A 72,089-nucleotide genomic window follows, 5' to 3' on the forward strand; every position below is an offset into this window, starting at 1 on the left:
TCTGGACACAATCACACACCATTTTCCACACAAAGTCAGATCTAAATAAATGGAAAAATATGAATTGCTCATGTGTAGGATGAGTTGTAAAAATGACAATTCTGATAGGGCTAGGAAAAAATAACAAAAATCATCTGGAAGTATAAAAGATCAAGCAAGAATATCAAGGGAATTCATGAAAAACATTACAAAGGAAGGTGGATTAGCAAGATCAGTTCTCAAACTACATATATAAAGCAAGTTATATTGTAAAATTTTATTATGGAAGAGTATGGACTCTCTGGTACTAGCTAAGAAGTAGAATGGTGACTCAGTGAAATAAACTTGGTACACAAGATACAGTAATCAACAAAAATAACTTGGTATGTGATAAGTCCAATGACCCAGCATTTGGGATAAGAATTCACTATATAATAAATCTGTGGGATAGATGGGAAAACAATAGGCAGTTCCAGTGCTCTATATATTCTACCACCCAGCTGCCCATGGTTGTGCTACTATGTGCACATTTTGTCCTTCTGATGCTTATGTGAGTTTTTTAGATTGGGGAGTTTACTGAGAGGATATTTGCCAGAGCTTTTCAGGGTCTTGGGTGCTGAAGTGATAAAGAAAGAGTCCAGTGTAGACAGGAATTCTGACAAAGACATCAATTAAGACCAATAAGTGACTGTTAACATTAATGAGGTGAAGTTGGATAGGTTTTTTTTGGAAATAACTTTTCTCTTGGCACTTAAAAAAGAAACTTACCTCACATCCTTCTAGTCTTAGAACAATTAGAGAGATGAGGGTACAATAGTGAGATGGCAGTAAAAGAAGCAGCCCAATCCAATGACAAAACTGTTCCATTTGAAGTGGGGAAAATCTCAGTTCAGATTGTATCTTACTAGCCGTGGACATTTTTTGGCTATGTGACCTCAGACAACTCCCATTACTCTTCTGGGGTTCAGACTTTTTCTTCTGTAGCATAAAGGGATTGGACAAAGCAGAGTCTGAGCATTCTTTGAGCTGGAGATTTAAGCCTCTGGACTCATTTAGTGGTTTGAAATAAAGACTGGGTGAAGAGGGAACTGAGGCAATAAATAGATCACACACACATAAGATACTTGAAAGAGATGCTTTGGCATAGAGACTATGGCTCAGTGGCAAGATTAGTGAGATATGGAGTCAGAGGAGCTAGACTGGAATCCCAGCTCTACTATTGATACAAAGATATATCTCCCCGAGTCTTCCTCAGAGTCTCATTTTTGTACACTGCAAGGTTAATTTTTCTTTTGCACCATGTTTGGGCTTTCCTGATTTGACACTAGTAAAGTCTTGCCCCAAAATGGCTAGTTATTTAACAAATATCCTTATTAATTCACATTAACCCTTTTCTTATATATTTTTCCTCCGATTTTTCTTTGCTTGTAAGCTGAGTACATTAACGCTTTGATTGGAGCAAAACCTCTGGGCTTGATTGCTTGCTCATTGCCTTCTCACCTGCTGGTGAATCTCTGAGGTAATTGCCTCTCTCTCAACCAAGTATCAGAGCATGGTCACTGGTCTCTTGGGGTAAGGATAACCTGGGCGACAGTCTTTGAGCTCACCCTGGATCCTTCATCACCTATTGTCCGTCTTTATTGAGAGGGCTGAGTCGCCTAAGATCTCCATGATCTAGACAAGTTTCTGAGAGTACAAATTGCAGGCAGGGAAGGTATCAGTGGAGGGATTTCCTTTCTCTGGGAGTTCCTTACCTCCCTCAGGTGTCTAGGCTCTATCCCTGCAGTTGTCTGATTAAGCTACGTTCTTAGCTCCAGATGTTCCTGGCTAGATGTCTGGGCCCCCTCAGGTGCTCTGGATCCCCTGGATGATGCTCTGGAACCTGGAAGAATCCCCAGTCTTGTGCCTCAACTGTCCTTTACTAGAGAGGGAAGGTGGCCAGCAGCAATTGCCTCCAATTTCCTTCAACCCAGGCTAGGCCAGGGGCAGACATGTGTGCCTGCCAGGGTGCCCCCGTGTCCCTCCCGGCCCCTTCTCATCTTTGCGTCCTCTTGCCTGGGGAAAGGAGATTGTTAGCCGCCCCTCCCCCAGATCTCCGCCTCTGCTCTGGGGGTTGTACGGGATCCAAGTCCCATTCAGGGGTTGTGGCTGCTGCAGCAGCTACTGGGCGGTTCCCTCATGGTGAATCCAGGAGAGCCTTCTTTCGGACCCTCCACCTCCCAACCCTAGCCCCAGCAGCCTACTCTTGGGAACCTGGGATCCTGCTCAGCCCCGGACCCTCCTCCAAGTGGAAGATACACTGCGGCCCCCTCCCTTCGCCAGGCTGCCAGACTGCAACCGAGATAAAAGATTGAGGCGAGGGGGGTCCTAACTTCTCTGGGCCTGACGTCACCGAGCCCCCTCCCCTCTCTTCTCCCTCCTTCTTCTGCTCTGGCAGATTCAAGCCCTGCCCCTACTCTGACGTCATTGCGTCTGTCCCTCCACCCTAGACTTTGGTCCATCCTGGTTATTGGAGGGGAAAGGGCAGGGGGAGGGAGCGGAGGGGCAGGGGCTGGGGGTGCAAGAAGAGGAGGAGGAAGAAGAAGAGAAGGAGGAGGAGGAGGAGAAGGAGGAGTCTGGAGGGGAGGTTGCGTGCAGCTGGAGATCTGCCTGCCCCCAACCCCCTGCTTTTCCCCTCCCCCACTACGCCCCTCCCTCCGTCTCCAGGGATCCAGGAAGTAAGTCCCCCCTTCCTCCTTCTGCTGCTCCGAACCGCCCCCACACCCCTATTCTGTCCCCTCTTCATTCTTCTCCTGAATCTCCCCCAACCCAACCCGGCTTGTCTTAGTGCGCAAGGGGATATGTGCGGGCGTGGATGGGGGTAGGGAGGCGTATCACTACCTTTGTTTATGCCTGTGTTGTGTGTGCAGGTGGGATCGTGTGTGTCTGTGAATGTGCAGGTGTGTATACGTATGTGTGTGTGCGCGCACACGTGTGTACCTGTGTTTTTCTACTCCTGCCTGCCCAGGTTTTTGTCCGGGGGCCGGGGCTTGGGTGGTCGTTGCTTGGGGAGGGGTGCAATGGAGGCCAGCCGGGAGAAGCCTTTGGGGACACTCCCTCCCTCCCTTCCCCTCCCCAGGTGGATGTTTCTATCTCCGCCCTTCCTTCTCCCCTCCCCCCCTTGCTCTGGTCCTTTACTTGGTTTGGGGCTAAGGATGGAGGAGACCATCCGGGAACTCTTCCCTGTCCCCGCCCCCATTTTGTTTGGTGTCATTTAATGGAATGGTGCATTTAATTTTTATTCTGGTTTAAACCAGTACCTGCTCAGTGGGGCGTTTCCATGTATCTTATTCTGGAACCCATGGAGGGAACTGCCCCTGAACCTGCGATCTCTGGGATTTATAACTGAGAGGAGAGAATTGTGTTAATGTGCACTTCTCTCATTAGGAGGGATCAGTTGCATTTTGTCGTGGGGTTCTTAATTGCTTGGATTTCTTACTCTGAAAATTTCCTCTTCATATGCTTTCACCTACTGAGGAATGGCTCTTAATCTTGTAAACTGGAATCCCTGCCTTCTATATCTTGCATAAGTAACATCCTTAGAACACTTGGCTGCAAACATGGTTTTTTTTCCCCCCATTTAATTGTTATCATTCTCTTTTTAACTGTATTTTATCTTTGTGCAAAAGCATTTTTTCATAGAAGCCAAATTGTCCATTTTATTTACTGTGATCCCCATGATTTCATCCCCTGTCCATACATTTGAAAAGTAATTTCCTTCTTACTTTTCTGATTTGCTATTGATTCTTCTTTTCCATTTAATACATGTATCTCTTGGTAGTTTTCTTTGATAGGTGATATGAAGTGTTGATGTGCTATCAGATTTCTGTCAAATAGCTTTTCACTTATCCTCAAATAGTGTACCCGCCACCCACTGCTATGTTTAGATGAATTAAACACTGTTCTTTTATTTATTTCCTTCTGTACATAGCTTACATTATCTTTTCCATTGATCACCTTTCGATTTTTTAACAATTTCCAGTTCTCTTCTGGGCATCCAGGTGTCCCACTGGACCGGAAATCAGGAAGACTCATTTTCCTCAAATTAAATCTATGTGCCCCTGGACAAGTCACATAACCCTGTTTGCCTCAGTTCCTCATCTGTCAAATGAACTAAAGAAGGAAATGGCAAACCACTCCAGTATTTTTGCAAAGAAAATCCAAGATGGAGTCAGGAAAAGTCAGACAGGACTAAATAACAAATAAACAGTTTTCATAATCACTGATTTGTTGTATAATTTCAGATCTGCTACTGATAATCACTAACTCAAACCCTTTTGTTTCTTCCTTCCCCTCTCCATTATAACCATTGAGATTCTTGACATTTTTTTTAAAATGTTATTGATGTTTTCTCTTTCTTACATCAATAGGGTATATCATGTATCCCTTCTTCTTCCCATCCTTTAGAGCCATGCCATGTGACAAATAGTATTTCTTGTTTTAGAGAGGAAAAGAAAAGGAAGCACAACTGACAGATGCATTCAGGAAAAAGGTGTGCAGTGTGTAACTCCTGTGGACCCCTCACCTCCTAGACGCGGTAGGGTGATGGTGTCTTCTCATGCTTCCTTCTAAGTCCCACTTGATCTTTAACGTTTTGTTACAGGTATTTTTATTTTTTTTGCTCTGTCATTTTCATTTAAATTGTCATAATTACCCTGTATGTCTATATGTGTGTGTGTATATATATATAATTTTCTTGCCTCTGCTTCATTCACTTTGCTTCATTTCACATCTCTGTACTCTGTACTTCTCTGTACTCAACCCATTTGTCATTACTTACGACTCCTTAGTGGTATTCCATGATTCATATTCCATTACTTGTTTAATCATTCTCCAGGTGATGAGCATCTACTTTGTTTCTAATTAATAGCTGTCAGAAAAAATGTTGTTATAAATATTTTGATATGTAGGATTTTGTTTTTTAAATTTGATTGCTTTCTTTGAGTGTAGTGAAAACTTTGTATTAAAAGCTTTGGATATGCTTGTATAATTCCAAATTACTTTCCAAAATGGATGTGTCATTTCACAGTTCTACCAACCATTTATCAATGTGTCCATATTCCCATACCCTTATGGAGGTATCAAAACCAGATTTGTGCTATAAAAGGAATTTGATAGGACTCCTTTAACTGTTTTTTTAAAGAATGCTTTATAGAGCTTTGAGATGAAATGTTTTGTCAATGTTTAATAGAATTAACTTTCAAATCCATTTGATCTGGGACTTTTTTCTTAGGAAGCTCATTTATACCTTGTTCAATTTCTATTTTTTAGATAGGGTTCTTTAAGTTTTCTGTTTTGTCTTCTATCATTGTGGGGATACATAAGTATTCATTCATTTCATGTAGATTGTCACTTTTGCTGGCATATGATTGGGCAAAGTAACTCCTCAGCATTGCTTTAATTTCATATTCATTGGTTATGCGTTTACCTTTTCATTTTTCAGACTGGTAATTTGGTTTTCTTCTTTGTTTCTGTTAATTAAATTAACTAGTAGTTAATCTAACTTGTTAGTATTTTCATCAAACCAACACCTATTTTTAATTTGATTTAAAAAAAATGTTCTTAATCTCATGTTTTATTTTCAGGATTTCCATCTTAACATTGTAGTCACTAAATCTATAGGTAACCTAGACATAAGTGCATATTTTTATTACTTTGGTTTAGCTGTGAGGATTAAATTTTCCTAAAGAAGAAAGCTTAATCCTACAATCAAAAATAAACCATCAACACTACCTGATTAAAAGGAAATTCCTTTTTACTCCACCACCTATTCCTACCATTGGTATTTCATCTACATGGTTATTTTCTCAAGTCCTGTGATTTCTGTAGTGTGGGGCACTCCAGTTTGGAGAGGCCTGATGCTCATAGCAACCAGCCAGCAATTGGGGAGTTTACTGGGATACAGTAGGGTGAAATGATTTGCTGATGGTCACATGGTCAAACAAGTAGGAAGCACATGAACCCAGATCTTCCTGGCTCCAAGACTGGTCCTCTGCTGTCTACCTCAGACGCCATCCCATTCTTGTATGAATGCAACCTTAATTCCCCTGGGTAAGGCAGTTATGGCATGGAGCATTGGACAGACACAAGTACACACACACACACACACACACACACACACACAATTTCTGAGTGATCACATCCCTATGCCTTCTAGGAGACCTCACTCTCCTGATCTGCCATGAAGCTGAGGACTTGGTCCCTGTGTCCTCTGAAAACCAGTTTCTGATGAGTTTGCCCTGTCTCAAAAGAAGGACATGGACAATGACATTTGGTCAGCAGCTCCCCCTTATAGTGAAGGATACAGATACCTTTAAAGACCTTTCATGTCTCTGAGCTCAGCTCTGGGTAATATGGGAACTTCAGCATCTGGCAATCCACTCTCAACAGCACTATCAGTAATCCTGACAAGCATACAGGCTCACAAGGCTCACAACTCTAGAAGTTTAATTGAAAAATAATGAATAAATGAATGAAAAGCATTGGTTAAGTGTTTACTATGTACTAAGAGCCATGATTCCAAGTGCCATAAAAATAGATAAACAGAGTCTGTTCTCAAGGAGCTCCTACTTTAACTGTGGAGGACAATGCTGATGGAAAGGGTCACGTTGAAGGTAGATGGAAAAGCCAGAGCAATCAAATGACAAAGACTAGGATTCCCTAGAGTATGTTAGGGGACCTAGCTTGCAGAGTTAGGAGTCTGGAGGGGACTTTCCCCTATCGCCACCATAGAGAAGGACTTTTCCCTTCAAGTAGTGATAAAGGTCATAAAGGAACATCGATTCAGGACTTCCTCCAGCTGAGCTGGGGCATGGGAGCCCTGACAAAACAGCTGAAGGGTGGCACTCTGCTGGATCCAAGCTTACATACAGTTTATACAAATACACAAGTACCAGCATTGAACAATTTCTTCCTCCTCATTGGCCACCCCAATACCCATTGCTTTTACCCTGGATAGTGTCCATGCTTTACAGTAAGGGTGTAGGTAGGGTCTGGAAGGTGAGGGTTATGTGTTGCTTCCCAACTCTGGCTCTTCCATCCAAAGGCTGTTTCAGTGGAGTGAAGCTTCCCTTCAGCAATAACACAAAATCAAAGAATAAAAAAATATCTATAGCTATAAGAAAGAATGTTCTAAATCAGTAAATTTTAGAGAGTTGCAAATGAAAATCACTGAGGTATCACCTCACATCTTTCAAAAATAATGATAATGGCTACCTTGTTCCCCAGGACTCTTGATGGGAAAATGTTGTCCATAACAATGAGCACTAATGAATTCTGAATGGACATTGAAGTATACTATTTTTCATTTTATTTTTCTTGATTCTTTGATATGGCTTATATGGAAATAGGTTCGTTATGATTTCACATTTCTGACTGATATGATATTGCTTGCTTCTCAGTAGGTGAAGAAGGGGCTAGAAAGCAAGAGATAATTTTGAATTCAAAATTTTAAATGAAAGAATGTTAATAATAAATAGTAGTTTTATTTTTAATTAGTTCATTTTAAAAAAAAAAGGAGAGGGTGGGAAATGACCAGACTAGAAACTCTCCAGGGATTTTGACTTTGCCAGGGATTGCCATCTAGTTTTACCTTCAAGAGAAATTGTGTGGCTTCCATTGTGGCTTCCATTGGATTTGTCCTGTTAGAGCCTGTGTGTGCTACGAGAAGAGAAGGCCAGAGTAGGGGAGCTCACCAGCTTTTGTCTGGCTGTAGGAAAAGAGAAGGAATCTGGCCTGGGCTGAGTGCAGCCAAAAGTGTTTGGAATCAGGACTGGGTCCATGCCCTTCCTCCCCTCTGCAGTGGTTCAGATGGTTGTTTCAGAGCAGGTCTTCCATATCTTTTCAGGCCCCTTCCCCTTAGCTTTTCTTTTTTATTGTAGCAAGATTATTTATTTTTAACACACATTGGTTCATGAATCATGTTGGGATAGAAAAATCAGAGCAAAAGGGAAAACCATGGGAGAGATTAAAACAAACAAACAAACAAAAAAGAAGTGAACATAGCATGTGTTGATTTACATTCAGTCTCCTTAGTTCATTTTCTGGATGCAGATGGCATTTTTGCTCCAAAGTCTATTGAGATTCTTTTGGATCACTGAACCACTGAGAAGAACTAAGTCCTTCATAGTTGATCATCACCAAGTCTTGTTACTGTGTACAGTGTATTCCTAGTTCTGCTTGTTTCACTAAGCATCAGTTCATGTAAATCTTTCCAGACCTTTCTATAATCAACTTGTTCATCATTTTTTTATTAAAGCTTTTTATCATCAAAACATATGTATGGAAAATTTTTTAACATTAACCCTTGTGTTTCAATTTTATCTTTCCTCGCCCCACCCCTTTACTTAGATGGCAAGTAATCCAATTATATGTTAAACATGGTAAAAATATATGTTAAATCCAATATATGAATACATTTTTATACAATTATCTTGCTGCACAAGAAAAACAAATCAAAGAGAGAAAAAAATGAGAAAAAACAAAATGCAAGCAAACAACAACAAAAAGAATGAAAATGCTATGTTTTGATCCACACTCACTGGGTATAGATAGCACTCTTCATCACAAGATCACTGGAACTGGCCTAAATCATCTCATTGTTGAAAAGAGCCACATCCATCAGGATTGGTCATCATATAATCTTGTTACTGTGCACAATGCTCTCCTGGATCTACTGACTTCACTCAGCATCAGTTCATGTAAGTCTCTCCAGGACTCTCAGAAATGATCCTGTTGGTCATTTCTTTCTTTTTTTTTTATGTTGGTCATTTCTTATGGAACAATAATATTCTATAACATTTATATACCACAATTTATTCAGCCATTCTCCAATTGATGGACATCCATTCAGTTTCCAGTTTCTTGCTACTACAAAGAGGGCTTCCACAAATATTTTTGCACATGTGGGTCCCTTTCCCTCCTTTAAGATCTCTTTGAGATATAAAACCAGTAGTAACACTGCTGGATCAAAGGGTATGCTGTTTGACAGCCCTTTGGGCATAGTTCCAAATTACTCTCCAGAATGGTTGTATCACTTCACAATTCTATCAACAATGTATTAGTGTACCAATTCTCCCATATTCCTTCCAACATTCATCATTATCTTTTCCCGTCATCTTAGCCAATCTGAGAGGTGTGTTGTGGTACCTCAGAGTTGTCTTAATTTGCATTTTTTCTTATCAATTGTGATGTAGAACACCTTTTCATAGGACTAGAAATGAATTTAATTTCTTCATCTGAAAATTGCCTATTCATATCCTTTGACCATTTATCAATTAGAGAATGGCTTGAATTCTTATAAATTTCAGTCAATTCTCTCTATATTTTAGAAATGAGGCCTTTGTCAGAATCTTTGAATGTAAAATTTTTATCCAGTTTATTACTTCCCTTCTAATCTTGTGTACATTAGTTTTGTTTGTATGAAAAAAAATTTAACTTAATATAATCTAAAGTAATTACTTTGTGTACAATAATGGACTCCAGTTCTTTGGCTACAAATTCCTTCCTTCTGCAGATCTGAGAGGTAAACTATCCTATGTTCTTCTAATTTGCTTATAATATCACGCTTTATGTCAAATCATGAACCCACTTTGACCTTATCTTGGAATATGGTGTTAAGTATGGGTCAATGCCTAATTTCTGCCATATTAGTTTCCAATATTCCCAGCAGTTTTTGTCAAATGGTGAGGATAAAAACTCACTGGGGTCTTTGGGTTTGTCAAACACCAAATTACTATAGTCATTGACTATTTTGTCCTGTGAACCTAACTTATTCCACTGATCAACTACTCTATTTTTTAGCTAGTACCAAATAGTTTTAATGACTACTGCTTTGTAATATAGTTTTAGATCCAGCATACCTAGGCACACCTTGTGAAGAAAAACACTTCATTGGCACTGTTTTTATTAATTCTCTTGAAATCCTTGACCTTTGTTCTTCCAGATGAACTTTGTTATCATTTTTTTAGCTCTAAAATAATTTCTTGGAAGTTTGATTGATATGGCACTGAATAATTAGATTAATTTAGGTAGTACTATCATTTTTATAATATTTACTCTGTCTTCCTATGAGTACTTGATATTTTTCCAATTGATTAGATTTTACTTTGTGTGGAAAGTGTTTTGTAGTTGTGTTCATATAGTTCCTAATTTTGTCTTGATAGGTAGACTCCCAAATATTTTTTATTCTCAACAGTTAATTTTAAATTAAATTTCTTTTTGTGTCTCTTGCTGTAAGATTTTGTTGGTAATACATAAAAATGCTGATAGTTTATGAGTATTTATTTTGTATCCTGCAACTTAGCTAAAGTTATGAATTGTTCCTAGTAGTTTTTTAGTTTATTTTCTAGGATTCTCTAAGTGTACCATAATATCATCTGCGAAGAGTGATAAGTTGGTTTCCTCATTACCTACTCTAATTCCTTTAATTTCTTTTTCATCCCTTATTGCTGAAGCTAGCATTTCTAATACAATATTGAATGGTGATAATGGGCAGCCTTGTTTCACCCCTGATTGATTGTATTGGGAATGATTTTAATTTGTCCCTACTACATATGATGTTTGCTGATGGTTTTAAATAGATGCTATTGAATATTTTAATGGAAATTCCATTTATTCCTATACTCTCTAGAGTTTTTAATAGGAATGGGTCTTGGATTTTATCAAATGCTTTTTCTATATCTATTGAGATAATCATGTGATTTTTATTAGTTTGCTTATTGATATAGTCAATTATGCTGATAGTTTTCCTAATATTGAACCAGTCCTCTATTCCTGGTATAAATCCTACTTGGTCATGTTGTATTATCCTGCGGATGATTATCTGTAATCTCTTTGCTAATATTTTATTTAAGATTTTTGCTTCAATATTCATTAAGGAAATTGGTGTATAATTTTCTTTCTCTGTTTTCAACCTACTTGGTTTAGGTATCAGTACCATGTCTGTGTCATAAAAGGAATTTTGTAGGACTCCTTCATTCTTTATTTTTTCAAATAGTTTATATAGTATTGGGGTTAATTGTTCTTTAAATGTTTGGTAGAATTCACACATTAATCCATCTGGTCCTGGAGATTTTTTCTTAGGGAGTTGATTAATAGTTTATTCTAATTCTTTTTCTAAAATGCAACTATTTAAGTAATTCATTTCCCCTTCTTTTAATCTGGGCAATCTATATTTTTGTAGGTATTCCTCCATTTCACTTAGGTTGTCAAATTTACTGGCATAAATTTGGGCAAAGTCACTCCTAATAATTGCTCTAGTTTCCTTGTCATTGGTGGATAGTTTTCCCTTTTCATTTTTGAGACTAATAATTTGATTTTCCTCTTTCCTTCTTCTAATCATAATAAAGGTTTGTCTATTTTGTTGGTTTTTTTTTTTCATAAAACCAGCTCTTGGTTTTACTTATTAATTCAAAAAAAATTTTTTTAGTTTCAATTTTATTGATATCTCCTTTTATTTTTAGAATTTCAAGTTTGATACTTTATTGGGGTTTTTAAATTTGTTCTTTTTCTACCTTTTTAGTTGCAAGCCCAATTTATTGACCTTCTCTTTGTCTATTTTATGCAAGTAAGCATCTAGAGATATAAAATTTCCCCTTATTACTGCTTTGGTTGCATCCCACAAATTTTGGGTTGTTGTCTCATTATTGTCATTCTCTTGGATGAAATTATTGATTGTGTCTATGATTTGCTGTTTCATTCTTTAGGATGAGATTACTTAGTTTCCAATTTCTTTTTGGTCTATTTCCCTCTGACTCTTTATTGAATGTAATTTTTATTGCATTGTGATTTGAAAAAATTGCATTTACTATTTCTGTCTTTCTGTATTTTATTTTGAGGTCTTTATGTCCTAATATATGGTCAGTTTTTGTATAGGTTCCATGAACTGCCGAGAAGAAAGTATGCTCCTGTCTGTCTCCATTCAGTTTTCTCCAAAGAACTATCATATTTAGTTGTTCTAGTATTCTATTTACCTCTTTGATGCTTTTCTTATTTATTTTGTGGTTTGATTTATCTAGTTCTGAGAGAGCAATTTTGAGATCTCCCACTATTATAGTTTTGCTGTCTATTCCTTCTTGCAACTCTTAACTTCTCCTTTAGGAAGTTAGATGCTATCCCATTTGGTGCGTACATGTTTAATATTGATACTGCTTCATTATCTTTGGTACCCTTTAGCAAGATATAATTTCCTTATCTCTTTTAATTAGATCAATTTTTGCTTTTGCTTGATCTGAGATTAGGATGGCTACCCCTGCTTTTTTCAGTTTACCTGAAGCATAATAGATTCTGCTCTAGCTTTTTACCTATATTCTGTATATATTGCTTTGCTTTAAATGTTTTTCTTGTAAACAACATGTTGTAGGATTCTGGCTTTTCATCCAGTCTGCTATCTGCTTATGTTTCATGGAAGAGTTTACCCCATTCACATTTACTGTTAAAACTACTAAGTCTGTATCTGCTGCCATCTTATTATCCCCAAATTGTACTTTTCTCTTCCCTTTTCCCCTTTCCTCTTCCACTTTTCTATAAGATGAGAGATGTTTCTTAGTGAAACCAAATATATCTAATATCCATTTTTAGGGCCAAAACTCATCAGAGTTAAGATTCACACAATATTCATCACCCTCTCTTCTTTCCCTCAACTATAATATGTCTTCTTTGTCTCTTCCTGAGATGTAATTTCCCTCATTTTACCTCCATTCCCCCCCCCCCTTTTTTTGTTAAATCCCCTCCACCTCTAGTTTTTTTTATATATCATAACAGTAAAATCAAGTTATACATGTACTCTCTATGTATACCCCATAATAGAAATATAGTTCTCAAGAGTTCTTTTTACATTTTTATGCTTCTCTTGAGTCATTTGGAGTTCAAAATTTTTGTTTAGCTCTGTTCTTTTCATCAGAAATGAGTGGAATTCACCTGTTTCGTTGAATGTCCATCTTCCCTGAAAGAAAATGCTCAGTGTAGTGGGGGAGTTTATTCTTGGCTGCATTCCAAGATCCTTCCCTTTTTGGAATATTAGATTCCAGGCCCTTCGATCCTTTAAAGTGGAAGCTGGTATGTCCTGATAATCCTTATTGGGGCTCCTTGGTATTTGAATTGTTTCTTTCTGGCTGCTTGCAGTATTTTTTCCTTGGTCTGATTTAGCCACGATATTCCTTGGGGTTTTAATTTTGGGGTCTCTTTCAGGAGGCATTTGGTGAATTCTTTTAATGGTCATGTTATCTTCTCTTTCTATGAAAGATAGTGTTTTTAATTATCATGTATTTCAGGGAGTCAATAATCCTTAGATTATCACTTCTAGCTCTATTTTCCAGGTTGGTTGTTTTCCCAGTTAGCTATTTTACATTTTTTTCTATTTTTCCATTTTTGGGGGGGGGTTTGCTTGAATGATTCTTCTCTTATTGAGTCATTCATTTCCATTTGTTCAATTCTGAATTTTAGTGAGTTATTTTTATTTACTTTTTTACTTCTTTTTTATTTGCCCAGTTGAATTTTTATTTTTTTTTAATTTTTATTTAATAATTACTTTATATTGACAGAATCCATGCCAGGGTAATTTTTTTTTTACAACATTATCCCTTGCACTCATTTCTGTTCCGATTTTTTTCCCCTCCCTCCCTCTACCCCCTCCCCTAGATGGCAAGCAGTCCTTTATATGTTGGATATGTTGCAGTATATCCTAGATACAATATATGTTTGCAGAACCGAACAGTTCTCTTGTTGCATAGGGAGAATTGGATTCAGAAGGTAGAAATAACCCGGGAAGAAAAACAAAAATGCAGATAGTTCACATTCGTTTCCCAGTGTTCTTTCTTTGGGTGTAGCTGCTTTTGTCCGTCATTTATCAATTGAAAATCAGTTAGGTCTCTTTGTCAAAGAAATCCACTCCCATCAAAATATGTCCTCATACAATATCGTTGTCAAAGTGTATAATGATCTCCTGGTTCTGCTCATTTCACTTAGCATCAGTTCATGTAAGTCTGGCCAGTGCTCTCTGTATTCATCCTGCTGGTCATTTCTTATAGAACAATAATATTCCATAACATTCATATACCACAATTTACCCAGCCATTCTCCAATTGATGGGCATCCATTCATTTTCCAGTTTCTAGCCACTACAAACAGGGCTGCCACAAACATTTTGGCACATACAGGTCCCTTTCCCTTCTTTAGTATTTCTTTGGGATATAAGCCCAATAGAAACACTGCTGGATCAAAGGGTATGCACAATTTGATAATTTTTTGGACATAATTCCAGATTGCTCTCCAGAATGGTTGGATTCGTTCACAACTCCACCAACAATGCATTAGTGTCCCAGTTTTCCCGCATCCTCTCCAACATTCATCATTATTTTTTCCTGTCATCTTAGCCAATCTGACAGGTTTGTAGTGGTATCTCAGAGTTGTCTTAATTTGCATTTCTCTGATCAATAATGATTTGGAACACTCTTTCATATGAGTGATAATAGTTTCAATTTCATCCTCTGAAAATTGTCTGTTCATATCCTTTGACCATTTATCAATTGGAGAATGGCTTGATTTCTTATAAATTTGAGTCAGTTCTCTATATATTTTGGAAATGAGGCCTTTATCAGACCTTTAACTGTGAAGATGTTTTCCCAGTTTGTTGCTTCCCTTCTAATCTTGTTTGCATTAGTTTTGTTTGTACAAAGGCTTTTTAATTTGATGTAATCAAAATTTTCTATTTTGTGATCAGTAATGGTCTCTAGTTCATCTTTGGTCACAAATTTCTTTCTCCTCCACAAGTCTGAGAGATAAACTATCCTATGTTCCTCTAATTTATTTATAATCTCGTTCTTTATGCCTAGGTCATGGACCCATTTCGATCTTATCTTGGTATATGGTGTTAAGTGTGGGTCCGTGCCTAATTTGAATTTTTAAATGAGTTGTTTTGTTCTATGGAATTTTTGTTCCATTTCACAAATTCTGTTTTTGTGTGAGTTTGCTTTTTTCCATTTTATCAAATTTATCTTTTAATGTGTTATATGCTTTTTCCATTTCATTAAGTCTGTTTTGTAGTGAATTTTCTTTAGATAGTTTCTGTGTTGCCTTTTCCAAACCCTCTTGTAAATTTTTCATTTCCTTTCCCCATTTTTCTTTTAGCTCTCTTTTAAGATACTTTTAAATTTCTTCTAGGAGAGCCTTGTGTGATGGCAACCAGATTATATCACTGTTTGGGGCTTCATCTGAAGGTGATCTGCTTTTAGTCTCTTTAGGGTTTGAAATCTGTTCTTCTCTGTCACCATAAAAGCTGGCTATCATCAGAGTCCTCTTTACTTTTTTACTCATTTTTAAAAGGAGTTAAAATCTGCTTTTAGGGTGATGGAGGCCTTCCAAGCAGCAGCAGCTGTACTAGGTCAGTGCTGATTCTCTCCCAGTGCTGCATGGGCATGGCCAGGTCCCCTAAGATTCTGGTGTTTTGGGTTTTATTATAGATCTTTTATGTTTGTGTTGGATGTTTTATAACTTCTCTGCTGATCTACTGGCTTGCAACTAGGGCAGAGTGGCCAACACTGCTATAGATTTCTGTAGATTCCTCCCCATAGATTCTCTGCCATGCGGAGTCTGCACTGACCCAGGACTCTGAGCTGTCTACGCTGGCGTTTGTACTCAGCTGATTGTGCTGGTTGCCTCCCTTCCATTTTCAATTGAAACAGACCTTTTTTGATAATCTTTGAAATTATCTTCTGCTGATAATTTGTTGTACTTGCAATATTTGTGGGTTCTGCCAGTCCAGAGCTAATTCAGAGGCTGGAGGGTTATGAAGAAGGTCAGAGAGAAACGTGTTGTCTCTGCCATCTTGGCTCAATCCCCAGAAGTCTCTTTTCCTGTTTCTTTTTTTTTTCCAAATAATTTGTGTAGAATTGGAATTAATGGCTCATTAAATGTTTGGTAGAATTTACATGTAAATCCATCTGGCCCTGAAAATTTTTTCTTAGAGAGTTGATTAATAGCTTGTTGTGTTTCTTTTCATAAAATGGGACTATTTAAAATTTCTTTTCTGTTAGTCTGGGCAATCTATATTTTTGTAGGTATTCCTTCATTTCACTTAGGTTATCAAATTTATTGGCATAATGTTGGGCAAAGTAACTCCTAATAATTGCTCTAATTTCTTCTTCATTGGTGGAAAGTTCTCCCTTTTCATTTTTGAGACTATCAATTTGATTTTCTTCTTTCCTTTTTCTAATCAAATTAATTAAAGATTTATCTATTTTGTTGGTTTTTTTCTTAAAACCAACTCTTAGTTTGTTTTCTTACTTTGACTTTTACTAATCCTACTTTTTTCAAAATTTAAAATTTGATATTTAATTATGGGTTTTTAATTTATTCTTTTTTTCTAACTTTTTTAGTTGCAAGCCCGATTCATTTATCTTTTCTTTCTCTATTTTATGCAAGTAAGCATCTACAGATATAAAATTTTCCATAATAACTGCTTTTCCTGCATCCTGCAAATTTTGGTATTTTTTCTCATTGTCATTCTCTTAGATGAAATTATTGATTGTGTCTATGATTTGTTATTTGATCCACTCCTTCTTTAGGTTTAGATTATTTAGTTTCCAATTAATATTTGGTCTGTTTCCCACTGGCCTTTTATTACATGTAATTTTTATTGCATCATGATCTCAAAAAAATATATTTACTATTTCTGCCTTTCTGCATTTGATTTTGAGTTTTTTATGCCCTAACACATTGTAAGTTTTTGTATAGGGTCTATGTACTGCCTAGAAAAAAGTATATTCCTGTCTCCCATTCAATTTTCTCCAAAGGTCTATCATCCCTAATTTTTCTTTTTTTTTTTTTAATTTTTTTTATTATAGCTTTTTTATATACAAAACATATGCATGGGTAATTTTTCAGCATTGACCCTTACAAAACCTTCTAGTTCCAACTTTTCCCCTCCTTTCCCCTTCCCCCTCCCCTAGATGGCAGGTAGTCCCATACATGTTAACTATGTTAAAGTATATGTTAAATATAGTATATGTGTTCATATTTATACAATTGTCTTGTTGCACAGGAAAGATCAGATTTAGAAAGAAGGTAAAAATTACCTGAGAAGAAAAAAACAGAAATGCAAGCAAACATTAACAGAAAGAGTGGAAATGTAATGTTGTGGTCCATACTCATTTCCCAGTGTTCTTTCTCTGGGTGTAGCTGGTTCTGTTCATTACAGATCAATTGAAACTAATTTGGATCCTCTCATTGTTGAAGAGAGCCATGTCCACCAGAATTGATCATCATGTAGTATTGTTGTTGAAGTGTATTGAAGTGTATAATGATCTCTTGGTTCTGCTCATTTCACTTAGCATCAGTTCATGTAAGTCTCTCCAAGCCTCTCTGTATTCATCCTGCTGGTCATTTCTTACAGAACAATAATATTCCATAACATTTATATACCACAATTTACTCAACCATTCTCCAATTGATGGGCATCTCTTCAATTTCCAGTTTCTAGCCACTACAAACAGGGCTGTTACACACATTTTTGCACATACCATCCCTAATTTTTTAGAATTCTATTTACCTTCTTAACTTCTTTCTTATTTATTTTGTGGTTTGATTTATCTAGTTCTGAGAGAAGATTGAGTCATTAACTTACATTTGCTAAATTCTAATTTTTAGTGAATTATTCTCTTCAGTTAGCTTTTTTAAAATCTCTTTTTGCTGATCAATTGAAGTGTCTTGTTCATTGCATTTTTTTTCCATTTCACAAAGTCTCTTTTTCAGTGAATTGATTTTTTATCTTGTTAGGCATTATTTGCCTTTTCCATTTCATCAAATCTATTTTTTAAAGGAATTCTCTCCAGATAATTTCTGTTTTTCCTTCTTTATACCCTCTTGCAAAGATATTTTCTTTCCCCATTTTTCTTCTAACTCTCTTATAAGATCCTTTTTGAATTCTTCCAAGAGAGCCTTGTGAAATGGGGACCAACTCATATCACCCTTGGGGCTTCATCTGGAATTGATTTGCCTTTAGCATATTCAGGATGTGAGTTCTATTCTTCTCTTTCTCTATAAATTTGTATACAATCAGAGTTCTTTTTGCTTTTTGCTCATTTTTTTAAGGTTGAGGTCTGCTTGTTCTTAAGTCAAAGGGGTGAGCAACTTTATTTTGTTTTGGGGCAGTTCTGCTGACTGACTTCTGGTACTGGGTAAGTGCATCCACATCTCACATTCTTCCTGGACTCAGTGACTCACAATTTGCTTTTTATTTTTGCTTTTGGGTGTCTCATAGCAAATCTGCTGAATCATCGGCTTGCAACTTAGCCTAAGAGCCTCACAATAGATTCTCCAGTGCTGGGTGCCATTGCTCCCTCTCTCCCTACCCCGAATTTCTTCCCTTGGGCTCCCCATGCTGAATCTGGGCTTGGCAGCCTTTCCTTTTGTCTTATTGAAACAGACCTTTTCTGAAGTTCTTCCAAAGTATCTTTGTAGGGAAATTTGTTGTACTCCAAATATTTGTGGATTCTTTCACTCCAAAACCAGTTCAGAACTTAATGTGCTGTTAATTTGAGAGTAAATTCAGAGGAGGTCAGATAGATACTTGGCTGCTCTCTGCCATCATGACTCCATTCTCTGTTCATCATTTTTATAGAAGAACAATTTTCCATTGTACCACAGCTTGTTCAGCCATTCCCCAGATGAAAGGCACCTACTCATTTTTCAATTCTTTGCTACCACAAAAAAGAGCTGCTACAAACATTTTTGCATATATGGGTCCTTTCCCCTCTTTTATGATTTCCTTCAGATACAGACCCAATAATGGCACTGCTGGGTCAAAAAGTATGCACAATTTTATAGCCATTGGGGCATAGTTCCAGAATGTTCTCTAAAATGGTTGGACCATTTCACAATTCCACCAACAATGCATGGGTGCTAGTTTTCCCACATCCCCTCCAACATCTATCATCATCTTTTCCTATCATCTTAGCCAATCTGAGAAATTTGAAGGACTATCTCAGAGTTGTTTTAATTTGCATTTCTCTAATCAATAGTGATTTAGAGCATTTTTTCATATATCTATTAAATGACTTTAATTCATATTGTTCATATCCTTTGACTATCAATTGGGGAATGAGTTGTATTCTTATAAATTTAATACAACTCTTTATATATTTTAGAAATAAGACCTTTATCAGAAATACTGGCTTTAAAGATGTTTTCCCAACTTTTTTCTCCCCTTTTATCTTGTTTCTATTTGTTTTGTTTGTGAAAAAAACTTTTTAATGTAATCAAGTTTGTCTATTTTGCCTTTCATGATACTCTCTAGTTCTTTTTGGTCATAAACTCCACTCTTCTCCAAAGATCTGATAGGTAAATTATCCTTTGTTCTCCTAATTTGTTTATGGTATTACACTTTATGGCCAAGTCATGTATCCATTTTGATTTTATTTATTTTGGTACAGGGTGTGAGAGGTATATTTGTGCCATGCTTCTGACATATTATTTTTCAATTTTCCCAGAATTTTTTTTTTTGCCAAATAGTGAGTAGTTATTCCAGAAGCTGGAGTTTGGGTTTTTTTCAAATACTAGATTGCTATAGGCCTTAATTATTGTGTCATCTGTGTAATCTGATCCACTGATCCACCACTCTGTTTCTTAGCCACTACCAAATGGTTTTGATTACTGCTGCTTTATAATATAATTTTAGGTTTGGTACTGCTAAGCCACCATTCTTCGTATTTTTTTCATTAATTCCCTTGATATTCTTCACCTTTTGTTCTTCCAGATGAGTTTTGTTATTAATTTTTCTAGTTTTACAAAATAATGTTTTGGCAGTTTGATTGGTATGGCACTGAACAAGTAGACCAATTTAGGCAGAATTGTCATTTTTATTAAATTAGTTCAGCCTACCCATGAACAATTGATATTTTTCCAATTGTTAGATCTGATTTTATTTGTGTGAAAAGTGTTTTGTAACTGTGTTCACAGAGTTCTTGGATTTATCTAGATAGGTAGACTCCCAGGTATTTTATTTTGTCTACAGTGATTTTAAATGAATGTTTTCTTTCTAATTCTTGCTGATGGGCTTTGTCAGTAATATATAAAAATGCTGACAATTTGTGTGGATTTGTTTTATGTCCTGCAACTTTGCTAAAGTTGTGAAGTTTTTCCAGTAGGCATTTGGATGATTTTCTAGGATTTTCTAAGTGAATAAGATATACATCATATCATCTTCAAAGAGTGATAGTTTTATTTCCTCATTGCCTATTCTAATTCCTTTTAATTTTTTTTCTTTTCTTATTGCTAAAGCCAACATGTCTAGTACAATGTTGGATAATAGTGGTGATAATTGGCATCCTTGTTTCACCCCTGATCTTATTGGGAATGCATCCAGCTTCTCTCCATTACAAATATTGGTTGCTGTATATCTTAAATACTGCTTATTATGTTAAGGAATGCTCCATTTATTCCTACGCTCTCTAGTGTGTTGTTTTGAAAGCTTTTTATTTTCAAAACATATACACAGATAATTTTTCAGCAGTGATCCTTGCATAGTCTTGTGTTCCAAATTTTCCCCTCCTTCCCCCTACTCCCTCCCCTAGATGGCAAGCAATCCAATATATATTATATATGTTAAATGTATGTTAAATCAAACATATGCAAACATATTTATACAGTTCTCTTGCTGCATAAGAAAAATCAGGTCAAAAAGGGGAAAAAAATGGTAAGAATACAAAATGCAAGCAAACAACAAAAAAAAAGTGAGAATGTTATGTTGTGATCCACACTCAGTGCCCAAAGTCCTCTCTCTGGGTATAGATGGCTCTCTTCATCACAAAGTCATTGGAACTGGTCTCAGTCATCTCATTGTTAGAGTCATATCCATCACAATTAATCATCGTATAATATTGCTGTTGCTGTGTACAATGATCTCCTGGTTTCACTTAGCGTCAGTTCATGTAAGTCTCCCCAGGCCTCTCTGAAATCATCCTGCTGATCTTTTCTTATAAAACAATCATATCCCATAACATTCATATACCATAATTTATTCAGCCATTCTCCAATTGATGGACATCCATTCAAATTTCCAGTTTCTCACCACTACAAAAAGGGCTGCCACAAACATTTTTGCAAATGTGGGTCCCTTTCCTTCCTTTAAGATCTCTTTATGATATAAGCCCACTAGTAACACTTGTAGGTCAAAGGGTATGGATAGTTTGATAACTTTTTGAGCATAGTTCCAAATTGCTCTCCAGAATGGCTGGATCTGTTCACAACTACATCAACAATGTGTTAGTGTCCCAGTTTTCCCACATCTCCTCCAACATTTGTCATTTTATTTTCCTGTCATCGTAGCCAGTCTGAAAGGTGTATAGTGGTATCTCAGAGTTGTCTTAATTTGCATTTCTCTGATCAATAGTGATTAAGTGCACTTTTTCATATGAGTAGAAATGGTTTTAATTTTTTCATCTGAAAATCTTTTGTTCATATTCTTTGCCCATTTATCAGTTGGAGAATGGCTTGAATTATAAATTTGAGTCAATTCTCTATATATTTTAGAAATGAGGCCTTTATCAGAACTCTTAAATGTAAAAATATTTTCCCAGTTTATTGCTTTGCCTCTAATTTTATCTGTATTCCTTTTGTTTGTATAAAACCTTTTTAACTTAATATAATCAAAATTATCTAATGGTGTTTAATTATGAGTTCCAGTTCTTTTTTTTCACAAATTCCTTCCTTCTGCACAGATCTAACAAGTAAACTATCCCATGTTCTTCTAATTTGTTTATAATATTATTCTTTATGTCTAAATCATGAACCCATTTTGACCTTATCTTGGTATATGGTGTTAGGTATGGATCAATGCCTAGTTTCTGCCATACTAATTTGCAATTTTCCCAGCGGTTTTTATCAAACAGTGAGTTCTTATCCCAAAAGCTGGGGTTTGGGGGTTTGTCGAATGCTAGATTGCTATAGTCATTGACTATTTTGTCCTGTGAACCTAACCTATTCCACTGATCGACTACTCTGTTTCTTAGTACCAAATGGATTTAATGATCGCTGCTTTATAATACAATTTTAAGTCTGATACAGTTAGGCCACCTTCACTGACATTTTTTTTTCTCTAATTCCCTTGAAAGTCTTGACCTTTTGTTCTTCCAGATAAACTTTGTTATTTTTTCTAGTTCTATAAAACAATTTCTTGGGAGTTTAATTGGTATGGCATTGAATAAGTAGATTAATTTAGGAAGTATTGTCAGTTTTATTATATTCCTCAGCCTGCTCATGAACACTTGATCTTTTTCCAACTTCTTAGATCTGACTTTGTTTTTGTGGATCTCTAGTGTGTTTAATAGGCATGGGTGCTGTATTTTGTCGAAAGCTTTTTTTGTATCTATTGAGGTCATCATATGATTTCTATTTCTTTTATTATTGACATCATTTAGTATTATTACTGAATCAGCCCTGCATTCCTGGTGTAAATCCCACTTGATCATAGTGTGTTATCCTGCTGATCAGTTGTTGTGATCTCTTTGCTAATATTTTATTTAAAATTTCTGCATTAATATTCATTAGAGAGATTGGTCTGTAATTTTCTTTCTGTGTTTTTGCCTTTCCTAGTTTTGGTTTCACTGCCTCATTTGTTTCATGCAAGGAATTTGGTAGGAGTCCTTTCCCTATTTTTCCAAATAGTTTACCTAGTATTGGAATTAATTATTCTTTAAATGTTTGGTACAATTCACTTGTGAATCTAATCTGGCCTTGGAGATTTTTTCTTAGGGAGTTCTTAATGAAGTTGTTTGATTTCTTTTTCCTAAAATGGGATTATTTAAGTATTTTGTTTCCTCTTCTGTTAGCGTAGGCAATTTATATATATTTTATACATATTTATATAGGCAAATATTTATCCATTTTGGTTGGATTGTTAAGACTTGTTGCCATGGAGTTGGGCAAAATATCTCCTAATTATTGCTTTAATTTCTTTTTCATTAGTGGGAAGGTTACTTCTTTCATTTTTGATGCTGGTGATTTTGTTTTTTCTTTCCTTTTTCTGATCAAAATAAGCAAAGTTTTATCTGTTTTGTTTGTTTTTTTCCTAAAACCAAATCTTAGTTTTCTTTATTAGCTCAATAGTTTTCTTAGCTTCTATTTTATTACCCCCTCCTTTAAGTTTCAAATTTTCTAATTTGGTATTTAATTGAGGGGTTTTAATTTGTTTTTTTTCCTAGCTTTTTGAGTTGCATGTCCAATTCATTGATCTCCTCTTTCTCTGTTTTATTCACGTAGCTATTTAGAGATATTAAATTCCCCTAAGAACTGCTTTGGATGTGTTGCATGGGTTTTGGTATGCTGTTTCATTATTATCACTTTCTTGGATGAAATTATGGATTGTTTCTGTGATTTGTAGTTTGACTTATTCATTCTTTAGAATTAGATTATTTAATTTCCAGTTGCTTTTTCGTCTATCTTTCCCTGGTCCTTTATTGGATATAATTTTTATTGTAGTGTGGTCTGACAAGGAAGCATTTACTTTTCCTACCTCTTTGCATTTGATTGTAAGGTTCTTTGGGATTTTCCTCTTTCCAGAGGTGATTGATGGATTCTTTCAATGACTATTTTCCCCTCTGTTTCTAGAATACTGGGGCAGTTTTCCTTAGGGACCTCTTGTAGAACACTCTCCAGGCTTTTTTTTTGGTCATGGCCTTCAGGTAGGCCAATAATTTTTAAGTTGTCTCTTCTGGATTTATTTTTTCAAGTCAGCTGTTTTGCCAATAAGGTATTTTACATTTTTTACATGTTTTCATTCTTTTTAGTTTGTTTGACTGCTTCTTGCTGTCTCACTAACTCATTAGCTTCCATTTGCCCTGTTCTAGTTTTTAATGTGTGATTTTCTTTAGTAATCATTTGTATCTCTTTTTCCATTTGATTAATTCTGCTGTTTAAGTAAGGAGTTTTCTTCAGACAATTTTTTCCTTCCTTTTTCAATCTGTACTCTCTCATGCATGCCTCATTTATTTTCTCCTTTTTTCTTCTACATATCTTATTTGCATTTTGAAGTCTTTTATGATTTCCAAGAAGTCTCTTGGGACTTGAGACCATTTCATATCACTCTTTGAGATTTCTTCTGTAGACATGTCTGCCTCAGGAGGAAAAGATTTAGTTTCCCAGCTTCGGCTGAATGCCCACAAATCCTGAGCTCCAGCACTGGCTAGATGCCATGCCTCCCGAATGCTGTGCAGGGAATTGTGGCTCAGTCCTGGGTGGGAACAAGGCACCTGCAGTCCCTTGCAATCCCTCTGTGATTGAAAAACTCCATGAGTGTAGGACTGCAGCCCTTCCAGCTGAAGCTCCTCCTTGCCCTCCCAGCCCTTCTCCCCTCGCCAGCTGTACCACCAGACTGGGCTGCCACTCACAGGGATTAACTTGCCCAGCCCTTCCTCCTCTACAGATTCTAAGCCTTTCCCCAAGGCTGCTCCTGCTACTCCTCTCCATCACCGCAGGCAAGCTCCTCTTCAAGGAGACTCTCCATTGGACTTCATGCTCCCTGCCCACCCCTGCTTCATACAGGAGTTCTGTGGGCAGGTTAGGCTCCTTCAGACAATCTTCCCTCAATGAAAATTTTAGCATATCTAAATCATGTCCATGCCCCAGAAAGACTGGAGGTCTCTGCATTCAAGCTATATTTGCCCTGGGATATTTTGGTTACACTGAGGACTCAAGAAGCACTGGAACCCTTCTTCCCTTGCCTAAGAACTTAATGTAGTCTCCATCCATCTGTGTGTGTTTGAAGGCTTATAGGGAAGGGACCTTAGAGACCCAGGAATCAGTTTCCTTCTAATTTTGTAGATAAGCAATCTGAGGCCCAGAGAGGTATGTTATTTCCTAAGGGTCACTCACCTATCACCTGTGTATAGCAGGTCCTCTCGAATTGAAATCCAGAACCCCAATCACTAAACCAGGCCCCTCTCCAAACATTTCTCCATTGAGGAAAAGCCTAGCCCTCTATTCAAAGGGCAATGCCTTTAGCTGACAATATAGGGGGCTTTGGATAAAAGACATAGGCAGAACAGAGAATGCCTGAGTTGAAAAGGGCCTTTAGCAGAGCAGTCCAACTGAGAGGAGCCTCCAGTCACACAGTATTAGAAATAGAAGAGCCTTTTGAGCAAAGTCACAGCCAAAAGTTACAATCTTAGGTCCTAAGGACTAGTGTTTGTCTCTTTTAAAAAGCTTTAAGGGTTAGACATCACATCCGGCTTCTCCCTCAAGAGTGGGTGAACCCCTTGGGTCAGTGACTAAGGGGATTTGTCTTATCTACTTTCCAGGAGCTCTTTCAGGGGCGATCTGTTCTGACGGGATTGTCCTTTGCAGCTACTTTTGTTCCTCTCTTCCCCTTTCTTCATATTTCTCTGATCTTTTTGCCACTGTTGCTGATTCCTATGGGGTCTTGGCTTTCAAATGGAGATCTCAGTGCAATCTTGGCATCTGATTGGTGATCTTCATGGGAGTCTAGCTTTTGAATATTGGTCTTGGAGGAATTGGCAGCAGCCTCCATAGCAGTGACAGTAATTTGGGATTGGAAGAACAAACCCTATAGAGCCTTTCTACCTCTTTCATGATCCCAGGAACTACCAGATTTCCAAGGCAAGGGAAGTGTCTGCCATGGATATCACACATGAAAAGGCCTACAATTAATTTATAGCTGAATCATATTCCATCACATTTATCCCAACTTCTTATTTTGACTTGTACTTGTCCACCTGGCTCTCATAAAAGTGACACATCATATCCCAGACCCCAAATGAGACCACATTTGTGTTCCAAAGGGCTCCATGAAACCCAGGCATATGACAGAGCCTCAGCCAAGCCATTCACTGTAGCCTATAACTTGATCATCTCTTAAATTGATAGGTCCCCATCAAGATCCCCACTTGTTACCAGACCTCTACTTAGACCATCTACAGAGGCCTAGACCCTATCCTTCAAAAAACCACCCATTAAACTCTAGTAAAAAGCAACTGGCACACAGGATCTCAGCAAGGTCACCTATTTGATGGCCTTACTTTTTTCCTCAAAATATATCCCTTCCCTTCACTTGCTCATTTCTTTTGATGGAATCAATAATCTTTTTAAAATGCAACTTTTCATTTTATTTTTTCCAGTGAATAAGTATTAATTCTCTCTCCCCTCTAGCTTCCTTCTTTCCCTTGTGCAATGATAAAAAAGAAGGAAAAAACACCAATCTATTATAAAAATATGATTATGTAGTCAAGCCATGCAAATTCCCCTTTTGGCCTCATCCAAAAACAAGTCTCATTCTATACTGTGAATGAGTCTATCACCTGTAAGTGCACAATATGCATTCTAAGGTCTTCTGGAATCATACTTGGTCATTATACTGATCAGAATTCTTAAAATTGTCTTTATAAGGTTGCTGTTATTGCCTAAACTGTTCTCTACTTCTGCTCACTTCTCTCAGCACGTGTATACTCATATTTTTCTGAAACCACCCCCTTTGTTATTCCTTATGATCCAATAGTATTTTAAATAATACTTTATTTTTCCAATTACATGTACAGGCAAATTTTAACATATTCTTTCAAAAATATTCAGTTACAAATTTCCCCCTTTCTCCATCTGTAAGAGGATAAATAGTTGAGTATCAACTACTTCTGTGTAATCATGTAAAACATATTCTATTATTAGTTATGTTGTGGGAGAAGAAACATACCAAAGAAAATAAAGTGAAAATCATATTCTTTAGTCTGCATTCAAGCTCCATCAGTTCTTTCTTTGCATATGAATAAAATATTTCCTCATGATTCCTTTCTAAGAGTCTTAGAACTCTTGTGTTGCTTAAAAGAAATAAGTCATTCCTAGTTCATCAACTTGCAGTGTTGCTGTCACTGGGTAACAAATTCTTTTGGATCTACTTACTTCTCTTTGCATTAGTTCATATAAATCTTTTCAGATTTTTCTGAAATTTTCTGAAATCTACTTGTCATTATTTATTGCAGAATCATATTCCATCACATTCATATATCTCAATTTGTTTAGTTATTCCCCAATTGGTGGGTCTCCTTCAGTTTCCTAGTCTTTGTCACCACAAAAAGAAATTCTTTAAATATTTATTACAAGTAAGTCCTTTTACTTTTTAAATCTCTCTGGGATATTGACCTAATAGTAGTATTGCTGATCCTCTTCAATGTATATCATTTTTCTTTTCTGTCATATTGGCCAATTTAATGACTATGAAGTGGTACTTCAGAGTTCTTTTAACTTTGCATTTTTCTCATCAATAATTCTTTAGAGCATTTTTTCATAACACTATCTGTAGCTATGATTTCTTCAATGTAAACTTCCTGTTAATATTTCTGCCCTGGGGAAGACTTACATTCTTCTCATTTCATATAATCAGAATGATCAAGTTTATATCTCATTATGTTCTTTATCACTTGATTGCTAGTAAATTCTTCCCTATTCCATACATCTCACAGGTAAATACTTCAGTGTTCTCCTAATTTGCATGTGGTGTCACCCTTTATATCTAAATCATATACCCATTCTTTTGGTATACTGCACAAGATATTGGTCTATACTTTGTTTCTCTTCTCCAGTTTTCACAGAAAGTTTTGTCCAATATGGAGTTCTTGCCCAGAAATTGGGATCATAGGATTTTTCAATCAATTAATTAGTATGGTCATATTCTATCGTGTTTTGTGTACCCACTCCATTCCACTGATCCACTACTCTATTTCTTAAACAATATCAAATAGTTTATCAGTACCATTTCATAATAAAGTTCACAATCTTGTATAGGTAGTCTGCGTTCCTTCTCATTTTCCCCATTAATTCCTTTGATAATCTTCCAGATGAATAGTTCTATAAATTAATTTTTGGTGGTCTAATTTGTATGGCACTGAATAAGCAAATTAATTTAGGTAGAATTGTCATTTCTATTATATTGGCTCAGTTTATGCATGAGCAACTGATATTTTTTTTCCAATTGTTTAGAACAATTTTATTTGTGTGAATAGTATTTTGTGTTCATGTAGTTTCTGAGTTTGTCTTAGCAGGTAAACTCCCAACTATTTTATATCATTGGGAGTTATTTTAAATGAAATTTTTCTATTCCTTGCTGCTGGCCTTTGTTGGTTATATATAGAAATATTGATGATCGATATGAGTTTATTTTATATCGTCTCCCTCTGCTAAACTTATTAATTATTTCATCTAGGTTTTGGTTTATTCTCTAGAATTCTCTATGTATACCATCTGAGAAGAATGGAAGTTTTGTTTCCTCATCGCCTTTTCTACTGGCTTCAAATTTCTTTTCATTCTCTTATTGTTAGAGCTAATGTTTTTAATACTATATTGAATAATAGTGATAACATTGGGCATCCTAGCTTAATTCCTGATCTTACTGGGAAGGTACCCAGTTTATCCCCATTACAGATAATGTTTGTTGAAATCACTTGTCTTTTATGGAAAGTTCCATTTCTTCCTACGTTCTCTAGTGCTGATTCAAGGAGGAGAGAGTTGGGATAAGGGTTCCTAGATCACAAACTGTTAGGGCTGGGAGTATCTTCATGTAAAACTGTGGAACTTTATTGATCACAAAATAGAAAATTTTGATTATATCAAATTGAAAAGTTTTTGTACAAACAAAACTAACGCAGACAAGATGAGAAGGGAAGCAATAACCTGGGAAAACATTTTTACAAAGGTTCTGATAAAGGCCTCATGACCAAAATAGAGAATTGACTCTAATTTATAAGAAATCAAGCTATTCTCCAATTGATAAATGGTCAAAAGATATGAACAGAGAGTTCTCAGATGAAGAAATTGAAACTATCTCTAGCCATATGAAAAGATGCTCCAAGTCATTATTAATCAGAGAAATGCAAATTAAGAGAACTCTGAGATACCACTACACACCTCTCAGAAAGATAATGACAAATATTGGAGGGAATGTGGGAAAACAGGGACACTGATACATTGTTGGTGGGATTGTGAATACATCCAGCCATTCTGGAGAGCAATTTGGAACTATGCTCAAAAAGCTATCAAACTGTGCATACCCTTTGACCCAGCAGTGTTTCTACTGGGCTTATACCCCAAAGAGATACTAAAGAAGGGAAAGGGACCCACATGTGGAAAAATGTTTGTGGCAGCCCTGTTTGTAGTGGCTAGAAACTGGAAAATGAATGGATGCCCATCAATTGGAGAATGGCTTAATAAATTTGGTATATGAATATTATGGAATATTATTGTTCTGTAAGGAATGTCCAGCAGGATGATTTCAGAGAGGCCTGAAGAGACTTACATGAACTGATGGTGAGTGAAATGAGCAGGACCAGGAGATCATAATGTACTTCAACAACAAGACTATATGATGATCAATTCTGATGGCCGTGACCCTCTTCAGCAATGAGATGAACCAAATCAGTTCCAATAGAGCAGGAATGAACTGAGCCAGCTACACGCAGGGAAAGAACTCTGGGAAGTGACTATGAACCACTACATAGAATTCCCAGTCCCTCTATTTTTGTCCGCCTGCATTTTTGATTTCCTTCACAGGCTAATTGTACACTATTTCAAAGTCTGATTCTTTCTGTACAGCAAAATAACTGTTTGGCCATGTATACTACTATTGTATTTAATTTATACTTTGATATATTTAACATGTATTGGTCAACCTGCCATCTGGGGGAAGGGGTGGAGGAGAAGGAGGGGAAAAGTTGGAACAAAAGGTTTTGCAATTGTCAATGCTGAAAAATTACCCATGCACATAACTTGTAAATAAAAAGCTATAATTAAAAAAGAAAAAAAAAACTGTGGAACTTTCCAATTGTTCCAGGCCCTCCAAATATAAGTAAATTCCTTCCTTAGGCAAGAACAGTAATTGAGTCAGTCAGAACCAAGTGAGAACAGTATCTGTATAGATCTGGAGTCAATCAACAGCACTGCTTTAAGAGAGGATCCATCCCAGAAAAAGATAGAGATTCCTAGTGTTTGGAAGTAGAGAAGAAGGAGCAAAAACATAGCAACCTGAGCCTAGACCTGGTAGAGTTGGGTGAAACAAAGAGGAGAAAGAGAAGAAAAGACTAAGCTCTGACAGAGAAGGAAAATATCCAAGATGGACACTTGTTCTTAAACATAGGAATAAATGAAACCTTCCATAAAATGAAAAATAGTTTCTAACCCAAATCATCAGCAAGCATTATCTGTAATGGAGATAACCTAAAAGCCTTACCAACAAGGTCAAGCAAGAAGCAAGAATGTCCATTATCACCACTATTATTGTGTTAGAAGTGTTAGTTCTAGCAATAAGAATAGAAAAAGAAATTTAAGGAAGTAGAATAGTCAATGAGGAAACAAGACTTTTATTCTTTGCAGATGATACATGTAGAAAATCCTAAAGAATAACTTAAAAACTAGTTTAAAAATCTACAACTTTAACAGAGTTGCAGAATTAAAAAAAACATACTAAACCACAATATTCTATATATAAAACTAACAAAGCCTTATGGCAAAAATAGAAAAAAAATTATTTAAAATAACTGTAGATGATACAAAGTACATGGGAGTCTACCTGCCAAAACCAACTCAGGAACTACATGCACACAAAATAATTTGAATACAACTAAAGTAGGATCTAAGTAACTGGAATAATATCAGTTGCCCATGGATAAACTGAGTCAATATACGAAAATGACAATTCTGCCTAAAGTAATTTAATTATTAAGTGCCACACCAGTCAAATAAACAAAAGTTACTTTACAGAATTTGAAAAAAATATCACAACAAAATTCATCTGGAAGAACAAAAGGTCAACAATATAAAGGGAGTAAATGAAAAAATGAGAATAAGATGGATATCACATCTCAAACTGTATTATAAAGCAATGATTATCAAAACTATCTGGTACTGTTTAAGTAATAAAGTGCTGAATGAGAAAGTTACATAAGACAGAACACTTAATGACCATAGTATTCCACAGTTTGTTAAGCCTAAAACCCCCAGTTTGAGAGGACAAGAACTCACTATTGAACAAAAAACTCATAGGAAACCTGGAAAACAGTATGTCAGAAACTAGGTATAGATTAATATCTCACATTGTGTAACAAGAGAAAGTCAAAATAGGTATGTAATTGAAATATAAAGGATGATGCCAAAAGCAAATTATGAAAGCATGAACTTTACTTGTCAGGATTTTTGGAAATGGGAATAATTCAAGACCTTTTTCAAGAAATAGAGACTAGTATTAGATGTAAAATGGGTTATTTTTATTTTATTAAATGAAAGTTTCCCTAAGTGCTAAGTCTGTACAGTATGTACAAATCCATAGCTTTGGACTAAATGTTTTCTAACTGGTGACCTTGCTGTCTCATTATTTGCCTTTGATGGGAAAGGAAGGCTACTGACTGAGTGTTAAGTGGGAACACAAAAGGGAGGGTTTTTCAACTAGTGTTATGCACTGGGCATAGTAGCAGGTATAACTGCTAGTACCATTGTGGGATGAGGATATCAACTAAGGCAGGGGTTGTGCAATATGGGAGCCATTAATGAGCTGGAGAGTATCCAGATAGAATGAATAAAATTCTAAAGAGGCTAAAATTTATGCCATCTGAGGATGAAGTATACTATGGTGTCTAATTTATTCATTCAATACACATTTATAAGGGATAAGTGTAGCAAGGACTTTCCCTTTTCTCAAGGACCTCACAGTCTACCATGGGAGGCAATATACAAGCAGCTGAAGTATAAACAAGTTGTATACAAGAAAAAGTGCAAATAAAGATGAGAACAAAGTTCCTAGAGTTAAAGATGCCCATGAAGGGTTTTGTGTAGAAGATGGGATTTTAAGCAGGACCTGAAAGAAACCTGGGAAATCAGGAAGCAGAGATAAGCATGCAGGGCATTACAGGGAGGTGGGGCAGCCTGTGAAAATAGCCAGAGTTGGGAAAAGACTGTCCTGTGCAAAGAGCAGCCAGGAGGAGGATGTCATTGGATAGCAGACAATGGGGAGGGGTAGTGTGGGGTGTAGAAGGAGTGCATAGATTGGAGCAGGTCGTAATGGGTTATATATGCCATAAAGAGGCTTTTACATTTGCTCTGTGAAATGATGGGGATCAGTAGGAGGAGTATTTTTATGTGGGGAGATGGTGATATGATCACATCTGTGTTTTAGGAAGATCATTCTGGTAGCAGACAGGCTGGACAGACTGCAGTGGGCAGAGACCTGTGGCAGGAAAGCCAACCAGTCTTTATTGTAGCAGTCCAGGTATGAAGAGAAGAGGGATGGCTGCCTAAGGCTTCTACAGAGTAATCACCTGCAGTTTCTACAGGTATATACAGGGTGAACCCTTGTCAAATGGATTATACAGAGGTCATGGATTAGAGCAATGGATGGATCTTCCAAAATATAGGTTTAGATTTAATCTAACAAACACCCAACCTGATGAGGGGAGTGAGCTGCAGTGCACCTTCTACTTGCAGAAAGACCCACCACTGAACAAGGTCCCAGGTCCCTGAGGACAGGTGCTGGGGCTAGGAGGAAGAGAATCTGTGCTCAGCTTGGGGTTGTCAAAGGGTCACCTTCTTTACGGAAAACCAGGAGGGGGAGGTGGAAGGCAGATGGGCTGTGCTGGGTTCCCCATAAGGAAAGAATACAGGAGTTGTAGCAGCCACAGACCCCAAATCCCTAAATGGGACTTGGATTCTTGAAAACCTGAAGAGCACAGGAGGAAATCAGTGGTCTGAGGGAGGAGTGGCTCTCAGCTTCCTTTCTTCAAGCAGGAGGAGACAAGACCTAGCCAGAGGCTGGGAGGGACACAGACACTCTGGCATGCATGCATATCTATCTTTCCTTGACCAAGCCTGGCCTGGAGAAAATGAGGCAATTGCTGCTGGGCAACTCCCACTTCAAATGAAGAAACAGATTTGAGGCAGACATTTGTACATCCTCAAAGGTTCCGGGATGTTGCCCTGCCAATGTGGACCATTGCCCAGGGGACCCAAAGCACCTGAGGGATGCACAGCTATCTAGCCAGGAGGCCCTGGAGGATGACAAGAAGGCGTGTTGATCAAACAGCTGCAGGGCTAGGGACTGGACACGGGAGGGCTGTGGGGAAACTCCCAGAGAAGTGAAATCCCTCCACGACACTTTTTACTGCCTGCAATTTGTACTCTCAGAGCTTTGTCTGGAGCATGAAGACCAGAAGTGACTCAATCCTCTAAATAAAAATAGGGGGTAAGTGGTAGAAGCTCAACCATCAGCACAGAGACTATCTGCCTGGTCACCTCTAACCCAAGAAGCTGGAGAAACCAATGACCACACTCTTCTGCATGGATCAGAAAAACCCAACCATGTCAGAGGCTCACCAGCAGGTGTGTCCAAAGAAATGGGAAACAGCCAAGCCCAGAGACAATGTACCAAGTAAAGTATTAATGGAGATACTGACAAGGAAATATGTATAAGAAAAGGGCTGATCTGAACTAGGAAGAATATTTGTTAAAGAACTAGCAGTTTTGATCAAAACTAATATCAGATCAGGTAAGCCCAAGCACAGTGTGAAAGAAAACTTAACCTTGCAGTATACAAAAATCAGATATTGAGGGAGAATCAATGTATCTTTGTAGCAGAAATAGAGCTGGGACTCCAATGTGGCTCCTTGAATTCCATATTCCAGTAACTCTTCCAGTAGATTATTGCCTGCACCCTAACCAAAATCTCCCCTTTAGGGTTCTTATGTGTGTTCTCCACCTGCTGCCTCTGACAATTTACCCAGATGTGTTTACATGAAAATGGGTTGTGTCCAGAGAAGCTGTGTCAGAATATCATTGCTGCATTTCTATGTTGTGTTAAAATAAATCTGCTGCTATTAACTGTCCAATGACTACGCAGTAGCTCATTCCATCCCAACACTGAATTAATAGATTGCTGGAGCTTAAGCCTCCTCTACCAGTCTGACACAAGAGAGAAACCCAGAGACTTTTGGACATACTAACATTGTGCATAAGAAGCCTCTTTCTGACTGTAGGGATGCAGGGATAGAACCTTTCTTGTATGTTACAATCACAAAGAAGAAAAATCATAACAATATGTACATGAAAGAGTTGGGAGAATTGGGAACACCATTCCTAGGCTCAAAATTTTTGAGGAATAATAGAGTTGACAAAGCAAAATCTGTTTCTTTGAATCAAATTGCTTTAGAATATAAACCATTTGTTGATTATCTACTCAATGTTCACTCTAATGCTAAGCTGTTCAGGGGAGTGGGGGGGAGGGGGATAAGAATGATAAAGGATGGATATTAGGGGAAAAAACTCCCCTGGGGAAATTTTGAGAGCTAGATGGGCTGGCTCTGTTCTTCTTCCTTTTTCACTTCTTTCCCTTTGAATCATACAGGGAAGTTCCATCAAATTAGACAGACTTGTGGATAATAACATTGAATTTGCACAGTCCACAATGTGTGAGTATTGTCAAAGAGTATGTATTGCAGTGCTCAGTATGGTTCTTTGCATATTGTGAGCTATTAACAAATGCTTTTTCATTCATTCTTTCATAGCTAGTAGTTCAGAACCATCCTTAAAAATGGTGAGTTTGAGGCTGTTAAATAATCAAGAGTCTCAACCATTATTTTTGTAAAAATATCTAAAGGCAGTGTCAAAAACATCAAGAAAATGCAAGTGGGATAAAAACTTGAAAAACTGGAGTTGTATGGCAACTTGCTCTCTATTTTATAGATTATCAGAATAGTGCCTGGCAAGCGTGCTTCAGGGCATGCTTTGAGGTCTGGTGACTGTTTTAGATAATGGTAGTTATTGTCTTTCACAGGCAATTGAGGGAAAGATGAGGGTAGCATGTTCTAGATAAATGAACACATCACTACCACCTTGTCCATCATCTCCTTAAAAACCCAGATGGAGACAGACTCTTGTCCTGTACCCCAGAGCCTTTGAAAGAAGGACCCTTTCAAGTCCCTACATCTGCTCCCAATCCAGTCACCACAGACATCATGGAGGGGAGAAATCATCAGAAAGACAGAATCTACCTTCCTCATCACTACAACAGCAATTACTGACCAACTATCCTAATACACACAAAATACATAAGAGCCCTTGCAGTGGCAGCATTCTCTATACCAGCCAACCTGCTTCCAGCCCACCTCCCACAGTCATCAGTGGGGAACCTCCTCCCGCAGAAAAGGGATCAGCCAGCTTCATCAAACTGCCACCCAGGTGTCACTCACAGGCAGGCAGGATAGACTAGCTGAAGAAATAAATCAACCTGAGGAAAGAACAGGAGGCAGCCTGGGATCAGAACTCACTATTTGACAAAAACTGCTGAGAAAATTAGAAAATAGAGTGACAGAAACTGGGCATTGACCAACTGTATATCATGATAAAATCAAAATGGGTACATGATTTTGACATAAAAAATAATACCAAAAGTAAATTAAGAATGCAAGTAATGGTTTATTTGTCAGTTCTATGGATAAGGGAAGAAATTATAACCCGAGAGAAAATAGAGAACATTATGAAATACAAAATAGATAATTTTAATTATATTGAATTTAGAAGGTTTTGCAGAAATCAAGCCATTTCTGCTAAGATTAGAACAAGGGCAGAAAGCTGGGAAACCATTTTTACAGCCTGATAAAGGCCTTTTTTTTCTTTTTTTATTAAACCATTTTATTTTTAAAACATATGTACAGATAATGTTCAACATTCACCCTTGCAAAACCTTGTATTCCAAATTATTCTCTCCCTTCCTTTCCTCCACTCCCTCCCCAATATATGTAAAACATGCAATTCTTCTATACATATTTTCACCATTATAATGTTGCACAAGAAAAATCACATCAAAAATGAAAAAAAAATGAAAAAGAAAACAAAATGGAAGCAAATTATAAGAGGAAAAAGTGAAAATTCATTGTTGTGATCCACACTTAGTCCCAACAGTCCTCACCTGGGTTCAGATGGCTATCTTCCTTACAAGACCATCAGAACTAGCCTGAATCATCTTCCTGTTATAAAGAGCCACGTCCATCACAATTGATCATTGTATAATCTTGCTGTTGCCATGTACAATGATCTCCTGGTTCTGCTCATTTCACTTAGCATCAGTTCATGTCAGTCTCTCCAGGCCTCTCTGAAATCATTCTGTTGATCGTTTCTTACAGAACAATACTATTCCATTACATTCATATGCCACAATTTATTCAGCCATTCTTCAATTGATGGGCGTCCACTCATTTTCCAGTTTCTAACCACTACAAACAGGGCTGCCACAAACATTTTGGCACATACAGGTCCCTTTCCCTTCTTTAGTATCTCTTTGGGGTATAAGCCCAGTAGAAATACTGCTGAGTCAAAGGGTATGCACAGTTTGATAGCTTTTTGAGCCTAGTTCCAAATTGCTCTCCAGAATGGCTGGATCTGTTCACAACTCCACCAACAATGTATCAGTGTCCCTGTTTTCCCACGTCCCCTCCCACATTCATCATTACCTTTTCCTGTCATCTTAGCCAGTCTGACAAGTGTGGTATAGTGGTATAGTGGTACATCACAGTTGTCTTAATTTGAATTTCCCTGAAAGCTTCATTTCTAAAATATATAGAGAAATGAGTCTAATCGATGGGAATACAGTTCATTACCAAACTGGTAAATGGTCAAAGGAAATGAACAGGCAGTTTCTTGATGAAGAAATTAATGCTATCTATAGTCACATGACAAATTGCTGTAAATCACTATTGATTAGAAAAATGAAAATTAAACCAATTCTGAGGTATCCCTTTATACCTATCAGATAGGCTAATATAACAGAAAAGAAAAATAAGTGTTAGAGAGAATGTGGGAAAATTGGAACACTAATGCATTATTGGTGGAATTGTGAACTGACATCCTTTCTGGAAAGCAATTTGTAACTATGTCCAAAGAGCTATAAAACTGGCCATTCCCTTTGATCCAGCAATCTAAGAGATCATAAAAAATAGAAAATGAGAGATACAAAACAGTTTTTGGTTTCCATAGAACGATGTGTGATTATGTTCTCCAACAGGAGAAATTAAGAAAAGAAAGTATCAGAGTCCTTATCTGGCCTTTATGATTGAGGATTACTCAAATAGAACAAAGGTTAATGGTCAGCAGAGGAAGTAAGTAAAATAGGATACAGCAGGTTCTCTCTTACTTTGGGGATAGGAGTCAGCTAAGAAGGGAAAAGGTTAAGTTTTGCCTGAAATGTTCATACTCAGTAAGCTCATGAATATTGATTTCTCCTCTGGGAAGAATGAGGACTCCTTTTAATTGTCATGTGATGCTTCTGGTAGAAGGTGAATATGTAGCAGGTGAACTTGAAAGTTGTGCACTCTGTAATACTCAATGGGGAATCAGAGGAGGAACTTGGCAACTGGGACAGGGATAAAAGGGCTTGCCTTTTGTAAGGATAATTATCCTATGGTACACTATATGCAGTTGTGTAAAGAGTTACTTTACCCACCCTTCCCACTAACTAAATGATTACCCACCCTAATAAACATCCAGTAGAGTTATTTCTCACCAAAAAAACCTATATATTCAAAAATGTTTATAGCACCTCTCTTTGTGGTGGCAGAAAATTGGAAATTGAGAAGATGCTCATAAATTGGAGAATGGCTGAACAAAATGTGGTATAGGAATGGCATGGAATACTGTTGTTATTTAAGAAATGATGAGCAGGTGGATTTCAGAACAACCTGGAAAGTCTTAGATGAATTGATGCTAAGTGAGCTGAGCAGAACCAGGAGAACCTAATACACACTAACAGCAGCATTGTGGAGATGATAAACTTTGATAGACTTTGCACTTCTCATAAATACGATTTAAGATAGTTTCAAAAGACTCATGATAGAAAATGCTATCCACATCCAGACAAACAAGTATGGAGTCGGAATACAGATTAAAGTATATATTTTCACTTTTTTGTTGTTTTTTTCTTTCTTGCATGTCTCCCTTTTGTTCTGATTCTTCTTGCACAATATGACTAATATAGAAATAGCTTCAATGTGATTAGAAATATAATCTATAAAGATTGATTGCTGTCTTGGGAAGGGAAAGGAGTTGTTGGAATGGAGGAAAAAAACAAAGAAATTATAAAGCTCAATGTTGAAAACGCGCGCGCGCGCGTGTGTGTATGTGTGTGTGTGTGTGTGTGTGTGTGTGTTGTGTGTGTGTGTGTGTGTGTACGATCAAATATAAATTCCTCTGTTTGGCATTCAAAGCCTTTCACAACCTCCTTTTTGCTTCCTATTATTCTGGTTATTTAATTCTTCCCCAACTTGCCCTTTCTCATTCCAATAGATTGTCCTTCCCACTAACTAAATGAGGCTTCCATCTTTCTTAGTTCTGATCCAAGCTTAAAATCCTTTGCCCTTTCCTTGTAGAGAATTAAGGGTTATGTTCTGGAAAAAAGTTTGACTGCCATGGAATTAGAGGACCTGGGTTCAAATGCTGCCTCTGATGCTTAGTGCCTTTATGACCCTGGGGAACGACTTGACCTTACTGGGTCCCATTTCTTCTCTCCTGGTTAGGAGGAGAGCAGTGAGGTCACCAGAGTGCCTGGGTTGATGTTTCTTCCCTTCCCTGATGCATGTTTCATAGCAACAACAGCTTGCCTTATGGGTCTCTTTAGTCATGTTCTTCTGCAGTCTGCATCTTTATTTCTATTTCTTTGCCTGTCTCTGTCTCTGCATCTCTAGGTCTCTGTTTTGTTCTCTGTCAATATATAACACCCACAGTGTCTGTGTGTACATATGTAGTTATTTCCAGCCCCTGGTGATTTAGATCTGCTCCCAGCTGGCTATCCAGGACAAAGCTGGGAAGAAGCCTTCCCCTGCTCCTGGCCTAGGAATCATAATGGAGACCTGAAAAGGAGTCATAATGGAATGCCAGCTACTCAGGATTCCAGGTATCCTTGGCAACGACCAGTCACCATGGCAGACACTGATTGGAACTAGCTGCTGCTTCCTTGCTGGACACTACATTTTGCCTCCAGAGAGAATCACTTCCACCAAGTTGGGCTGGATGACAGGATCTGGATTTCCACTGGAAATGGTGTGAGGCTCCCAATTCCACTCCCTGATCTTTGAACAAGCCAAGGGCAAGCATCCTGGGGGTCCACTGATTGGGCTGTTTGGCACAGGGGATTCAATGCCTGTTTGTCCTTTCACATTTACATTGATTAAATAGGTAACCTCAACAAGAATTTCAGTGATTGAGTCAAACCAAGTAGCAGCAATCACTTATACAATGGTAGGGGGATAAGCTCTGTTGGGGTTACATAAATTCATTTGTACCATTGGGAAGGGAAAAATTCATTTTTGCTTTTTTTATTCATTTATTTCTAAAGAGCCTCTACTATTAGGTAGACTACATTTGTCCTCTACACAACACAGGTTCTCTCCAAGGTAAAAATGGTGGCAGGAAGAGTTTGGTCTTAATTAGCTTTGAAGGACTAAACATTTTTGCAACTCTAACAGTAGATCTCAGTTTCCATCTCAAAGTGGGAAGATTTCTTGTACAAACTGTGACATTAGGCACATAGCCTTCCAGCAATGATATGCAGTGTTTGGAGGGCCCTCCCAGTGATGTCTGTGTCTATTCTGAGGACTTTCCAGTGTGACCAGTATATGTAGTCTAAGGTCCTTTAGGAACAGTGACTTTCTGGGTTCCAATGTCCCTTTCAGTTCTGGAATTCTCTGGTGCTAACATGACCCTCTCAACCTCTGATATTTTGTGTTCTAGGATAACTTCCTGCTGTGACATTCCATATATCTCTGGGAGCTCACAGATCTCACATTCTGTGATCTAAGGATGTTTCCAGCCCTGACATTCTATAATCTATTAAGTAAGTATACTGCTATCTTACAACCATGAGCTCATTTTGTAAGTGACTCTAGAGCTAATATAATGCCCTGCCTCAGTCTACATATTTCCCTGTTCTGCAGCATTAAGGAATTTCTTTTGAATGAAACATTTTGGCTTAGCAAATTGCCTAGCATTTAGGCAGAGGTTGGACTTTCTACATAAACTATTTATATATGTATAATATTTATACAATTATCTTGCTGCACAAGAAAAATCAAATCAAAAAGAAAAAATAGAAAGAAAGTAATATGCTAGCAAACAACAACAACAAAAGTGAAAATGCTATTTTGTGGTCCACACTCAGTTCTCATGGTCCTCTCTCTGGGTGCAGATGACTCTCTCCATCACAAGATCATTGGAACTCGCATCAATCATTTCATTGTTGGAAAGCGTCATGTTCATCAGAATTGATCATCGTATAATCTTGTTGTTGCTGTAGATAATGATCTCCTGGTCCTCCTCATTTCACTTAGCATCAGTTCATGTATGTCTCTCCAAGCCTTTCTGAAATCATCCTGTTGGTCATTTCTTACAGAACAATAATATTCCATCACATTCATATACCACAACTTATTCAGCCATTCTCCAATTGATGGGCATCATCAACAGATGTTCAGCTTCCAGTTTCTTGCCACTACAAAAAGGGCTACCACAAACATTTTGGCACATACAGGTCCCTTTCTCTTCTTTAGTATCTCTTTGGGGTATAAGCCCAGCAGAAACACTGCTGGATCAAAGGGTATGCACAATTGGACAACTTTTTGAGGATAGTTCCAGATTGCTCTCCAGAATGGTTGGAACCATTCACAATTCCACTAAAAATGTTATCAGTGTCCCAGTTTTCCCGCATCCCCTCCAACATTCATCATTATTTTTTCCTGTCATCTTAGCCAATCTGACAGGGGTGTAGTGGTATCTCAGAGTTGTCTTAATTTGCATTTCTCTGATCAATAGTGATTTGGAACACTCTTTCATATGAGTGGTAATAGTTTCAATTTCATCATCTGAAAATTGTCTGTTTATATTCTTTGACCATTTATTAATTGGAGAATGGCTTTAATTCTTAGAAATTTGAGTCAGTTATCTATATATTTTAGAAATGAGGCCTTTATCAGATAAACTGTCATTTCTATCTTTGTGTTATTCCTGGCCTCTTTGTGGTTGAGAAAAAATTCAAATCACTAGAATCCTTTGTGTAAGTGGAAAGCAGATTATTACAGTGTCTATGAGTAGACAGGTATTAAGAGGGGAAGTTGGGGAAGGAGCAGACCTCTTTTTGGATCCTTAACGCTCAAGTAGGTGGGTATACTGCTTGCCCAACCCTGGATCTTCTACTCTGAGATGCTCACAATGATAGTCTCCATTTCTGATATCAACCTTCTCTGCCAGCTCTGTTCTATCATCTCTTTCTCCTGCTTGATCCAGTTCTGCCACTTCTTGGCTTAGCTTACTTTGACTCTGCTCCTTCCTTTCTATTTCCAAACACAAGGAAATTCTTTTTTCTGGGATGCTTTCTTGCTTTCCTACAATTTCCTAAAGGCATGACCACATGCCTTTAAGGCAGTGCTGTTGACTCATTCCAGAAGATATATGCAGACCTGGCGCACTTTTCGTTTTGATTGATTGATTGATTCAAATAACTACTCTTGCCTAAGAAAGATATTTACTTTTTTTAAGTGTCTGAGGCTAGATTTGAATTCAGGTTCTCCTCACTTCAGGGCTAGTGCTCTATCCACTGCACCACCTAACTGTCCCAAGATATTTACTTTCTTTGAATAAGATGGGAATCAGTAAAGCTCCACACTTTTACATAAGAATCCTCCCAGCTCTAACAGTCTATGACTTAAGGAGCCCTTCCCCAACATAACCCTAGTCAGGCAAGCTCTAGATAAGAAAGGAATAAATGGGACTTTCCTTAAAATGTCTAAAACCATCAAGCTTTTTCTATAATGGGGATAAGATCAGGAATGAAGCAATGATGCTCATTATCATCATCATCCATTATTCAATATTGTATTAGAAATGTTAGCTTTAACAATAAGAAAAAGAAATGGAGGGAATTAGAATAGACAATGAGGAAACAATTTTTTTATTCTTTTAGAATAATTATTGCACTGTGAGGAGAGTACGGCGGCTGGAGGTCTTGGTGGTGACAGAAGCGGGAATACGAATTGGCTGCGGGAGGAGACATGGCCAACATTGCGGTGCAGCGAATCAAGCGAGAGTTCAAGGAGGTGCTGAAGAGCGAGGAGACAAACAAAAATCAAATTAAAGTAGATCTTGTAGATGAGAACTTTACAGAATTAAGAGGAGAAATAGCAGGACCACCAGATACCCCATATGAAGGAGGAAGATACCAACTCGAGATAAAAATACCAGAAACGTACCCATTTAATCCCCCTAAGGTGCGCTTCATTACTAAGATTTGGCACCCTAATATTAGTTCTGTCACAGGGGCCATTTGTTTGGATATTCTGAAAGATCAATGGGCAGCAGCAATGACTCTAAGGACAGTATTGCTCTCATTGCAAGCTTTATTGGCAGCTGCAGAACCAGATGATCCACAAGATGCAGTAGTAGCAAATCAGTACAAACAGAATCCAGAAATGTTCCAAGAGACAGCTCAATTTTGGGCACATGTGTATGCGGGAGCGCCACCTACTAGTCCAGAATATGCCAAAAAAATAGAAAACCTGTGTGCTATGGGATTTGATAGGAATGCAGTAATAGTGGCCTTGTCTTCAAAATCATGGGATGTAGAGACTGCAGTAGAATTGCTTCTGAGTAACTGAGGCATAGAGAGAAAAATCCTGTTGTAGTCCAGTCTGCCCCCTTTTTCAGGAGTATCACCATCTGTTATTTTTAGAATTCTGCATAGATTCTTTTAAAACTGGTGTTCTTGCCTCATTATGTCAGCATGATTGAAGACTGAAAAAAACAAACCCTGCTCTGTAAATAAAGCTAATTAAATGTCTGTGTAACTTTTAAAAAAGAATAATTGTTGAATAATAGTTTAAATAATTAACAACTTTAGCACAATTACAGGATATAAAATAAACCCACATGAATCATTTATCTGTATATAACCAGCAAAACCCAGCAGCAAGAGATGGTGGGGGGGGGTGGAGAATTCCATTTAAAATAACTGTAGGTATTATAAAGTACTTGGGAGTATACCTGCCAAGACAAACTCAGGAAGTATATGAACACAAAGTATTTTTCACAGAAATGACATAAGATCTAAGGAATTGGAACAATATCAGTTGCTCTTGGATAGGCTGAGCCAATGTGATATTCTACCTAAGATAATTTAATTATTTTGTGCTTTGTCCAATTATCTTACCAAAAATTATTTTATAGAACTAGAAATAACTAACAAAATATTCTGGAAAAAAATAAACAAAAGTTTAAGAACATTAAAAGAATTAATGGTAAAACTTGAAAAGGAAGGCAGACTATTAATACCAGATCTCAAACTGTATTATAAACTGGTAATCATCAAAACTTTCTGGTACTGTTTAAGAAATAGAGTAGTGAAACAGTGGAATAGATTAGATGCAAAAGACACAGTAGTAAATGACCATAGTAATTCAGTGTTTGATAAATGACAAGAACTCCCTATTGGACAAAATCTTCTGGAAAACTATAGAAGAATCTGTGTATAGGCCAATACCTTGTATACACTATACCAAGAGAAGCTCAGAATGGGTACATGATTGAGATAAAAAATTTGTTTAGAAGAGCATGATATAATTCTCTGGAAAATCTCTGGACTAGGGAAGAATTCAGGACCAAACAAGAGATAAAGAGCATTATGATACATAAAATGGATTATTTTGATGAAATTCAATAAAAAGGTTTTTACACAAACAAAACCAAGCAGCCATTATTAGAAAGAAAGCAGAAAACTAGGAAACAGTTTTATAGAACCACCTTATTTCTCTTATAGAGAACTAAGTCAAATTTGTAAGAAATCCATCAATTCTCCAGTGCATAATTGATCAAAGGATAAGGACAGGCTGTTTTCAGATGAAGAAATCAAAGTTATGCTTAGTCATATGAAAAATGCTCTAAATCATTATTGATTAGAGAAATGCAAATTCAAACAATACTGAGGTACCCCCTCAATATCTATTATATTAGCCAGTATGATAGAAAAGGAAAATGATAAATGTTGGAGGGGATGTAAGGAAATTGGGACTCTGATGAGTGCATTAAAGCTGTGGGTGGAACTTTGAATTCTTTGAACTTTTCTAGAGAGCAATTTGGAACTATGTCCAAAGGGTAATAACACTGCAGACCCTATGATCAAACAAAACTACCATTAGATCTGTATTCCAGAGAGATCAGAAAAAGGCAAAAAGTATTTCCCTGTACAAAAAAAATAGTTACAATAGTTCTTTTGATGGTGGCAAAAAATTGGACATTGAGGGGATACCAATGTGTTGGGGAGTGGCTGAACAAGTTGGTATATACAGTGTAATGGAATATAGATGTGTTGTGTGTAAAAAAAAAAAAAAAGGAGCAGGTCAGATTTTAGAAAACCTTGGAAAGATTTATATGAACTGGTGAAAATAGAAGTAAGCAGAGCCAATAAAATTTGATGAACACTCACAGCAGCATTGTAAGTTAATCAGCAGTGAATGACTGAATTCTTCTCAGCAACAAAATGGTCTAAGACACAAATGTATTATGAAAAAAAATGCTATCCATATCCAGAAAAAGAACTGATAGATTCTGAGTACAGAATACAGTGCACTGTTTTCATAGTTTTTGTTTTTTGTTTTTTGGGGGGTTTTTTGGTCAGAGAAGGGGAGAAAAAGAGGGGGAGGTTATTTTGTTCTGTTTCTTCTTAAACAACATGACTAATGTTGGAATATGTTTTATGTGATTGCACAAATAAAGCCTGTATCAAATTACTTACAATCTTATAGAAGGGAAAAGGGAAGAGGGGGAGAAAATTCAGAACTCCATATTTTTAAATGTATGTTATATGTATCTTTCTATTTATTTAAAAATTAAAATATTATTTAAAAATACTGTTGTGTCTTAAAGAATAACACAAGGGAATCTTTCAGGGAGAAGACTGATGCTGAGTGTAGTGTGTAGAAGTAAAGAAGAAATTATACATTAACAAAATCATAAAGATAAACAATGTTAAGAACTCTGATCAGGGTAATGACCAAATAGAATTCCAGAGGACCCATAAAGATGCATATTGTGCACCTCTAGATAAAAAGGTGATAACTGACTCTGGGTTCAGAATGACATATTTTTGGATGGGGTCTATAAGAGAACTGACTTGAATACATATTTATATTTTTTTAAAGTTTTTTTTTTTCTCTTTTTCCCTATATGAGGAAGGGAAGGGAGCTAGATGAGTGGGAAAATTAACATTTGTTCATTAAAAAAAGTAAAGTGAAAGGTTACATTGTTTAATGAATACAGATTCTCTCAAAACAAATAAGCAGGTGAAAAGTAATGGATTTTGAGGAAAAATATAATATCATGCCTTAGAAGACCTTGCTGTGTACCAGTGCATGGTCTCAGAATGGAGCTAGGCTTTACCTGGTGTTTTTTTTGTTGTTGTTGTTTCTTTGTTTTCTTTTCTTCTGTTTTCTTTTTTTGTTGTTGTTGAGGGGTGGTCTAGAACTTTATAGATGTTTGACTACAGGTCTGCTACTAGTGATCTTCATAGGGACATAGCATTGAAGTGGTGATCCCAGTGGGGTCTAAGCTCTAGTGAGTGGTGAATAGTTGTTTAGGGCTGTTCCATAATACGAAGGTTTCATGGAGGACCTGTAACACAAGAGGTTGTATCACCTGGCATCTGGGATTTGATATATCAGTTTCATGGGGGCCAGGCAGACAAGTAGAATTTGAAATAGAGACCTCACACTTAATTTTTTCTTTGTGACTGTAGTATTCATGACAGACCCTATTCCTGCCTTGGGAGTCTGGCAGCTCCTGGGTCTATGAGGAAGAGAAAGGGCTCTGATTGAGTTTCCAATCTCATTGCAATGAAGGTTGCTGCTTGTTTCTCCAAGAACATCATTTTGAAGCTAGACTTTCATGAAAATCACCAAAGAGAGGCCAGAGTCCCAATGAGATATCTATTTGGCAGCCTAGGCCCCATTAAGATCACCAACTGGCTTGAGAAAAGATGAGAAATACATGAAAAAAGTGGAAGAGATAGAGATGATTCTGGGAAGATGGTAGAGTAGGTCAGAAAAGTCCAAGCTCTCCAGTTTCCTGTTACAAACAAGATAAATTAGCATCTCACTACCAAGGTGGAGCCATACCAAGCAACAAGAGAGGGGACAGTGATCCTCCAGGGACAACCAGATAAGATCCAAAAAAAGATAGCAGCATGAAAGTTTGGCTCCTGTCGAGTGTAAACACCTCCAGGCTAGATGCACTGACACAGCAAGTTCTGGAGCTAGCCAGGTTGGGATGCAGCCTCAGTCCCAGGCACTCCCCCATGTTGTGGGCTGTTGGGCACCTGAGCAGGAGAAAATTGAGGGAACTTCTGCTGATAAGGGATGCCAGCTCCAGTTGTGCTGTCCAGAAATGTCTCTGGGTGCCAAGAAATCATCACAGACACTGAATGCAAAAGCAGTGGGGCAGGGACACTGTTGCCTGTGGACACTTACAAGAGGGAGATGTTCTTGAATTCCATTCCAGATCAGAGGGAAAAGTAACAGAGGACGTGAGGCCACAGGCAACATCCCCAGCCTCCCAGGACAAGAAGTGTTTAGAATAACAAGCTGCTATAAAGATTTTTTAATCAAAATGTGCAGGCAAAGGAGAAAGAATCCAACCATAGTAACATGATGAGAATAGTGAATACTGGAATTCCTCTTCAAAAAATACTGAAAAAAAAAAAAAACTCTCCTACCACATAGAATAAAATCAAATAATCACCTTTCCAAAAAAGTTTCCTAAAGAACTTTAGAAACTTTGAAAATCAAATGAGGGAGATTGAGGAAAAATTTGATAGAAACAAGAACAATCTAATAAAAACAAGACGATTGTGAAAAGAAAGTCAATCAAATAAAATTGAGATCCCAAATCTTAATGAAGAAAATGACTCTTTGAAATCTAGAATTGGGCAAGAGAAATCCAGAGAAGTTAAAAGAGACCAAGAAATAATAAAACAAAATTTAAAGATTCAAAAAAATGATAAATTGAAACATTTTATAAGTAAAACAAATCGTCTATAGAATAGATCAACAAAAGATAAGAATAATTAAAGGCTACAATGAAAAATAGTCTTGATACAATAATACAAGAAATAAAGATTATCTTAAAGTATTAGAACAAGAAGCAAAATTAGAAGTAGAAAAACTTCATTGATTAGCACCTGAGATCTTACAAGTAAAACCTACACAAATATCAACATCAAATTAAAAAAAAAAAAAAAACCGGGGGAAGGAGAAAATATAGGCCACAAGAGAAAAAAATTCAAATATTGCAGTCATAATAAAAAAACTAGCAGCAACTTCAATAAAAATCATGGGTCTTGAAACACCATATATCAAAGAGAAAAAAATAAAACAAAACTGTGGATGCATACAAAAATCTCATACACAGCAAACCCTAAGCATAATCCTGAATGAAAAAAAAAAAAGAACATTCAGTAATTTCCAGATTTGCAGGATTCTGTTGCAAAAAGATCTGAACTTATTTTAAAAATTGCATGATGTTAGTAGTTAAGTGGAGTGCCCTTTGATTGGAAGAATACCTAAATAAATTATGATACATAAATATGAAGTAATAATACTATTGCAACATTAGAAATGCCTCAGTGAAGTGTTTCAGAAAAATCTGGGGAGACAAGTCCCAAACACAAAGATGTCTGTGGGGATGAAAAAAAAAGAGGTGAAGACCATGAACAATACTTGGAAGTTATAAAGAGAGCAATTTAGGTGTCTAGAAATTAAGAAAAAAATCATAAAAATGAGAATTTTCCCAAAGTGCAGTGGGCTGCTATGAACAAGGGGTGGGTTCCATTTTCTTGGAGGGGAACCAAGGAAAAGCTGAATGACCATTTGTCTGTTATGTTTCTCTGGGCTTTCCTTTCCTGTATAGATTGGGCAAGATGCCTGATATGGTCCCTTCTACTTGTGAAGTGTTGTGCAAATTGTGAGAACGCAAGCTGACAAGGGAATCTAAGGACAACATGGGGACTTGAAAAGATGTTTATTGGGGCTGGAGCAGACTTGTATGTAGAGCTGAGCTGAGCTCTCCCTAGAAACTTCTGAGGATAGGTGTGCAGCTCTGAGTTATTGGAGGTTAATGCAAAAATCCCTTAATTCCAGTGACAGCAGCAAGAGGAGGCTGAGCACATGGCAATTCTAATCTTTGCAACAAGGTATTTCCCTGCTTTAGCAGGGCTGCTTTGCCTGCCCTATAGGGAAGAGGTGTTGGTAATGTTTGACTGGTCTCTTGTTTAAAGGACATTCTTCCTCCAATGATGAGTGTGGGTGCTGAGACTGAAGCAGGACTAGTGTTCTGGGAGAGACACATGGATTTGAGACACTCTTGGGCTCAGGCTGCTGAACTGTTTGCATCTTGGTCTCTGGGGAAGTGATGGTTGAGTGTTGATATTAGTTTGACTTGACTGGCAAAGCTGTTTCCTGGCTCTCTCTCCCTCAGTGGGACTTGTTGCTTCAGGAAAGAATACATGAGGGGGTTGGGGAAGGGAAATTTTCCCAGTTTTCAAAAAGTGAAAGGAACAGAATCTGCAATTTAGAGATGAATGAACTCCAGGTTTGATTTCTGGGAATTATTCTAGAATATATTTGTAGGGACACAGGGGTTTTCAGTGGGCAAAGTATGGTATCAAAGCAGCTTTCCTGCTGACACACATACCTAATAATGAAAGCATTGGGGATGAAATGGAGGGAGAACATTGAACTTGACTACTTAGATTAGGTTTAAATTTATTATCAACTAATTCTGAAACTTGTAAGTGCACCAGGCCGTCTGAAATCTAAATTAGATAAGTGTAAAAAATCTTTACCTGGAATTCAAGAACAGGTGTAGCTCTGAAGGCACCTACTCCTACCTGGGGAAACTCAGCCTATATTTCTTCTGGGATTCAAGAACTATCACCTTTCCCTTATCATGGAGAGGTTCTAGCCATCATGTCTCAGGTGATTGTAGCTGCAATAGTTTAGTTGGCTATAAAGAAATGAATATAGACAACAGGAGCAAAAAGAGCAACAGTCACTCACAGAAGTAACTGTGGTGAGTTCAATGGAACAATGTACCAAGCTTCCAACCTAGTGAGAACAACCTGAAGCCATCACCAGAAGTATTACTGGAGGTATGGACTGCCGCCCCCCCCCCCCCCCCCCCCCGCCACACACACACAAACTATCCTCTTCTTGTTTAACTGCTGTACGAACTTATTCCACAATACTATACGGACTGATGAGGATCTACTTGAAGGAGAGTGTGCTCCATGCATATTAGAAGGGGAAATGCTATTGCAGATCTTGCTCTGCTCTTTCATTATGTGCCTTTGTTTTGAACAATTTGTGTCCTCTGATTGATTAGAACAAAACTGGGGCTCCTGAGCTCTCATTTTGTGTGTCCATAGACACACAGAGCATCTGGAATGTGTGACAGGTATTCTGGTGACCCTAAATGGAAGGTGCCACAGATACATCATGTTATAAAAGAGATGGCTAAAGAACATCCAGAATATTGAATTATGAAAAGAAAAATTCAGCACAATTTCCTCATTTCTGTTTTCAACAGGATTCCTAAAGTGGTCAGCCAGAAAACAGTAGGTGTAATAATGGAATGAAGATGTGGCCCAGATAATAGTGAAATTAGACCTGGAATTAACTAAGTCATTGGAATATAAGGGAATTAGGTTTCTAGTGGAATACCCCAAAGAATCCTCATTGACCTTTTTATGATTTTTTATAAATGATTTGGACAAAGGACATAGATGGCATCATTATACTTGGAGATGGCCTAGAACCGGATTAGAGTCAAGATCCAAAAAAATCTCGATAGGTTAAAGAATTTTGTGTGAAATCTAATAATACAAAATGCAAATGGGATAGATATAAAGATATAAAGCCTGTTACTTAGTTTTAAGAATTTAACTTTATAAGTATAACATGGAGGTTGTGACATGGTTGTGACAAATGTTCATATTTCAAATGGAGACTTCAGGATACCCTTGGAAATTAAAACATAAGTTATGTTGGAATGGGAACCTTGACCAAGAGCAAAACCATTGGCCCCATCTCCTAGTCAGAACCTTGATCAATAAAAATTCAAGAAAAAATTTTGTAAACATACCAAGTATTTTTTATCTTGAAGTCACATGGATGAAAAGAATTCAACATGCAGAGACCTAGGAGAATATCTGAAGACCATGAAGGAAGAGCATGAAGTAAATATGATCCTCATAGTCCTGTGTCTAAAATAGTTATAATAAAATACCTAAAGAGGTATTGATGAAGCATGCAGCAGAAGAGTTAACATCAAAATGCTTGTACTGGGTTACAAAAGATAGTAATTGTAATGAACACAACAATAGAAAAGAATCAATAGCTTGAGATGTAAATTCCCTCAAAAAGAGGAACAGAGATGATGATGATAATGATGATGGTGATGATGAACACTTTTATACTTTGTCATAGTTTGAAAAGCCCTTTGAAAAATTCACTTCACATAGGTATCAAACCCATTTTAATGATGTGAATGTTCAGGTGTAGAGGGCTTGCCTATGGTCACACATTGGATAAGACAGAACTTCAGTCTAGATTTTGTGATTGCAATTCCAGTAGTCTGTCCACTCTGTCAATTCACCAGCAATAGGGCAGCAAGTGTTGAGGAAAATAAAACCCCAAATCTGAAATTTGAAACGAACTTTATTAAGACAAAAAGATGTTGATTTCCCAGTTCTGGAAGATTTCTATTACATAGGATTCAGACTAGGTCTCCACACATAAACTCTGAGGCAGATACTCATGCCCCACTGGGTGTCCTCCTTGCTCCTCCTCCTTCAGCCTGATCTCTGTCTCCGCCTACCTGGAAAAAAAGGGCTGAGAAACCCCTCCTCCAGATCACCCTGTTCCTCCTCTGCTCAGAGGCTTGTCAAGAATCCAAGTCCCAGTCAAGGGCTGATGATTGGCAGTTGCTGCTGCAGTTCTTGTATTCTTCCCTTTTGTGGACTGCAGGACACTTTCTCCCTTGACTTATCTTTTCCCCTCCTTGTCCTACCCCTTCCTGTTTCTGTAAATGGGCCATCCCTCCACCACTCCAAGATGAGCTCAGCTGCTGCCTCACAGCCCCATCATACACAGCAGTGTATCTATCCTCAGAACCCTGAGACTTTGCTCAGCACCAGGCTCATCTCCAGGTGCGTGATGTGAGTGTGGCCTCCTCCCCTCCCCAGGCTGGGTGATGGGGACTGAGAGAAAAGGCTGAGGGGATAGTCCCCACTGCTCTGGACTTAATGTCACAGAGCCCCCTGCCCTCCTTCCCTTCGCTCTCTCTTCTGGAAGACTAGCGCCTCCCTGTGGTGATGTCACAGTGACCACTCTTCCCACCTTCAGTTAACTGTAAGTCTTGTCTCCAGGTGAGGACGTGTAAAGACCAGAATAGCTGGAGGTCTGCGTGCCCCTCACCCAGGTACCTTCTCTTAGCACTTTTTGCCCCTTCCCTCCACTAGGTTTATTTTGCCACCATCTTTAGGGCTGACCAATCCAACAGTCCTACCAGTGCCTCAGTGTCTGTGAGGGAGGTAAATGCCCCCTCCCATGCTTCTGCCTTTGCCTCTCTATTTCTTCTTTTTCTCTTCTCTTCCCTTCCATCACCAACATTTTCATGGAGCTGCCCCCTCCCCAGTTGGCTTCTCTTAGTGCTGAGGAGGATGAGAAGGAGTAAAAGGTCCTGGGAGTATCAGCACCTTGTGTGTGTGTGTGTGTGTGTGTTGTATATATAGGTATGATATTCTGTGTTTGACAGAAAGATTTTGTGGTATCTGTGCCTGGGGCGGGGTGCATGTGTAGCTGTATATGCTTGCCCCTACATGGGATTTCTTGACCACCCAGGGATTTGAATGGAGGGCTATTGGGGGGATCATGAGATGAGCTGGAATCCAGCAGAGAAAAATCTTTCATTTAAGCATTTAGAGATATTAAATTTCCACCAACAACTTTGGCTGCATGCCAAAAATGTTGATATGTTGTGTAATTATTGTTCTCCTGAATGAAATGATTGATAATTTCTATCTTTTACTATTTTACCCAATCAATTTCCATTCAATTATCTCCAGAGGTTCACTGTATCTAAGCATTCTAAAATTCTATTCACTTAACTTCTTTATTATTTATTTTGTGTTTAGATTTTTCTAGTTCTGAGAGGGGGATGTTAAGGTCTCCCACTAATAACAATATATAATAATATGTTGTTTATGTCTTCCTATAACTCACTTAACTTCTTCTCTAAGAATCTGGATGCTATGCTACTTGACGTATATATTTAGTATTGATGTTACTTGGTTTTCTATGATACTATTCAGCAAAATGTATTTCACTTCATTATCTTTGTTATTTTCATTTGTTTTTGTTTTTGTTTTGTCTGAGATCAGGATCACCACCCCTGCTTTTTTTTTTTTTTTTTTTTTTACTTTTGCTGAATCAGAATATATTCTGTTCCAGCCTTTCACCTTGACTCTGTGTGTATATACTCTGTGTGCTTCAAATGTGTTCCTTGGTTCCCCTCCAAGAAAATGGAACCCACCCTTGTTCATAGCAGCCCACTGCACTTTGGGAAAATTCTCATTTTTATGAATTTTTTTCTTAATTTCTAGACACCTAAATTGCTCTCTTTATAACTTCCAAGTATTGTTCATGGTCTTCACCTCTTTTTTTTTCATCCCCACAGACATCTTTGTGTTTGGGACTTGTCTCCCCAGGTTTTTCTGAAACACTTCACTGAGGCATTTCTAATGTTGCAATAGTATTACTTCATATTTATGTATCATAATTTATTTAGGTATTCTTCCAATCAAAGGGCATTCCACTTAACTACTAACACCATGCAATTTTTAAAATAAGTTCAGATCTTTTTGCAACAGAATCCTGCAAATCTGGAAATTACTGAATGTTCTTTTTTTTTCATTCAGGATTATGCTTAGGGTTTGCTGTGTATGAGATTTTTGTATGCATCCACGGTTTTGTTTTATTTTTTCTCTTTGATATATGGTGTTTCAAGACCCATGCTTTTTATTGAAGTTGCTGCTAGTTTCTTATTATGACTGCAATATTTGAATTTTTTTCTCTTGTGGCCTATATTTTCTCCTTCCCCCGGTTTTTTTTTAATTTGATGTTGATATTTGTGTAGGTTTTACTTGTAAGATCTCAGGTGCTAATCAATGGAGTTTTTCTACTTCTAATTTTGCCTCTTGTTCTAATACTTTAAGATAATCTTTATTTCTTGTATTATTGTATCAAGACTATTTTTCATTGTAGCCTTTAATTATTCTTATCTTTTGTTGATCTATTCTATAGATGATTTGTTTTACTTATAAAATGTTTCAATTTATCATTTTTTTGAATCTTTAAAATTTGTAGGATTCTGATTTTTCATCCACTCTGCTTTCTACAATCTGTATTATGGGAGAGTTCATTCCATTTACATTTATAGTTATGATTCCCAACTTTGTATTTCCCTCCTCTATTTTCTCCCCTATTTATCCAAATTTATTCACTATTTATACTTTTTCTGTCTTTTCTCCATTTTCCTCATCACCAGTATTTTCCTTCTTACCACCCCCTCCCACAGTCTGCCCTCCCCTTTTATCACCACGTCTCTCTTCTCTTACCAGTTTTTCCTACTTCTTTTGCCCTCCTTTCTATCTACCCCCTCTCTTTTCCTTCCTTTTTATCCTTCTACATCCCTATTAGGGTAAGATAATTTTCTAAACACAACTGAATATATATGTATTCTCATTTTGAGCCAAATCTGATAAGATGAAAGTTGAACCAATGCTTATCTTCCTATAATAGGTCTTTTGTGCCTATTCATGTGATGTGATTTACACCTTTTGATCTATCCTTTCCCCTTCTGCCCATACAATCTGTTGTTTCCACACCCTTAATGTATTTTTATATCATCACATCAAAGTCAACTTATATCCACATTCTCAGTCAATGTCTACATTGTATATCAGTCAACATATAAAATGTGTTAAGTTCCCAATAATTACATATATCATCTTTCTCACAGAGAGATATATTTTAACCTTTAGATAACGTTATTTCTTTTCTTTATCCCTTTTTATGCTTCTCATGAGTCTAGTATTTGAAGATAGAATTATCTGCTTAGCTCTGGCATTTCCAATAGAAATTATTGAAAGTCCCCTATTTCATTAAATGCCCATCTCTTTCTCTGAAAGATTATGTTCAATTTTCCTAGTTGTAATTTTTGATTGTAATCCAAACTCCTTTTCCCTCTAGAATATTGTATTCTAGGCTCTTTTATCCTTAATTGTAGAATCTGCCAAATCCTCAGTACTTGAATTTTTTCTTTCTAGCAACTTGCAGTATTTTCTCCTTGACCTTATAGTTCTGGAATACAGCTCATATATTTCTTGGACTTTTCTTTGTGAGATCCCCTCCAGTAGATGACTGACAGATTCTTTCAATAACTATTTTGCCCTCTGCTTCCAGTATATTAGAATAGTTTTCTTTGATTATTTCTTTTTTTATATAATTTTTATCATATTATAGCTTTTTATTTACAAGATAAATGCATGGGCATTTTTTCAGCGTTGACAATTGCAAAACCTTTGTTCCAGCTTTCTCCCTCCTTTCCCCCACCCCTTCCCCCAGATGTCAGGTTGACGAATACATGTTAAATATGTTGAAGTATAAGTTAAATACAATATATGTATACATGTCCAAACAGTTATTTTGCTGTACAAAAAGAATTGGACTTTGAAATAGTGTACAATTAACCTGTGAAGGAAACCAAAAGTGCAGGTGGACAAAAGTAAAGGGATTGGGAATTCTATGTAGTAGTTCATAGTCATTTCCCAGTTCTTTTGCGGGGTGTAGATGGTTTAGTTCATTACTGCTCTATTGGAACTGATTTGGTTCATCTCATTGTTGAAGAGGGCCACATCCATCAGAATTGATCATCATATAGTCTTGTTGTTGAAGTGCATAATGATCTCCTGATCCTGCTCATTTCACTCAGCATCAGTTCATATAAGTCTCTCCAGGCTTTTCTGAAATCCTCCTGCTGGTCATTTCTTACAGAACAATAACATTCCATAATATTCATAAACCAACAATTGTGTTATAAAACACAGTTCATAAACCACAGCCATTCTCCAATTAATGGGCATCCACTCAGTTTCCTGTTTCTGGCCACTACAAAGATTCTTCCACATACAGGTTCCTTTCCCTTCTTTGTATCTTTGGGATATAAGCCCAGTAGTAACACTGCTGGATCAAAAGGTGTGCACAGTTTGATGACTTTTTGAACATAGTTCCAAATTGCTCTCCAGAATGGCTGGATGTATTCACAATTCCACCAACAATGTATCAGTGTCCCTGTTTTCCCACATCCCCTCCAACATTCCGCATTATCTTTCCCTGTCATTCTAGCCAATCTGACAGGTGTGTAGTGGTATCTCAGAGCTGTCTTAATTTGCATTTCTCTGATTAATAATGACTTGGAGCATCTTTACATATGGCTAGAAATAGTTTCAATTTCTTCATCTGAGAATTGTCTATTCATATCCTTTGACCATTTATCAATTGGAGAATGACTTGATTTCTTATAAACTTGAGTCAATTCTCTATATGTTTTGTAAATGAGGCCTTTATCAGAACCTTTGATTGTAAAGATGTTTTCCCAGTTTATTGCTTCCCTTCTAATATTGTCTACATTAGTTTTGTTTTTACAAAAACTTTTCAATTTGATTTAATCAAACTTTTCTATTTTGTGATCAGTAATGATCTCTAGTTCTTCTTTGGTCATAAATTCCTTCCTCTTCCACAGGTCTGAGAGGTAAACTATCCTGTGCTCCTCTAATTTATTTATAATCTCATTCTTTATGCCTAAGTCATGAGTGCATTTTGACCTTATCTTGGTGAATGGTGTTAAATGTGGGTCAATTCCTGATTTCTGCCATATTAATTTCCAATTTTCCCAGTAATTTTTGTCAAATAGTGAGTTCTTATCCCAAAAGCTAGGGTCTTTGTGTTTGTCAAACACTAGAGTATTAAAGTTATTGACTGTTTTGTCCTTTGAACCTACCCTATTCCACTGATGAACTAATCTATTTCTTAGCCAATACCAAATGGTTTTGGTAACTGCTGCTTTATAATATAATTTTAGATCTGGTACAGCTAGGCCACCTTCGTTTGATTTTTTTTCATTAATTCCCTTGAAATTCTTGACCTTTTCTTTTTCCATATGAACTTTATTGTTATTTTTTCCTAGGTCATTAAAATAATTTTTGGGGAGTCTGATTGGTATAGCTCTAAATAAATAGATTAGTTTAGGTAGTATTGTCATCTTTATTATATTTGCTCGCCCTATCCAAAAGCATTTAATATTTTTCCAATTGGTTGTATCAGACGTAATTTGTGTGGAAAGTGTTTTGTAGTTTTGCTCATAAACTTTCTGATTTTCCCTTGGTAGATAGATTCCTGAGTATTTTATACTATCAGTAATTACTTTAAATGGAATTTCTCTTTGTAACTCTGACTGTTGGATTTTCTTAGTGATATATAAGAATGCTGGTGACTTATGTAGGTTTATTTTGTATCCTGCAACTTTGCTGAAGGTGTGGATTATTTCTAATAACTTTTTAGTAGAATCTCTGGGGTTCTCTAAATATACCATCATATCATTAGCAAAGAGTTATAATTTGGTTTCCTCATTGCCTACTCTAATTCCTTTAATCTCTTTCTCAACTCTTATTGCCAAAGCTAGCATTTCTAATGCAATGTTGAATAGTAATGGTGATAGTGGGCAAACTTGTTTCACTCCTGATCTTATTGAGAATGTTTCCAGTTTATCCCCATTACATATGATGCTTACTTGTGGTGATCTTTTTCTTCTTTAATATAACATAAGATTGTTTTCTCTGGGAGAAAGCAGGTTTCTCTGGGAGATTTTCTGGAGGCAGCCTTAGTATAAGTTCAGATCAGTAATAACCCCAAATGCAGCCAGGTGATAAAAGTTCAGATCTTTTATTGCCTCCAATATAGCCCGGTTAGCTTAGAGGCCTATCTCTCTGCTTGGTTCCAAGAGCTCCCTCCGAATGTCTCCAAATCCAAAGGTTTGTCCTTCAGTCCTCCAGCCAACCAAGTGGAAAATGGAATGGATCTCTCTTGCCTCGGAGAGAGGGCTTCTGGCTCTCAATCTCCAATATAGCCTGGTTAGCTTTTTTTAGAGGCCTATCTCTCTCTTTGGTTCTAAGAGCTCTTGCAGCTTTGTCCTTTGCTTCTGCCTCTGCTTTCTTCAGCCTCCAGAGCCAGCACCAAGTTGAATCTGTCTTGCCTCTGAAAGAGGGCTTCTGGCTCTCAATCTCCCAGAGTGCTCCTCTCCGACCACAGTGAATGTTTCGAAGTGAAACTCCTTACTCAGAGAGGGCTTCTGGCTGAACTCACTTGACTGACCTCTCAATCTAAATTCAGCTGGACTCTCTTCTGCCACCAGTCAGCCAAGTGGAAAATGGAATGAATCTCCCTCCAAGAGCCTCTGTCTGTTTCTTATATATGAGAGAGAGGAATTGTGGGATACGGGAGAGAGGGATTATGGGTTTTCTCCCATAGTGCTCTCTGGACCTAAGAGGGAGGTGTGAATTCACAAAGTTACAAAGTTTGCTTTGTGAATCTCCTATACTTGTGAATTCCAATGAGAGTGTAAACACAAGCATTGTATCAATTAGTTCTACTTAGTACCCTGTTTCGGGTTTTGGCCCAAAACATCAACTCTAATGAGTTAGCAGTAAAGATTCCAACACTTACTGATGGTTTTAAATAGATGCTACTGATTATTTTGAGGAAAAGTCCATTTATTCCTCAAGTATTTTTAATAGGAATGGATGTTGGATTTTCTGCATCTATTGAGATGATCATATGGTTTTTGTTAATTTGGTTATTAATATGGCCAATTGTACTGATAGTTTTCCTAATATTGAACCAGTCCTGCATTCCTGGTATAAATCCTACTTGGTCATGGTGTATTATGCTGGGGATGATTTTCTGTAGTCTTTTTGCTAATATCTTATTTAAGATTTTAGCATCAATATTCATTAGGGAGATTGATCTATAATTTTCTTTCTCTGTTTTCAACCGACCTGGTTTAGGTATCAGTACCATGTCTGTGTCATAAAAGGAATTTGGTAGGAGTCCTTCATTCCCTATTTTTTTCAAATAGATTATAAAGCATTGGGGCTAATTGTTCTTTAAATGTTTGGTAGAATTCACAAGTAAATCCATCTGGTCCTGGGGATATTTTCTTAGGGAGTTGATTAATAGCTTGTTCTATTTCTTTTTCTGAGATGGGACTGTTTAAGCAATTTACTTCCTCCTCTGATAGTCTGGGAAGCCTATATTTTTGGAAGTAGTCATCCATTTCACTTAGGTTATCAAATTTATTGGTACAAAGTTGGGCAAAGTACCTCATTATTTCTCTAATTTCCTCTTCATTGGTGGCAAGTTCTCCCTTTTCATTTTTAAGACTACTAATTTGATTTTCCTCTCTCCTTTTTCTAATCAGATTTACAAAAGGCTTACCTATTTTATTGTTTTTTTCATAAAACCAACTCTTAGTTTTATTTATTAGTTCAATAGTTTTTTTTTTTACTTTCAATATTATTAATTTCTCCTTTTAATTTTAGAATTTCAAGTTTAGTATTTGATTGGGGGGTTTCAATTTGCTCTTTTTCTAGCTTTTTAAGTTGCAAGCCCAATTCATTGATCTTCTCTTTTTCTATTTTATTCAAGTAAGCCTCTAAAGATATAAAATTTCCCCTTATTACTGCTTTGGCTGCATCCCACAAATTTTGGTATGATGTCTCACCCTTGTCATTATCTTGAGTGAAATTATTAATTGTGTCTATAATTTGCTGTTTCACCCAATCATTCTTTAAGATGAGATTATTTCATGTCCAATTACTTTTTGGTCTATTTACCCCTAACATTTTGCTGAATATAGCTTTTATTGCCTTGTGATCTGAAAAGAAAGCATTTATTATTTTTGCTTTCCTGCATTTAATTTTGAGCTCTTTATGTCTTAATATATGGTCAATTTTTGTATCAGTTCCATCAACTGCTGAGAAGAAAGTATACTCCTTTCTGTCACCATTCAGTTTTCTCCAGAAATCTATCATACCTAATTTTTCTAATATTCTATTTACCTCTTTAATTTCTTTCTTATTTGTTTTGTGGTTTGATTTATCTAATTCTGAGAGTGCAAGTTAGAAAGTTTAGAAAGTTAGATGCTATACCACTTGGTGCATATATGTTTAGTATTAATATTGCTTCATTGTCTATGCTACCCTTTATCAAGATATAGTTTCCTTCCTTATGTCTTTTAATTAGATCAATTTTTGCTTTTGCTTAATCTGAGATAAGGATGGCTACCCCTGCTTTTTTGACTTCACCTGAAGCCTAATAGATTTTGCTCCAGGCTTTTACTTTACTCTGTATGTACCTCCCTGTTTTAACTGTGTTTCCTGTAAACAACATATTGTAGGGTTCCAACTTTTGATCCAGTCTGCTATCCACCTCTGCTTTATGGAGAGTTCATCCCATTCACATTTATGGTTAAAATTACTAATTCTGTATTTTCTGCCATCTTATTATCGCCAGATTATGCTTTTCTTTTTCTTGCCCCCCACCCCTTACCCTCTTTCCCAGTATTAAACTTATGGGCCCACTTGCGTCATGCAGTTCTCCTCTTTAGGATCCCTCTCACCCACTTTGAATCCCTCCCCTTTCTTCTACCCTTCCCTTATTACTCTTTTCCTTTTCCCTTTTCCTCTCCCACTTTTTTAATGAAATGAGAGAAGATTCTCTGTAAAACAAATATGTCAATTATTTCCTCTTTGAGCCAACTCTGATGAGAGTAAGATTCACACAATGTTCCTCCCCCTCTCTAAGTTCCCTCAATTATGATAGGTTTCCTTTGCCTCTTCGTAGAATGTAGTTTCCCTCTTTTTATCCCCCCTTTTCCCTTTTTCTGATACTATCTCCTTTCCATTTCGACTTCACTGTTTTATATTATATCAATAAAATCAAATTATACATGTACTCTTTATGTATATCCACAACAGAAATACAGTTCTCAAGAGTTCCTTTTACCTTTTTCTGCTTCTCTTGAATCCTATGGTTGGAGATCAATTTTTTTGTTTAGACCTTGTTTTTTCCTTAGAAACAAATGGGATTCATCTGTTTTATTAAATGCCTATCTTCTTCCTTTGAAGAAAATGCTCAGCTTAGCTGGGTAGTTTATTCTTGGCTGCATTCCAAGTTCTTTTGCCTTTCAGAATATCAGATTCCAGACCCTTTGATCCTTTAATGTGGAGGCAGCCAGATCTTGAGTGATCCTTATTGTGACACCTTGGTATTTGAATTGTTTTTTCTGGCTGCTTGTAATATTTTTTCCTTAGTCTGATAGTTATTTTAGGGTCTTTTTCAGAAGGTGTTTGATGAATTCTTTCAATGCCTATTCAACTTCTGATTCTATTACATCTGGGCAGTTCTCTTTGATAATTTCCTGTAAAATAGTATCTAGGATCTAGGCTCTTTTTTCATCATAATTTTTGGGAAGCCCAATAATCCTCAGATTATCTTTCCTAGATCTATTTTCCAGGTCTGTTGTTTTTCCAAATATATATTTAACATTTTTTTCTAATTTTTCATTTTTTGGTTTTGCTTGAGTGATTCTTGATGTCTCAATGAATCATTGATTTCTATTTGTTCAGTTCTGATTTTTAATGATTTATTTTCTTCATTAGCTTTTTTTACTTCTTTTTGTATATGTCCAATTGAGTTTTTAAATGAATTGTTTTGCTCCATGGAATTTTTTTCCATTTCACTAATTTTTTTTTACTGAGTTATTTTCTTTTTTCAATTCACAAATCCTACTTTCATAGGCATTCTTTATCTTTTCCAATTCACAAATCCTACTTTCCTAGAAATTCTTTACCTTTTTCAATTCACATTTCAGTAAGTAGTTTCTTTGATTATATCTTGAAAGATGATGTCCTGCTCTTTTTTGATCATGACTTTCAGAAAGTCCGATAATTTTTAAAAAATTTTTCTCTTCTGAATCTATTTTCTAGGTCAGTTGTTTTTCCAGTTAATTATTTTACATTTTTTTCCTGTTATTTCATTCTTGATTTTGTTTGATTGAGTCTTTATGTTTCATAGTCATTAGCTTCCATTAACTCAATTCTGATTTTTAAGAAATGATTTTGTTCTGTCAGCCTTTTTGCCTCTTTTTCCTAGGTAATTATCCTTTTAAAGGCATTTTCTTATGTTTTTTTTTTTAGATTCTCTCCATTTCTTTTTCTACATCCCCACTAATTGAGAATGCAAACAATTCAATATAGGTAATATGTGTAAACATTTCCATGATAGTCATGTCATAAAAAGAAATCTAGACCCCCCCAAAAAATAAACCTTAAAGAAAAATAAAAGTTTTTAAAAAGCATCTTTTAGTTTATATTCAGAAACCATCATATCTTTCTCTGGGTTGTGGTCTTTCTCATTTTTATTAGAACTTCTTCAGAATTGTCTTGCATCATTTAGTTGCTAATAGTTATATCATTCACAACTGATCATCTTACTGTATTGCTCTTATTTTCTATACAGTAAGGTTCACTTTGCATCAGCTGATGGTAGTCTTTCCAGGATTTTCTGAGAGCTTCTTTCTCGTCATTTCTTATAGCAGAATAATATTCTATCATGATCATATACCACAGTTTATTCAGCCCTTCCCCATGATGGGCATCCCTCAGTTTCTAATTTTTTGCCACAAAAGGTTCCTGTCAATATTTTTTGTATATGTAGGTGCTTTTTCTTTTTCTTTTTTCATCTCATTTGGGATACACACCTAGTAATGGTACAGAGTCTTGGCTTTATAAGTACTTTGGCCATAGTTCCAAATTACTCTACACAATGGTTAAATCAGTTCATAACTCCACCAATACTGCATTAGTATCTCATTTTTCCCACATCCCCTTCAAAACCTGTCATTTTTCTTTTCTGTCCTATTAGCCAATCTAATAGGAATGCAGTAGTCCTTCAAAATTGTTTTAATTTGCATTTCTCCAATCCATAATGAGTTAGAGAATATTTTTATACAGCTATATATAGCTATGATTGCTTCAATTGAAAATTTTTCATATCTTTTGATCATTTATCAGTTGGAGGATGGCTGTTTTTGCTGTAAATTTGATTCACTATCTTCAATGGTTGAGAAATGAGGCCTTTATTTGATTTTTTGATTTGATAATTTCTTCAAATTATTTTTCATCATTACTTATTCTAACTGCATCCCCCCATTTATTCTATTGTATTTTCCTTTCATCCCTCCTTCAAAGGGTTTTATTTCTGACTACCCCATGCTTATATCTGTTTTTCTTCTATCACCCGCTTTCTTTTATCTTTCCATTCCTACTTTCCTTATGGTAAAATGTATTTCTATACCAGAGTGTGAATGTTTTTTTCTCTTTAAGCCAATTCTGATGAGCGTCAGATTCACTCATTCCCTCTTCCCTTCCTACTCTTTCCCTTCTTTGGAAAGGATTTCTTTTGTCCCTTTTAAGTTCAGTAATTTGCCCCATTCTATGTTTCAACCATAAGAATTTTCAAATATAAAAATGTGTCTTACAAAATATAATGGCATCTGATGACATAAAAACTAGACAGAGAAATGGAGCTATTGAAACAGTGAAGCAAAGCAATCAAGTATCTCTTAGGGTTATGCAGATGTTCAAATATCCCTCCTATTTGAGAATGTTAATAAGCTGATAGCTTGAATCACCAGAGGTCATCTGTTGAGTCTTCAGGTCAAAAACATTATAGGCAATAAGTTTTGAGGATAATTAAGTTAAAGGAATACACTGTTTGATGATATATATCTGGATATCATCTATCTAAATGTGGTTAAAGTTTTAAGATTTTAGAGATTATAAATTTATATAACTTTCTTCAAATTATCAGATGTTAGCGTACCAATAAATAGCACCTGGAATTTAGCTAAAGTTCACAACACTTAACTGCTCAGCAAAAAAATGAGAATATGGTAAACATGATCAATCACACAATGGGTCCAAAATTTTAATTTCTCTCTAAATGTCCTCCTGCAAAAAGAAAGAGGAAAACAATTATGTACTTCCACATATACTCATCCCTACCAATATTTAGGTTGAGGTCAATTCTTTAAATAGAATAAATGAATATGGGAAGGATATATGGTTTTAAGCGTATAGGGGAATTCCAGTATGAAAAAGCCCTCTACCAATGCAGGCAGCAATCTGTCATTAACTTCTCTGCAGTCAAATGCTCTACTCCTGAGCTATACCCTCTGTCATTAACTTCTCTGAACAGTCCTGGCAGTAGCCTGAAGTGTGCAGAAGGGAAATGTCTTGTCTAGGGCACAGAGTGTCAGTAGTATGATCTGCACTTCGATTTTCTTGATGCTAAGTCCTTATGTTATTATCCTATTCATCAGGCCATGCTACCACTATAAAATAGATAATGACTTAAAAATCAAAGTCATTTATGATGAGGCTTTTTCTTCAAAATCTAAAGACAATCTCACAAAGCAAACATTAATTCCTCCCCTCCTCCCCAGTGTCATGTACTATTATTTTCCTTTTGTGAAAGAAATCACTCAAGGGAAAAACTTCAAGTATTTGAAATTTTCCAGTCTCATCTCTAAGTTTTTCTATGTTACTTGTCTCTATATATCAATTAACCATGAATCTCCTCATGCTTTAATCATGTTTTTCCTAGATGAAAAACATATATCAAAATGAAAGGACATATCAACAGTTACCAGTGTTTTGATAGAGAGGAAGGCTAGAAAGTACCCCATAGTCCTCCTTCTCTGAATGGAGGGAAAGCAAAACTGCTCTTAAGCCAATTATTTAAATTTCAGGAAGAGAGGAAAGGAGGGAGACAAGGAGGAAACACTGTGACCTGCAAATAACTTCTTCTATTAAGAAGGGAAATATTAGGATGCTGACAACACAATCTTTTAGAATGGCATTGACAAGCCATAAAGGTGGCCTGGAGGAGAGGAGGGGACCAATGTACCACTCCCCTTTCTCTGGAGTTTTCCCTCCTAGGTGCATTTGATCTTACTGAAGTTCATGTTTGCTGACTCCTCTTCCTCCTTTCCTGGTCCAAGGTCACTGCCCTTGGCCTTGGGCCTCTCTCTTTAAATCAACCCATCCTCTGAAGAACTCACTAACTGATGCTCTCAGCTTCCTTGTTATCTCTGTGCAGATGTTCGTCCATAGCACTAACCTAAAATCACACTTAGCATTTCCCCTCCCAAATCTGCTTTCCAAATGCCTTCTTCATTTATCTTATTCTGAACTTAACATGCACACAGAATAAGTATTTCCACATACAAGGGACACCACAAAGAAAAAGTCAATAATAAATCCAATGCATTCTTTTCAAAACCCTTCTGCTTGTTTGGGATTACTTTCCATACTCAAAGTTCCTTATTTCTGTCACTAAGACTTAAAATCTCATTCTCTATCTTTTCTTTTTTTTTTCTCAAGTCTCAAAAGCCCATCAATTCTCTTCTCCCTCATCCATTCCTGCCTCTTCCATTGTTTTGGTTTAAGCCTTAATCACCTCACATTTGAATTATTTCAATAACTTTTTGTCTCTTGCCTTTTCCCTTTAATCCACCTTGTTGAGAGTGACTGACTACATTAATCTTCCTAAAATAACATTTTGAGGTATTAATCCACTGCGCATGAACCAATCTGAACAGTTTCCCAAAGTATAATAATTACTAACACTTATAGAACACTGAAGGTTTATAAAGTACTTTCTTTGCATATAATATTTCATTTGTAAATGGGATAAAGTCTAAATTCTTTATGTTAGCATCACAAGTCCTTCACAATCAGGCCCCAGTTTATTTTTTAAAAAGCTCATCTTCCAGCACTACTCAATGAGAACACACACACACACACACACACACACACTATCCCTGACAAACTTTTCTCATTTCCATCTCAACGTTCTTAATGACATAGTTTCCTATCTTCCTTTCAGCTCAACAGAGCTCTCAAATGCTAGGAAGGAAATGAAATATTCATTCACTCATCTACTGACCTCACTTTACAGATGAAGAGACTGAGTTCAAGAGACTAGTTTCTCTCAAGTGCAGAGTCAGTTGGCTGCAGAATCGTGTCCAGAATTCTTGCCATTATACTGTGAACGCACATATGCTCTGTTATCTTGTTATGGGCCAGAACTTGAAATAAGGCACTAAGTGGAATTGAGGACACAGTGGTTAAATCTAGTTTAGCATTGATTTAATCCTACAACGAATAATGTTTTCCTAGTGATATATTGATTCGTGTATACTCAGTGTGGAACATATAAGGAAAAGCTCTCAGGGCCAAAAAGGGCAAGCGCACTAGAAGCTCTTAGAGGCTGACCTAGATTCATTACATCTTCCACCTTTGTGCTGACTGGAGGCTGAAGCACAAATCTTTGGATTCGGGGACATTTGGAGGGAGCTAGAGGCAGAAGCTGGCAGAGGCAAAGGACTAGCAGCAGGAGCTCTTGGAACCAAGGAAAGAGATAGACTTCCAGAAAAACTAGCTGAGCCCCAAGTGAAGGAGACAAGACTTTGAAGGAGACAACAAAGGATTTGGACTTTAATCCCTGGATGCACTTGTGATTACTGAATTGAAAGGAAGGCTGCCTCCAGAAACACCCCAAGAAACCTGCTCCCAGAGAACATTATATTTTAGAGAAGAATATTACACTAACTTGCTAACACCTTTTTAGGACTGACTCTCACCCATACCATCTTTGAAGGCACATTTTAAACTTCTTTGAATCTTGCAGGGCATGTGAAATGCATATGATAGATGTTCTACAAATTTGTTCCAAGGGTAAAATAAATGAGTAGCTTTTTTATTTCTTTAAGAAACATTCTGTAACTGAATCTAAATATTGAGTAGGCTTTGGTGAAATGATTGTCCCCTAAAATTTTACAAATCAACCATCCCTTCAAGGCAATCCCAATAGAATTTGGATAGAAAATGCCATCTGCATCCAGAAAAAGAACTATGAAGATTGAATGTAAATCAACACATGCCATGTTTACTCCTTTTTCCTGCTTTTTCCTTCTTCCATGGGTTTCCCCATTTGTTATGATTTTTCTCTCCCATGGATCATAAAGGAATATGTATTCAAAAAATAAATACTGTTTTGTGGAGATGGTGAAAAAAACAAACAAACCATCCTATCATCAGCATAAAAAGAAGTTTGCCCATTTTTATACCTTGAAATTCTTTCTTTTATCTTAGTTCTATTGCTATCATTTCTTTACATTCTTAGATAATTTGGAAATGTCTAGTGTATTCTCTTTTCTGTATTTTAATCCCAGATCCAGAAAGTTAAATGCCTTTTTTGATTTTTATCTTAATCTTTTGTTCATTTGCCATCTATACCTGCCTTTCTTTTCTGAAATTCCTTCCTTTTTTTGATGTTAAGATGTCTTTATTTTGTACGGGTACTTATTTAAATATCATAAATGAATATTCTGAGAAAGAAAAGCAGTAATATATGCTCTATGATCATTGCTGATCAACTGAATGATCATGACATGACATAAGAACTTACCATTCCTGGATCTCATGAATATGAAGGAAATAATTCCAATATTCCTGTGGATAGCTCAAACTGGGATAGCTGGGGAAACATAGACTCATAAAAACCCCTTACCACTGCCTTTACTGTCTGTGCATCTTTATGATTGTGACCAATATTGTCATCCAGGCAAACAAATTTTCTGAAAGAGCAAGCATCTGTTGCAATTTCTATGTTATACCTTCAAATTTTGAAGAAAAGCTTCAATTTATCACACTCTGAAATTAGTGAGAATCAGTATAAAGAATCAGTATAATGACCATGAAATTGTCATTTGTGAATCTTTTCCTAATAAATAATCTATGCAAAAGATGTCTTGTGTCTTATTGAACAGACTAACATTTCTTAAAATCTTTTAAGAAAGAAGATACAATTCCCATAGACTTGGGATGGAAAATGTCATTTGTATCCAGAGAGAGTTCTATAGAGACTGAATGTGGTTTGAAGCATAGTATTTTCATTTTTTCCCTTGTTTTCTTCTTTCTCATGGTTTCTTCCCTTTTGGTTTGATTTTTCTTGCACAACATGACAAATGTGAGAGTATGTTTAAAATAACTGTATATATTTAACCTATATCAGGTTGCCTGCTGTCTTGAAGGGGAGGGAGGTAAGGGACAAATGGAGAAAATTTTGAAATAAATTGACAAAAATGAATGTTGAAAACTGTCTTTACATGTTATTTGGAAAAATAAAAAAGTATTGAAAATTGAAAAAAAAATTCTACAGAGAAGCAATGTCATCATTAAGGGTACCTGTACTGATACTCTCCCCATCTTATATAGAACTTAATAGATGCTCTTTAAGAATAGCGGTACCCAACAGGGTGATAAACTTCCTAAGTCTTCTTAATAAAGCCAGTTCTCAGACTACAGACACAGTTTATCAACCAGAATACAAAAACTCCAGAGTATCAGAAGAAAAAAAAAAAACTAAGTCAATGGATGGTTTCCGAAAAATGGCAACAAAATAAACTGACAAAAGTTGTGAGCATTTCTATATAGCAGTAACAAAATGCAGGAGAAAATCATAAAAAACCCAGAAATCTGATTGCAAAGAATGAAGAAATACAAAAAAATCTAGACACACTCAAAATTAATGTAGATTCAGTTATAAGGTACTATTTACAGAACAAAGAAATGACAAATAATTGAAGGAGCATTCACTGATTATGATTGATTTTGTCAAGGTAATTAAAATAATGACACTATGGCAAGTTATTTATAAATTTGTAAATAAATACATATGTATTTATATGTATAGCCACAAAGGGGGGGTTTGTAACCAGAAAAAATAAATTAAAATTTTATCTGGGGGAATAAAAAGTTTAGTATACCAAGGAAAATAATGACAAAAAATGGAAATCAAGGTCGAACATTAGTTTCAAACTCCAAATTATAAAGTGGTATTTATTAAAACTCTTTAGAACTGACTGAAAAACAGAAAAGGCAATAAGTGGAATAGAGCATCCTAATCCAGCATATGTTAAGTGTCTACTGTGCACCAATCATTGTGCTAATAATGAGTATTAAAGATTCAAGTAGGAAAAAAGGAATATCAAGAAAAAAAATGAAAAACAATTCAATTCAATAACCTAAAGTAAGATAAACCTGACTACCTGGAGAAAAATTCCCTATTTGAGAAGAAATGCTGGAAAAACTAAAAAGCAGTTAGGCAAAAATTACATTAAATCCAATACTTCCATCCCCATATATATATATCCTGCATATAAACAAATTAGGAGAATGGAATAAGAAGCAGATGACAGTCTAAGTGTAGCATTAATGTTTAACTAAGAAAGGGATGTAGGGAATTAGAAAACATTCAAATACTTGGTTGTGAATACATGAGAATGGAATGTTTTGACATGAGCAAAATCATTGCAGCTGGTATACATTAATTGACAAAGGTGACAAATGAGTGGAGTTATTATAAAAGAGGCTAAGGAAAGACAGACTCACTAATGCATTGATGGTTGAGAGCTATGACTGTTTAAACCATTGAGGGAATCAATATGTAGTATCATATTAAGAAAGTAATTAATTTGTACATACCTCTGATCCGCTCCTGGGACCAAGACCCAAAAAGATGGATGATAAAAAAAAGAAAGGCTTTATGGATATCAAAATATGCAGAACAGTACTTTTTTGTGGTAGCAAAGAATTAGCAACAACATCCCCATAGAATGGGGAACTGCTAAACAGCAATGTTTTACCTGAATACAAGGGGGTGGCTTCTGTGCATTAAGAAATAATGACCATGAAGAATTCAGAAACATGAGGAGAGTGATTTACAGTGAATACAGAGCTAATTCTGTAGCAGAAGCAAGAAATATTTTATTGAATCATATTTGTGTATAAATGGAAAGAATTGGAAAACAAATTTTAATTCTGTTGAATTGAAATGACAGGACTTGATCATGAAGAAAAGATGAGAGCCTCTCTCCCTTCTTTGTAGAGGTAAGACACAACAGGTATGGAATACTGCAAATACTGTCAGATATAATTCATGTGTTTTATTGTTTTTTTTTTCTAAACTGCCTCTTCCCCCTTTTCTTTTGTAATCTTTGTTACAAAAGAAGTGTGCTAGGTAGAGAAAAGGAAAGGGAAGGGCTATGTTCAGAAATTAATGTAACTTTTAAAAGGCATTGCAGTTTTTGGTTGGCTAGATTAGAGCACTTCTAAAATTCCATAATGTGAAGAAAAACAAAGACAAAATATATAATTACTCAAGGACAAAAGAAGGCCTAGCTAATGTTGAATTGGGCTGGATGAGCAGGGGAAAGAGATTAGTTAAAGGGATCTGTCGTCAGAGATTCTGAAACAAATGGAGCACATTAGGGCAGAGTCTTGGGAAGTCTGTTGGGCTTGGATCCAGGGACAAGATGACCTGCCAGAAAGAGTCTTGTTTTCTCAGTGAGTTGGGCTGAGACAGTCCAAAATCATCCTGGCACAGAAAAGATACTGAGAGGTTGAGCTGATTTAACCTTCATCTGGCAAATGACCCATTCTGTCCTGAGCCAAATCTGCTTCCTTCTAATCTGCCCCTACTGTCTATCCTAATTCTGGAGCCGGGTGATACAGAATAACCTGTAATCTTGATGACTTTTACAGTGAAAGAGAGTGGGAAAAGGATGGAACATAGAAGCCTCACTTAGGTAACAAATTTAGCCAGACAAAACTGGACTTTCTAAGTAAGCCATGTACCTGTTATTTGCCTAGAGCTCCATAACACTCTGGGGAAAGTCAAGTGACTGAGTTTGTGATTCATGACAGAGATTACTGAATAGCTCCATGGTTAGAATTATGACCCCAAGGACTGTATTTGCTGCATAATGGTGGCAGAAGTGACTAATGGCCTTTTAGCAGCCTTGTGTTTGCAATGTAGTCTGAAATTAAGTCGCCTTATACTAAATGCAATACAATGAATTGTGTTACTGAGAGCTCCCAAGACCCATGTGAAGTCATAAACACCTTTGAACATATAATAACAATACAAGTAATAAATTAGGTAACATTTATATAATACTTCAAGGTTTCCAAAGTTCTTTGCAAATATTATGTCATTTGATCCTTACAACACCAGTGGTTGTAATGGGCTGAGGCTTGAGTTGATGTACTGAGGTCCCAAGCACGTGAGGCTAAATAGTAATTGGACCATACTCTATTAATATATAAGTTGGAGAAAGAATGGCCCCCACCCACTCTTTGTGCAAGTCCTGATGTGTTGTATAGGAAATGACGATTTTGGTGGGTGGAGGCAGGGGAGTGGAAAGGGAAGGGAAGGAGGGGACTTTTGGGATTGCCGTTGCGACGACCTTCCACGTTGGAAGGGGAGGAGATGGCTCAGTGGGTAGAGCACCAACCCTGAAGTCAGGAGGACCTGAGTTCAAATCCAGCCTCAGACACTTAACAATTCCTGGTTGTGTGACCATGGGCAAGTCACTTAACCCCAACTGCCTCAGCAAAAGCAAAAAGAAGAAGAGAAACAAACAGAAAGGTTGTTGCAATGTCTCATCAGATCTGGCTCAAAGAGAAAATATTAGACATGTTTGGTTAACAGAGAAACTTCCCTCACCTTATTGAAAAGTTGGAGGGAAAAGGTGAAAAGGGAAGTAATAGGCTAAATAGAAGGGAATACAGAAATAGTAGGGGAAAGGCATAAGAAAAGGCAAGAAAATCTAAGGAGGAGGGAGGGATTCTAAAGAGGGAGAACTTCATAAGACAAGTGGTGCTCATAAGTTAAATACTCAGGAAGAGAGAAAAAAAGGAAAAGAAAAGAGAAAAGTATAATCTGGGGATAATAAGATGGCAGGAAATACAAAATTAGTAGTTTTAACTGTAAATGTGACAGGAGTGAACTCTCCCAGGAAGCAGAAGCAGATAGCAGATTAAAAGCCAGTAAACTGCACTGTGCTCTTTATAAGAAACCCATTTAAAGCAGAGTGATACACACAGAGTAAAGGTAAAAAGCTGGAGCAGAAGCTTATTATATTTCAGGTGAAGTAAAAAAAAAAAACAGGGGTAGCCATCATCATCTCAGATCAAACAAAAGCAAAAATTGATGTAATTAAAAGAGATAAGGAAGGCACTATATCTTGCTAAAGAGTAACATAAATAATGAAGCAATATCAGTACTAAATATATATGTAACAAGTGGTAGAGCACAGAAAATTCCTAAAGGAGAAGTTAAAAGAGCTGCAAGACAAAATAGACAGCAAAACTATAATAGTGAGAGGTCTCAACCTTGCTCTCTCAGAACTAAATAAAGCAAACCATGAAATAAATAAGAAAGAAGTTAAAGAAGTAAAGAGAATACTAGAAAAGTTAGGTATGATAGATCTTTGGAGAAAACTAAATGAAAAGAGAAAGGAATACACTTTCTTCTTGGCAGTTCATGGAACCTATACAAAAAATGACCATATATTAGGACATAAAGACCTCAATATCAAATGCAGAAAGGCAGAAATAGTTAAAGCATTTTTTTTTCAGATCACAATGCAAACTTACATTCAATAAAAAGCCAGGGGAAAATGGACCAAAAAGTAATTGGAAATTAAATAACCTAAAGAAGGAATGGCTAAAACAGCAAATCATAAACACAAATAATAATTTCATCCAAGAGAATGAAATAATGAAACAACATATCAAAATTTGTGGGATTCAGCCAAAGTAGTAATAAGGGGAAATTTTATGTCTCTAGAGGCTCAGTTGTGTAAAAGAAGGAAAGAGAAGATTAATGAATTGGGCTTGCAATTACAAAAGCTAGAAAAAGAAC

The 72,089-nt window shown here is 36.7% G+C and overlaps 1 protein-coding gene across 8 annotated transcripts; it reads left to right on the forward strand.

Moving 5' to 3' along the window:
• The first annotated feature begins 2,563 nt into the window (after positions 1-2,563).
• On the forward strand, positions 2,564-44,933 carry LOC127542975 (ubiquitin-conjugating enzyme E2 K-like). Of its 8 annotated transcripts, none has more exons than XM_051968946.1 (5): positions 2,564-2,696; positions 4,463-4,555; positions 32,177-32,333; positions 39,772-39,874; positions 41,996-44,933. In XM_051968946.1, exon 5 carries the CDS (start codon positions 42,084-42,086, stop codon positions 42,684-42,686), a length of 603 nt encoding a protein of 200 aa, XP_051824906.1. In that variant the 5' UTR covers positions 2,564-2,696; positions 4,463-4,555; positions 32,177-32,333; positions 39,772-39,874; positions 41,996-42,083; the 3' UTR covers positions 42,687-44,933. The 8 variants fall into 8 exon arrangements, with proteins under 8 accessions (XP_051824906.1, XP_051824907.1, XP_051824903.1 ...); XM_051968947.1 differs by lacking the exon at positions 32,177-32,333 and adding an exon at positions 38,727-38,935; XM_051968943.1 differs by lacking the exon at positions 32,177-32,333 and having other exon boundaries at positions 4,463-4,621.
• The last annotated feature ends 27,156 nt before the right edge of the window (positions 44,934-72,089 follow it).

The sequence above is a fragment of the Antechinus flavipes genome, chromosome X, assembly GCF_016432865.1.
Source record: "Antechinus flavipes isolate AdamAnt ecotype Samford, QLD, Australia chromosome X, AdamAnt_v2, whole genome shotgun sequence".
NCBI classification, from domain to species: Eukaryota; Metazoa; Chordata; class Mammalia; order Dasyuromorphia; family Dasyuridae; genus Antechinus; species Antechinus flavipes.

Bases quoted from the DNA above. Each gene is read 5' to 3' on its own strand.
- LOC127542975 (XM_051968943.1), top strand. From the start codon at position 42,084: ATGGCCAACATTGCGGTGCAGCGAATCAAGCGAGAGTTCAAGGAGGTG.